The sequence below is a fragment of the Panthera uncia genome, chromosome B1 (genome assembly GCF_023721935.1).
Source record: "Panthera uncia isolate 11264 chromosome B1, Puncia_PCG_1.0, whole genome shotgun sequence".
NCBI classification, from domain to species: domain Eukaryota; kingdom Metazoa; phylum Chordata; class Mammalia; order Carnivora; family Felidae; genus Panthera; species Panthera uncia.
In genome coordinates this window covers 114,081,718-114,153,806 of record NC_064811.1, presented here as the reverse complement: position 1 = coordinate 114,153,806, position 72,089 = coordinate 114,081,718, and the positions used below count along the sequence as shown (strand labels likewise).

At 38.0% G+C, this 72,089-nt stretch overlaps 1 protein-coding gene across 1 annotated transcript; it reads left to right on the top strand.

Annotated features, from left to right (window-relative positions):
- The first annotated feature begins 15,201 nt into the window (after positions 1-15,201).
- PCDH18 (protocadherin 18) lies at positions 15,202-28,665 on the top strand. Its single transcript, XM_049631184.1, has 4 exons — positions 15,202-18,144; positions 19,001-19,086; positions 19,177-19,340; positions 26,533-28,665. The coding sequence occupies exons 1-4, from the start codon at positions 15,667-15,669 to the stop codon at positions 27,201-27,203; spliced, it is 3,399 nt and encodes a 1,132-aa protein (XP_049487141.1). The 5' UTR covers positions 15,202-15,666; the 3' UTR covers positions 27,204-28,665.
- The last annotated feature ends 43,424 nt before the right edge of the window (positions 28,666-72,089 follow it).

The window sequence follows — 72,089 nt, the reverse complement described above, 5'->3', positions numbered from 1 at the left end:
AGAGTTTGAAAATTTGGTTACTTCCAAATCTCATCATGAAAATATTAAAATTTGTATATTTTTAATTTCTGAGAGGTGATACCAGCTGCTTCTTTATGCATTGTATCTGCTCAGAGATTTAATTCATGCGCCCGGGAGCATATGCTTTTTAGAAAACACTTGAGTAAACATTTGGATGTTGTCAAACTTATAACTCTGGAGAGAAAGTGCACTCTATTATTTTAATTATATTTTAGTATGTGGCTGTATGTCATTAGATTTCCTTTAAGAGTTAAATTGATATATGACTATTACATAATTTATACAAATATGTATGTAAACACACATATCTATATGTGTATGTTTACACTCATATTAAAATCCTCAGAGAAAATATAGTATTTTTGCCATAACAATGACAACCAATTCTTATTTTTTTGGCATAATTATTTAACCAATTACTGAAATTGACTTGATATACTCTTGCTTGTTTTACTTTAGTTACAATAAAACATGACATCTGAAATTCAGGAACATGATTCACAAAGATAAGACATAATGTATTACTTTTGAAAATCTAAATATGAATTCATAACATAGGTGCCTATGTTCTATTATTTTTAACAATATTCCACACCAGAGACTTCTGCGATATCTAAACTAGAATATAAGTAGTTGGCGTGTGTCCAGTTTCTATAAAGTTCACCTTTTCTGAGGGGCGCCTGGGTGGCTCAGTCGGTTAGGCGGCCGACTTCAGCTCAGGTCATGATCTCGCGGTCCGTGAGTTCTAGCCCCGCGTCGGGCTCTGTGCTAACAGCTCAGAGCCTGGAACCTGCTTCATATTCTGTGTCTCCCTCTCTCTGACCCTCCCCCGTTCATGCTCTGTCTCTCCCTGTCTCAAAAATAAATAAACGTTAAAAAAATTAAAAAAAAAAGTTCACCTTTTCTGTAGTGCATTAGCAAACAGAAATATGACTACAATCTCATTTATGTTATGGACATAGGCAAGCATGATAAATAAGACTTGGTTAACCACACAGCGCAAGACCATGAGGGGAGAGAATCTATAAACAAAGCGTCTTACTGGAGCAGAGCAAATTCTAGAAGGCTCATCCAGAACACAGAAGGGAAGATCCAGTGCAGTGGACAGAACACCAGTGGGTCTGGCAGCAGACCATGATCCGCCATCGGATGAGTTCTTGGCAGCATAACATGAGATTGTTAGTACTTTCATGGGTAGGTGGTGCAGACAATGAGGATTCCAGGGAATATTCCCAAAGGAATGTCAGCCTCACAGAATTTCACCAGCTGATAAAAAGGCAAAAACCGAAAAAGTCTGGAGCAGGATTAAGTAATTTGGATTTGGAACGGCAGGAGAATAAAACTAGCAAAACGAAGGAGGCTCCGAAGGTCAACTTTAGAATTGGGACAGTAAGTGCAGAGGACACATCAGGTATAAGAAAGAAGTTCAGTTAGAACCAAGGACCATGCTTAGGGTCAGAGGCAAGAGAGTATCAGTTAGCGGTAGGCACCAATATTCATACATCCCTCCTGATGCAGGACAAGACTGGCTCCAGATACACTGGGGCAGAACTCTAGAGGGTGCAAGGGCAAGATTCTAAGGTCTGGGATGGGGAAGAAGAGGGATACAAAAGTTCCAAACCAAACAGCATTTCATATGGGCACCAGCATTCAAGAAGTAAATAACATCAATTTTATTCTCATAAATGCAAGTTTTAATAGAGTCTGCAACCATGAGTCTACAGAATAAAGAGTCAGGATTGGAGTCTACAGCTTACTGTGAGAGCCAATGTGGACTCTGTAAGCACCGGAGATTTATACTGGACTATAGTGTACAGAAGGAACTCCAAGCGTTTTGTTCTAAGCTGGGAAGAAATTCTAGGTGTGTAAGGTTTCTTAGTAGAGTGTTATCACTTCTATCAAGACAGGATATGAAGAATTCAGATACTCACTTTTATTTTGTCAAGACAGCCTGGAACAATGCTTTTTTCTGCAGATTCAACTACATATTACCTATCTTCCAAACATGAATTGAATTCTAACAAACCATAAGCGTTAGAGTACCTAATGTGAGGGTTTTGTTTTTCTCCATTCACGTGAGGGTGAGTTTGAATTATATCACATCCTAAACTTCTATTTTACTTTCTCTTGTGTTATACTTGAGAAAACGTGCATTTTGGAGGCAATATAAAATGGTATATAAAGTTAGGTAACTTAAATTTACAGTAATGAATTTACGATCTTAAAGAAAATATCTTTATTCCTAATGCCAAATTAAATATATAATATAAATATGTATTACATATATAATATAAATATGTATTAAATATGTAATATAAGTTTATATATATATGTATTTAAGGAGGGAGAGAGGGAGTGAGAGTGTGAGGGAGGGAGGGAGAGAGGGAGATGAAATTATACGTTTTGCCTTGTGGAACTCCAAGGAGAAGCAGTATAATTAAGATCAGTAAGGTGGTTTCCCCTTACTAAGACAATAAAAAGCTCAATAAATAAAAAAAAATGTTTGATAGTGATATCACGAATATTATAATCTTCCCAATTGTCATCATTAGAATAAAGTTTTACTTATTGCAGAGAGATAGCTTTGTAAACTTTCCCTTTGGCGAGCTGATTTTTCCATAAAAGTACAAATAGGCCTCCATGGCGTTCACCACACAACACAGCTTTCCTGGCTTTTAACAGCCTAATCATTCCTTTGTTGTTTCAAACAAAGCAGCCTTACTCCATTTGAGCCAGACTGGTTTAATGCTTCTTCTTCAAAATTAAGTTTTATCTTTAAGAGAAGGTGCGGTTTTTATATCGCTTAGTAACAAGGAAGGAGGTTTTCTTTTAACCTCTTTGTAGTCTACATGTCAATAGATGACAGATTTGTGCTATTTAAGCTAGAAAAAAGTCATACATTATCACCTCGATCTGGCCCAACATAAACTTGTTAATAACTGCAGTTTATGAATATTTATCATGAGACAAGTGGTTAAAGAGACAGTACATTTTTCATTTTCAGGTAGCATTCCTGATAATTATGCAATTTAACACTGATTAATCAGACCGAGTGAGGCTTTACAAATATGGGCATGCCTGATTTTGTCTTATCTTTTGTGAATCTTTCCTTCCTTGCATTTCAAAACACTCTGTATGATCTCTACTGGAAAATGCCTCAAGACCCTTTTGGAGACAGAGTTTTAGTCTTGACCAAAGCTTCTCCAGGATACAAAATTGGAGCTGGGATCAATGAGAATAGTTGAAACAACTGTTGTTAACTAATCATAGTTCCTTAACGGAAAATATTAGGAGATCAAACGTAGGCCTTTGAAATAGGATACAGTCTTGAAAGATGTGACACGCCATTATGAAGTGAACTAAAATTCCACATTCCAGAACCTCAGTTCCTCCCAGGTGTCAGTTTAGGTCCTCAGCCATTTTTCTGCTCCTTGCTCTCCATTCCTAAGGCTTTCCTGTGTGTGATCTATTTTCCTGAGAAAACTTTCCTGTGAGCTGAAAGCCTGAGAACTCAAGTTCAGATGAATGATAATGAGCATTGTCAAAGAGGCAGTAAAATTGAGTCCTTGGTTCTGGCTGCTGAGCCAAGAGCCACAGGAGTTAATTGTGTGAATGGTAATGAGACCAGGGAGGCAGCAGATGCTTGCGCGTGCCTTTACAATCCAAATCCCACCAACAAATTCCTCCCACAGAAACTTTGAGGGACATCTTGGCACCCTGGAGATGGAGAGAGACCCAGCCATCGCCACATGCCACCTGCTAGACCCATTGTTAAAAAAAAAAAAAAAGCCCATTACAATAACAAAGTTGTTTGCTGTCTTTTGCAATGACTTTATGGCACTGGTTTTACCATGTTTGAGGAATGGAAGGAGAAAGAACATCTGATACTTTATAGAGAAACATTTGCACCCAAACAGTTAACGACTTATGTAGAAAGACTGATGCTCAATATATGATGCATATTCTTCTGATACGCCATGCCCTACCTTCTCCTCTTGTAACTCCCCACCTAGGCTGTTTATTCTAGGGCAGATTTACAAGGCCACATACTTTTGGATGACATTAAGGAAAGGAGACATTTTTGTCCCTACAGAAAAACCAAAAGAAAAAAAAAAAGTTAGGATGTAGAATTGTTATAAATATTCATTTCTTAATAAAAACAAAAACTCTTGATCTTTTTGAATAGCCTTAGCCAAAATGTTCTGTTTTTGTTGATTGAGTGAGAGTTGTCGCTCATCAATCATTTAGTAATTTTAATTTGTTAGATATCTAGGAATAGGGAGGCCAGCGTGCCCTGGCTTAGGGAAATAAATGACCAGAATGGAGGCAAGCAAAATTGGAAGTGATTCTCACATCCTGGGCATTTTAGGGTTGTTTGGCAGTATTTTACACGTGGCAGTTTAGAATTTTCCATGAGAACAGCAGAACAGCATGAACCATTCAGAAACTCTATTATATATTAGTTACTTTCACTGTTGAGGATGTATATACCTGCTTTGAGAAAACACTGGTCTGCTATTCCTTGTAGGAAAAGCCCATTACAATAACAAAGTTGTTGGCTGTCTTTTGCAATGACTTTATGGCACTGGTTTTACCATGATAGAGGAATGGAAGGTGATTTTCAGTCGTGGGATATAGAACTTCCTTCAATGGTGGCTGCAGATGGGGTAAGATTTGTCACGTTTACACTACCGGAAGAGAGAGGCTCAATGTCTCCGTGGAGATTTAACAAAAGCTGCTTAGGTTCTCACTCTCTGCTCACTGGTTGACCCTCACTATTATAAGAGTAGTTAGTTAGGCTGGAATTTCTGAATTCACTGTGGACAACATTTGATGATCTTGCATTAACAATACAGATTTTTAGGTTGAAATATTTACATGCTCTGTGCGTTCACATCATTATTATCGGTTCCAGTTTTGGCTGTATAAACTCTATGGTGCTGGATTGTTCTGTTTGTCAAAACCCAAGATTCTATAGTAAATAAAAAAAAAACAACTGTGTTCTTTTCATAATAATAAAATATGTGCTTCTGACTTACCGAGAAGTCAGATATGGAAGCATGTGGGAGCAATATGTAAATGCCAAGCAAGCTGTTTATACTGGGATATGCTCCTGCATAATAATCATAATCCAATTCTAGCAGAAACCTTTTGAATTTAAAACATTGTAGAGTTACAGCAAAACAGAAAGAACCGCAGCAAATGTTGTAGTTGCTGATCATTTGTGAAAAAGCTCAAATATGTTTACTTTTTTTTTGCACATCAGGGGTTTCTAGAAGTTTAACACTGTCCAGAAAAATCACTTTCAAACAATTTCATTGTGCTTTGGTAAACTACACTGAATAAATATGGGAAGAGGTGAGATTTGCTTTTCCATATTCCTATTACTAGAAGAATCCATTAAAACAGAAATGCACAGCCATTTTGTCTATGAAAGTTTGTATGAAGAAAGTGCATATTATTTTATTATTTCCTTAAGTTAATGTTGGGAATTCAGACATTTGATGTGCAGACTTGATTTGCAGACTGTATTTGCCTCTTAAAATGTAAAGACAGATTTTTTTTATTGTTATTTATTTGGATGGTTAAATTCAGTACTTTTGGCAAAGCAACATACAGCACATTTGCTTGCCTTAAATTATGTTATTTGCTTTGCCAGGAATGTTAGTGTCTTTCATTTACCCTCACAACAGAAAGCAGAGTTTCTAGAAAAGTTTGTCAAAATAAATAATATACTCTTGAGTACTTGAGGTAAGCAGGATATCCAGGTGCACTTTTTATGCCTTCCTCCCAAATTTAGGATTCATTACTTTATACAAAAAAAAAATATATTTGTGGAGAGTGACTTAACACTGGGAAGGCTGAGATGTTATGAACAATGATGAAACATCAAAGAGCTGATGAGTGGGAAGTGGGTTTCTTTGATCTCAGGTCAGTATCTCTTGTACAGCATTGTGTCTGTCCCCCATTAGCTTTTGCTCAAATACTGGAATGTTCCTGATTATAACATACGTAGGAATCTGAATGTCCACTCTCCTTTTCTCAGTGTCCCAGACTTTTTATTTGCACCTTTAAATGTACAGATAATTCACTTATGTTTCCTTCTAGATGAGCCTGATCTTAGAGAAATACCACATGGTGGATGAAGATGTCCTAAGGGATCTGAGATTTTTAGAATCGGGAAAATATCACCTCCACCTTTGCCTCCTCTGTTTTCTCCAGTCCTGCCTAAGAATCACTTCAACGAATCTTGTAGTATTGATCATTGTCAAGGATACTATCCAAAGGACAAAGCAGTGATAATATATTTTCATTGCAAGGGTTGCAATACTTTTCCATTCACAATTTCCCTTGATGTGTACTGATATCTTTTCCCATAGCTTCATAGTTTTGAAAACATTAAGACATTTAAAATGGGACAGGCTTTTTTCAATTAATACTTAAAACCAATAAAAAATTATGACTATATGGGAAGATTTTGGAGGCAGTTACAGATATCAACAATTCAATATCAATTAGATATTAGCTGTGCGAAAGTTTACTTAAACCTGTGAGTCTTAGTTTCTATACCATAAAATTGTTGTAGGATTAATGTGGCAGAAAATACGTGCTTTGCTCTCCACTCAATATCCACTGTCCACTGTACTTTGTTAACCAAATCTCGATATTTTAGCACTTTGTATGACGTGAAGGAGTTACTCCTCTAACCCAGACCTAAAACCTTATTAATCTAGACCAATCACAGCAATTCCACTCTCCTTGCTAGAGACTAAAGAAGGCTCATGTGACACAAATCTGACCAATGAGCTTTAAGTGGAAGGCTCCTAGAATATATTCGTTTTCTTATTTTTTTTTTTAATTTGAGTATCGTTGACACATAATGTTACAGTAGTTTCAAGTGTATAGTTTAATGATTTGACAAATTGATATGTTATGCCATGTTTGCCACAAGTGTAGCTATCATGGCTATTACAACATCATTGACTGTATTCCTTACACTGTGCCTTTATAATAAGTATTCCCATGACTTATTCATTCCATAACTGGAAGCTTGTATCTCCCTCTCCCTGTCACTCATCCCCCCCCCCCCCCATCTCCCTCCCCTCTGGCAGCCATCAGTTTATTTTCTGTATTTATGGGTCTGATTCTGCTTTTTGTTTGTTTATTCTTTTTTTTTTTTTTAATTCCACTTATGAGTGGAATCCTATGGTATTTGCTTCTCAGTCTCACATCTCATTTAACATAATACCTTCTAGATCTATACTCTCCTCTGGGTGAAAGAAGATCCATAAAAGAAATACTGCCTTTTTGTGATTCAGTTCAGTGGAGAGATATTTCCTGGAAATATAATGACCATCTTGGGAAGGTAAAGGAACCCACACAGGAAGGCTAAGAAGGAGAAGGCAGCATACTGAAGATGAGAGAGCAGAAGTTAGGGAGAAACCTATTTTCATGATGGCATCACTGGGCTGCTTAAATATTCCACATCAGAAATGCCCCATCTCTGTGTATTTTGTGTTTTGAGATAATAAACTCCTTATTGACACTTTGGGTTCTGTTACTGTATTGCATACATTTCTAGCAATTATAAACATTTCATTATTCAGGTTATAGTAAAAATTAAATAAGGAAATACAAACAAAGCACGTGGCACATAATGGTGTTCAGTAACTATTGCCTTACTGTTACTGTGTTCCAAGATGCTAACGCTTAATTGCTATGTGAAATGCAACTTTTTTCAATGGCATATTTTATGAGTAACTCAATCTAAATGTAAACTCTTAAATTTGCCCTCTTAATTACATTTTTGAGTAGATATTTTCTAAAATGTTTTGCTGCTTTGGGGACAGTGTTTTCTAAAATGCTTTCTTGTTTAAGTGAGAATCTTCTTAGGAAATTAAATTCCTGTAAATAGAGAATATCGATTAGTTTATTATAAATAAACTCTTCTGGATTCAAAATAGATATTAGATGATAATAAAGAGGCACCATATTGTCACAAATGGATAGTCCACTATATGCCTTATAGGAAATTGGTATTCTTTTTTTTTTTTAATTTTTTTAACGTTTATTTATTTTTGAGACAGAGAGAGACAGAGCATCAATGGGGGAGGGTCAGAGAGAGGGAGACACAGAATCTGAAACAGGCTCCAGGCTCTGAGCTGTCAGCACAGAGCCCGACGTGGGGCTCGAACTCACGGACCTGAGCCGTCATGACCTGAGCTGTCATGACCTAAGCCGAAGTCGGCCGCTTAACCGACTGAGCCACCCAGGCACCCCGGAAATTGGTATTATTTTCAAAGAAGCCTTCACAACTCTCCCCAGTTTTATTCCAATTGAAACATTTTCTGTAGTATAATTAATACACATTCAGACATTTATCATGGAAAAACTGTGTGCAAACTGTTCATTTTCTTCCTAGGTTGGTAAAGGGTAGGAAGTATAGACATTTCAGAGGCCAGCCAGATAGCTAGATATGTGTCCCAAATCTATAAATCATGTGTTTCCTTGATCTTGTAAAATCTGAATTATTCTTGATAAAAGTTGCTATTTGAGAGAGTACCTTGAACCTTTTCTTTTCCTTGTAAAGCGAAGCAGCCCACAATGGGATAACATTGCTCTCTCTTACTGCATCACAAATCCTTCTCACTGAAAGTGTCTCACCTGGTGGATAGTAACCGTGGACTAAATAATTTCCCACAACTTCTAAGTAAATAAGTAATTGGATGATGAAGTCACAATTAACCTAGCTGAATTTACTAGTAGTACATTTTTGTGCATAACTGATGCTAATAATTCAACAGACATTTATTTAAGCTTATTATGCTATATTAAAGCCTCCTTTCAAAGGGTTGTAATCGAATCTATATGTCCAAAATAGCCTTCATTAGACTTACAGCACTTAAGTGGATGCTCATCGGTCTAAGTCATATTAGTTACCCTTTATACTTCCAGAAGTGATATCTTAAGAGTAGACATCAGTCTGTATATAGTGGGATGCTCCTAGTTTGAAAAAAAGAAGTTGGATATAGTAGATATTTATTGGAGACATCCAGAAGTATTGTACATGAAATGGAAGCATCGAAAAGAAACTTTTTGCCACGCTTCAATTTCTTTTCTTAATCCTTAGCTAGAAATACTTAAGGATAAATAAGCAGTATACCAAGATTTACTTTCCCACACCACTGAATGTTGAAGAAATACTGGCATGGAGAACATAAGGTAAACTTATAATTTATATATACTTGGTAGATGCAAAAACACACAACCAGGGATTCCTATGTACATACGTGTATACAAATGCACATGTATGTGATGACATTGGAAATATTTTCGCCTTCAGGAATAACTCTTGACAAAGAATTGCATCTTTTTTTCCAAGTATTTCTCTCTCTAATGCCTCAATGGTGGAGGACAGGATGATAAGTGGTATAAAACGTGGGATCCAGAAGAAACTTTTATTTCCTTCTCTATGAATTTAGCCAAATCAACAAGTTTTCTTCCTTGACCTCTGTGTATATTCTTGAATAAATGGTATCCAACCTCTGGCCCTTTCTGTGGTAATCTTTACCATATGCCACCTGTTTAAATTCCCCGGAGCAGCCAAATCTCACAGCACATAGGATGTGAGTGCCATCTTGTACTTCAGGATTCCTACCACTTCAGACAATGGAGTACTCTCTGGAACAATGTGTCTCGAACTTTAATGTGCATAGGGATCGGCGGAGAATCTTATTAAGATGCAGAATCTGTGTGAGTAGGTCTGGGGTGCTGTCTGAGATTCTGCATCTCTAACAAATGTCCAGATAATGCCCATGCTGCTGCTCTCTGGACCCTATACTTGTGTGGCAATGCTTTAAACTAAGAAGTGAGACCCAGCTCAGTTAAGGGCTTACCCCACTTCCCTGCAAAGTCCCTCACATCCCCCAAGCAGCAGATTTTGGGGAAAAAAAATTAAATACAGGCTTAGTATTCTGCCTCAGTTTTCTGCCCTGAAGAGAAGGCATTTAAGGGACTATCGGTCACACGATTAATTCTAAAATCAACGTTGCTGCCTTCTGGTTTAACTTTGTGAGCTGGTCTAGAATTTTGACTTGGCTCCCAGTATGTGGCCATCCTCAGAATACTGGCTCTTAGGTGGCTGTCTTATTCTTTCATTTTAATCTCTAATCATAACCTGTCTGGCTGGGGAGGCATGAAGTCCTAAAATAAGCAGGAGCTCACCTACATGGGTCACATCCAGGCTCAGTTGATTACCTGGTGCCAGACCCTAAGTCACTTGGTAGAACTTGGCATGCTACCTTTGGCAGGACCTCCCAAGTACTGATTGCCCACTCAGACAAAACTGACCCAGCATCTGTCACTGCATTTCATGGGCTCCAACTCTTCCCGATCCTCTGTCGATGGCTCGCTCTTGGCACTTGCATAGGTCTGCCTCCAGGTGTGTGGCCCTCCTGTGGGCATTTAATCTATTCAGTTTTGGTCGGAATCTACGAAGTCCATTTCTATTCTACAAGTCTAATCTGAGTTTAGGGCCCATTTTTATTTACCAACCTTGGATCTTATGGTGATAACTTTGTTCCAATAAAGAGTTTATATTGTTCAGTGATTTTTATTATTATATTATTGAATAGATTAGTAAATGGAATACAGGGAATGACATAAAGAGATGTAATATGATTGATAGAAAGTCTAATAGTGCTTTCTAAATGAAAATCTTATTTGACAAGTTTTATCTTTCCTTGTCATTGCCAAGATATCATATCAAATTATATCCTTTTGCTTTCCCCTTATAGTGTGACATGATTCTTTTTTAAACTGTTCATTTCAAACTGTTTGAGAACAGGCAAATACTAGATGTGTGTCTTACCAAATAAAAGAGACAATTAGGCACCTGATAGACCTCTTTTAACTGTTTTATTAGATATATTTCTATAGTCAGGGTCTGAAGGCATACTTAGATATATGTGATAGACCTTTTGGAATTTTCATCAGTGAGCCAGCAAGTTTTCAAAAACATCATAGATCAGTACTATTAGTTTTGTCGATTATGTTTCAAAGGTGACAGTCATAAATCAAAAATGGAGAGCTTCCTCTTTCCAGCATAAAATTATATAAACATCTAAACCAAAAGTTTGAAAAGCAACAAGGATGGCAAATATAATCAACTTTTTTTTTTTTTTCCTCCAATACATGTTAGGAAGAAAACAGACCCAGAATCTAAGAAAAAGAAACTAATCTTGCTTGTGTATTTACTCTTGGCCAACCTCTGTGGGAAGCTCTGATTGTTTAATTCTTCCAAGAACTCTTGATGGTGTATTATTATTACTACCAGAGGATTAGACAGACTCAGGGAAGTTAAATAATTTGTTCAGGGTCACACGGCTAACAACTGGTCTTAAACAGTTCCAAGGTATTAGAATACTTTAACTCTACCAACTTTTTTTCTGGTAAAACTTTAGCTCTTATCTAATTTCCCAAGGTACACAGTAGAGTAATTAGGCTTGTTATGGACATGTGGTGTCAAGCAGGACCAGGAACTCCTCCTACAAAACATCTCACGACAAATGCTAGGAGGAATGAGAGTAATGTTATCTTAATCTACAAAAAGATTGTGAGATTTGTATTATTCTTTTGACGATGGGGAAGATATGACATGCTCAGATGGAAGTGAATATTTATTTCTCTACCTATTCTTTTGCATTTTACATGCTCTAATAAAATGCAAATAACCAAGAATTTAAAAAACAAAAACAAAAACAACTCCACATCTGCAGGGCACCTGGGTGGCTCAGTCTGTTAAGCATCCGACTCTTGATTTCAGCTCACGATCTCAGTTTGTGAGCCTGAGCCCCGCGGCTATGCTGACAGCGCAGAGCTTGCTTGAGATTCTCTCTCTCTCTCTCTCTCTCTCTCTCTCTGTCTGCCACTGCCCCCTCTCAAAATAAATAAATAAAACATTTAAAAAACCCCTCCACATCGGATTATAAGAAATTTTAGGACTTTAATTTTGTGTTTCAGTACCAAAAAAGACACTATTCATGCAATGGAGAGACGTTTGAGCTTTGTAGTTGAGTCTTACATTCCCCTGCCTCTTAGTAACAAGGGAAACATTACATATTTGGAATTGTAAAGCTTCATTTTCTTTAAAACAAAAGTAATCAAAATAAATGGCATAATAAAACTCCTATTAGAAATGACAGGATGTATTGCAAATGTCAGCTGGTATCTTTTCTCTAGTTTAGCAATTTTCAGCCAACTTGGGCTGAAGTGGTGAAAGGAACATTGGGGGCAGAACATATACAACAGGATGGAAATAACCAAGATTCTCCTCCGGGAGTTAGGAGCCCTTTGCCCTCATGCCTAACATCACTCAGAATTCCTCCAGAAGCAGAGCCATCTCTTCCCTTTGTCAACAAAGTCTACCATTTAGAAGGTGGATGGACTTCAAGGAACATTCAATGCTTCTTCTCTGGGTATCTGAGATGTCATTTTAGAGGCTCTAAACTTCTTCATGACTACTTATTCATGACCTTGTAAAATTCTAGAAGACAGAGAAAGTTCAATCAAATCATCATTAGATGACAACTAACAGACGTTTATCATTTTTCTCCCCTAATACAAACTGTTTGACAAATAGCAAATGACAGGAGAGCAGTGTCTTTTTTTTTTTGTTTTGTTTTGTTTTGTTTTGTTTGTACATTCTTTTCAGGGCTACCAAATAAGGACATTTTGAACTGCTGAAGCTAATCAAAAGTGCAAGATTTCTTTCCTATTTTGTACTTTTTGCAAATGAGTTTGGAAACACAGGAGTATATCCTAAGGAGAAATCAAAAGCCCAGGGCTATCAAGTAGGTATATACAACTTCTCAGGAATGGATTGGTAAGCTGAAAATGAAATGGTGCTTGATGAGAGTGATATCACAAGTGAAAAAAAGCCATCCTCCATGAAAGAATTCCAAGACCTGATCATAGAAACACACTCTTTATGAGTACAATATATATTAATTTACAACCTATTCTAAATACTTCAGTGCGGTAATCTGAAGCTGGTTTGACAAGGATTAACTCGGTTCAAACTCATTGTCAGAAAGAAAAGATAGATTTTTAAATTTATTTTTCCTTGTTAAGTGTTGGGGACAAGTATCCTCTACGTTAAGGTAATCAAGTCCATGGCCCTTAGAGATTTTGGGGATAGACTTATCAAATCCACAAAGAAAACTCTCCTAGAACTAATGGAATGAGATTACCTTTGAATTCTCACCCCAACTTTGAATAGTCACTAATTCCTTTCTTTGCTCTTTTGGTGTTTGCAAAGGGGTTCGCTAAAGCCTGCATTGATATAATTATTGGCTCAGCTTGTTAGAGATCCAGGCCAGATGGCTATGGGTTTCTAAAGTCCTAGTAGCTTGTGGTAGTCTTCCCAGTTTGCTTATAGGGTTTGGGGATCAGCAATTTGAAAGGGCTACAACCTTGTAAAACAGTATTATTCATGGGGGCAGAATGTTCATCAGCGTGACCCAGTGCTAAATACATTCATTATAGGCATTCCTATTCTGCACAATTTGCCACACAGCGCTGGTTTCTGGAGGGGGAAAAAAGACAATGGCTTATAAAATGCTTTTGAATGCCTAAAAAGAAGGAGAGTTCACGCTGGGAGTCCTCTGCTTTCTTTCTTGGAAGGAACCTTCTTAGTGACTTTAGCTGAGCTCTGCTGAGAGTAAGCAAAGTGGAAAAATCAGAAAATTACCTTTTTTATATGTTTCTGGGGGGCAAAATAGAGAGTGGGAGAAAATAAATGGAAAAAAGTGACAGTGAGATTATGCGAAACAGCAAATATGCAAGTGGATGAAGACAGCTGAGGAATAATGCAAGAGGCACACACACACACACACACACACACACACACACACAGAAGAAGAAGAAGAAAGAAAGAAAAAAGCAGCAATAGAGCCGTGATGATAAACTTAAAAGAAATTGTGGAGCAGAAAGAATATCATAAATAATCATATTTTCAAATAAGAATACCCTATCAGTTTCTGTGACCCGGATAAAGCACAAGCCTCCCATGACATTTCCCAGCATTCTGATGCACACACAATGCAATTTTCAGCTCAGGCATTTTATTCTTCAATGTAAACAAGCTTTGGGTTCTTAAAATACATATCTGAAAAGTGCTTTCATAAATAATGCATATATTATAAAAATTTGACTTGTAAACTACAGGGTCCAGGTCCCTCCCAGTCTACATTGTGAAGGCTCACCATGTATAGAGAAAATCTTTTGGTAGAAACTGGCATGCTAAAGCATGAAATGTCTTTTACTGAAGGCAAATAGGATTTTTTGAAGTACAAGACAAAGAAATATCATAGCCAATTTTGCCCCAACTCAAAGAAAAAAGTGATAGATGGTAGAACTATATCGGTAATTAGTTTCAAATCCTAAGGTGTTCCTTTAAATCTTGCTAATTAAGAGAATTCAAGAGTGGAAAATAGCCCTTTTCTTATCTTCAAAGAATAAAGATGAAAGAAAACCAGAAAATGAAACCTCCTTACTTGTTCTGTTCTTTAAAACAGAGCCCCAAGAAAATCTGCCTGTGCTCACAGGAGAAAGACCCAAGCATTTACAGAGGGGGAGGGGAAGGGGGCGGGCTGAGAAGCATAATTAGAAGCAAGTTTTCAAATTTTATTAAATTCCTTCACCAACAAAATGCACTTAGAGGTATTTCAAGTTAAACCAGTACTTAAAGACTATGAAAAGCAAGATGATTACATGTTTGCGGAAGAAGAAAGGGCAATTAAGAAAACCAGAACAATTTAAGATGCCAACTAAATAAAGGCGACCAGAAGTTGATTTAAAGTTTTTCTTCTGTAATTTGCTCCCCTTTGTCGTGGCACGCTCAGAGAAAGTGAATGCAGTAGACTGGGAGGAGGAGGGGGGCGTGGGGAGGAGGAAGGGAGGAGCGGAGCGAAGGAGCGGCTCCCATCCTCCTCCCCCAGCCCCCAACCGGCCCTCCTCCCGGCTCTCCCAGCCGCGCCCCCCCCCCACCCCCCGCCCGCCCCAAGCCCCCGCCTTCCTCCTCGCCGCTCGCTCTCCCTCTCCACCCTCCACTCTCGGCGACCGCCCTCGCTTTGGGGACACCATCAGCTTTTGATTTGGAAGCACGCTGATTGGCTGGAAGCGATTCAACACACGCCGGGCAAGAGAGCTTTGTCTGAGTTGGAGTGAAGTTGTACAGATTTTAGACTGGAGTCAGCAATCACGGGTGTTTAGTCTGCAGCCGCGCGGAGAAAGGGAGAGAGCATCGCTGGAGAAAGATTCACTGCAGCCTCTGCCGGCACCCTGCAATCGATGGATTCCGACAACACAAGGAGGGAAGCGCGGAGGTGACCCTCTTCTGCCTGCGGAGAGGACAAATGCAAGGCTCGGACTCCGCGCCGACAAGAGCTGCGAGTCGTGACACGGTGTGTATAAACCAAAAGTTTGCGAGCTGTTAATTGCTGTGCTGTGTTATTAAGAGACGCTTTCAAGTGGCAAGTACCAAACGTAGCTTAGCTTTAAGTTGCCAAAGGAAGTTGAGGGGAATTGCTTTGCTGTTTTAACTTGGTCTGTGTGAGGAGTCTCCCAAACTGACCGAGGTGCCAAATGAATGCTAAAATGCACTTTAGATTTGTTTTTGCACTCCTGACGGTGTCTTTCAACTGCGATGTGCTGGGCAAGAATTTGAAATACAGGATTTATGAGGAGCAGAGGGTTGGATCAGTGATTGCAAGACTATCAGAGGATGTGGCTGATGTTTTAGTTAAGCTACCTAATCCTTCCACCGTTCGTTTCCGAGCCATGCAAAGGGGGAATTCTCCTCTCCTTGTAGTAAATGAGGATAACGGAGAAATCAGCATAGGGGCTAAAATCGACCGCGAACAACTGTGCCAGAAAAACTTGAACTGCTCCATAGAGTTTGATGTGATCACTCTACCCACCGAGCATCTGCAGCTTTTCCATATTGAAGTCGAAGTGCTGGATATCAATGACAATGCTCCCCAGTTCTCAAGATCTGTCATACCTATTGAGATATCCGAGAGCGCGGCCGTGGGGACGCGCATCCCCCTGGACAGTGCATTTGATCCAGATGTTGGGGAAAATTCCCTCCACACCTACTCTCTCTCTGCCAATGATTTTTTTAGTATTGAGGTTCGCACCAGGACCGATGGAGCCAAGTATGCAGAACTCATAGTGGTCAGAGAGCTGGATCGCGAGCTGAAGTCAAGCTATGAGCTTCAGCTCACTGCCTCAGACATGGGGGTGCCTCAGAGGTCTGGCTCATCCATACTAAAAATAAGCATTTCCGACTCCAACGACAACAGCCCTGCTTTTGAGCAGCAGTCTTATGTAATACAACTCTTAGAAAACTCCCCCGTTGGCACTTTGCTCCTTGACCTGAACGCCACAGATCCAGATGAGGGCGCTAATGGGAAAATTGTATATTCCTTCAGCAGTCATGTGTCTCCCAAAATTATAGAGACTTTTAAAATTGACTCAGAAAAAGGACATTTGACTCTTTTCAAGCAAGTGGATTATGAAATCACCAAATCCTATGAGATTGATGTTCAGGCTCAAGATTTGGGCCCAAATTCAATCCCAGCTCACTGCAAAATTATAATCAAGGTTGTGGATGTTAATGACAATAAACCTGAAATCAACATAAACCTCATGTCCCCTGGAAAAGAAGAAATATCTTATATTTTTGAGGGGGATCCCATTGACACATTTGTTGCTTTGGTCAGGGTTCAGGACAAGGATTCTGGGCTGAATGGAGAAATAGTTTGTAAGCTTCACGGACATGGTCACTTTAAACTTCAGAAGACTTATGAAAACAATTATTTAATCTTGACAAATGCCACACTGGATAGAGAAAAGAGATCTGAATACAGTTTGACTGTAATCGCTGAGGACAAGGGGACACCCAGTCTTTCTTCAGTAAAACATTTTACTGTTCAGATCAATGATATAAATGACAATCCACCCCACTTCCAGAGAAGTCGATATGAATTTGCAATCTCAGAGAATAACTCGCCAGGGGCATATATCACCACCGTTACGGCCACAGATCCTGATCTTGGAGAAAATGGGCAAGTTACATATACCATTTTGGAGAGTTTTATCCTGGGCAGTTCCATAACTACCTATGTCACCATTGACCCATCTAATGGAGCCATCTATGCCCTCAGAATCTTTGATCATGAGGAAGTGAGTCAGATCACTTTCGTGGTTGAAGCAAGAGACGGAGGAAGTCCAAAGCAACTAGTAAGCAATACCACAGTTGTGCTCACCATCATTGATGAAAATGACAACGTCCCTGTGGTTATTGGGCCTGCTCTGCGCAATAATACTGCAGAAATCTCCATACCCAAAGGGGCTGAAAGTGGCTTTCATGTCACAAGAATAAGGGCAATTGACAGAGACTCTGGTGTGAATGCTGAACTCAGCTGCTCCATAATAGCAGGCAATGAGGAGAATATCTTTTTAATCGATCCACGATCATGTGACATCCATACCAACGTAAGCATGGAATCTGTTTCCTACACCGAGTGGGAGCTCTCAGTCATCATCCAGGACAAAGGCAATCCCCAGCTGCATACCAAAGTCCTTCTGAAGTGTACGATCTTTGAATATGCAGAGTCAGTGACAAGTACAGCAATGACCTCAGTCAGCCAGGCATCTTTGGATGTCTCCATGGTTATAATTATTTCCTTAGGAGCAATTTGTGCAGTGTTGTTGGTTATCATGGTGCTGTTTGCAACGAGGTGTAACCGAGAAAAGAAAGACACTAGATCCTACAACTGCAGGGTAGCAGAATCCACTTACCAGCACCACCCAAAAAGGCCATCCAGGCAGATTCACAAAGGGGACATCACATTGGTGCCTACGATGAATGGCACTCTGCCCATCAGATCTCATCACAGATCGTCTCCATCCTCATCCCCCACCTTGGAAAGAGGGCAGATGGGCAGCCGGCAGAGTCACCACAGTCACCAGTCCCTCAACAGTTTGGTGACAATCTCATCCAACCACGTGCCAGAGAATTTCTCACTAGAACTCACCCATGCCACTCCTGCCGTTGAGGTAAGATCGCACTCTGTACCAACTCACTGACACGGTCAGCTGCTAGTGTGCAGAGATTGTGTATGTGCTAGTTCTTAAGTGTCTCCTTTAAGCAGTAAACAATACTAACAATATCCGAATTAAATGGGATACAAGGTACATCACCTGTATGTAGCAAGTATGCATAGTTTAGCATGCTGTTCTGTTTTTCTTAAAGAATGGGCTTGCATGTATGATGCATAGTATTGAAAAATAAATGTGAATCTCCCAAATGACTATCTAATTAGAATATCCTTCCTTCCCAGATTAAGATACTGGAAGCCACAAATAAAGGGACTTGTTTCATTCTCACAGTTGTGGCTTCTACTCAGAAAAAAAAAAAAAAAAAAAAAAAAAAAAGCCAAAAGATAACAACAACAGCACCAGCAAAAACCCGAGGCCTCCAGAATCCCATCTGAATGCATGTTGTATTTGTTCAACTTTTGAATTTTTTCTGACCTTATTTTAACTGCATGTGCTAGATTGTTGCATCTTACAATATTTTCCATGTATTTTTATAATGGATCTCTTTAACCTGAACTAAAACATAAAGGAACTCAGTCTATTATTTATAAAGGAGTTCTCTTTCAAAAAAAAAAAAAAAAAAAAAAAAGCAGTGTATGAGATCATTCAAGCCTCTCCGGGATGTATTCAGTTGTGTGTGGTGCCTGGCTGCATCGTCTGCCACATTCCAGCATGTGTAAATCTTTAAAACAGAGATAACATGTTCAATTCATCAGGATGAAAAGCAGTGAGCAACTGTTTTTCCTTGCTTAAGCTCGTGAGTATTAGGGGGTTTGTTTCCAGAAATCAGTTCTGTGTGTTTGGTTTCCAGCAGGTCTCCCAGCTTCTTTCAATGCTTCACCAGGGGCAATATCAACCAAGGCCAAGTTTTCGAGGAAACAAATATTCCAGGAGTTATAGGTATGAATTATCCCCCTGTTACCTATTGAGTCTCTAATGGCGTGAATGCTAAAGAGTAAAAACCATACTTTCCCTGATTTATCTTTCTAGATATGCCCTCCAAGACATGGACAAATTTAGCTTGAAAGACAGTGGCCGTGGTGACAGTGAAGCAGGAGACAGTGATTATGATTTGGGGCGAGATTCACCAATAGACAGGCTGCTGGGTGAAGGATTCAGTGACCTGTTCCTTACAGATGGAAGAATTCCAGCAGGTAAGAGGGTGGTGATAGACGGTAAATTCTTACTTTCAGATCTGTTACACCCATGGACTGCACAGTTTCTCCCATGCTTACATTTTTCTTTGTCCTTTGCACTGAAGTATCTGTCATCTGTACACTATTAGCATTGAACATGACCTGGAGCCCCTCAGAATTATTTTCTTAAACTTCAGACACTGCAGTTGGTGGAGGAGGGGTAAGCATGAGAGCGGAGCAGGACAAGAAGGAAGGAGTGGGGAGAGGGGGATAGAGAGCCACACTATTTCTTTCCTCTCCCTGCCCCCATCCAGTGCTGCCACAGGATACTCTTGAGCAACTCTATGAAATTACTGGGTGGTTGTTGTTATTCAAACGGCCTGTTTTGGTGCATGGTGGTGAACTGGGCTATAATTTGGAAGACACAAATTTCCTGTGATGGGAACCCACTCACAGAATCAGAGATTAAAATACACTAGGGAATGGTACATTTCAATCACCAAAAATAGGACAAAGAATGCAGCTTTGTAGGTGGGAAGCACAGAATATTTTTGCCACCGTTCATTTCCTATCCGCACGGTAGTTGAAGAGGCACACGCGTTTACAAGGGAAATGTTAAGTCTGTAGCCAGATGGAGGAGACCCTGGGAAGTTAAAAGCCACGTTTTCCGTAGAGTCCCCCCTCTCTGACTGTGCAGTAGAACCTGTCTGAACCAACTGGGTAAACACTGACTACATCACTGCAGCAACCCCGTTACCAGAGACAGTAATATTCAATCGACTCTTAGGAACACATAAAAACGTCGCCCTGGCTACTTACATTCCTAAACTCCACTGAATTTGATCAGCTGAGTGTTAATCAAGTGCCTGCCATTTGATAAATTAAAGAAAGGCAGAGCAAAACTAATTGCCATCTGAGTTCCATCCAAAAATGTATCCCAAATCAGGCAGTTTGTACATGGTAGAGGTGAGATTTGAACCAATCCCATACTCTTAAATACCAACCTATTAAGAGTAATGAAGCAACAGGTTTTTAAAAAATAAGTTTAGTAATGGATTTATTCCTATATTCTGAAGTCTAACGATCCTCTACGAAGTGATTAAATGCTGCCTATTTCATTATGTTATTACAGTCATAGATATCGTATCTGTGGCAGGATGAGTGTGTGGAAAGGACTTCTGCTGGCATTAGGGCTACAATGTACATAAGAACCAATATTTGCACAGTGGTGTCTTTGTTTCTTTGTTTCATTCAGAGACTCCCTATTTCAAGGAAGAAAATGAATCTCTGAAAATCCAGTGGGATACATACAGCCTCAGAAAACTTGCTCAAAGAGAATCAGTTTTATTATTTTTACCAATGAAAGGAAAGGGCTGGCTGGCTAAATTTCTATGGTTCCATGATGTTGATGGAACCCTAATTTTGAATATTGGTCCTCAATGTTGAATAATGTGATTTCTCAAATGAAAAGTGGTACAGTGGGCATAACATCAGTATTTCATTATGTAAGTTCTTTTTAAATTGTGTGAAACCTATTCATTTAAATTAAAAAAAATTAACTATTTATTAGAGAGAGAGAGAGACAGAGAGACAGAGAGACGAGTGTGAGTGGGGGAGGGGCAGAGAGAGAGGGAGACACAGAATCTGAAGCAGTCTCTAGGCCCAATATGGGGCTCGAACCCACAAACTGTGGGATAATGACCTGAGCCGAAGTCAGAAACTTACCCAACGGACCTCCCCCCCACCAGGCGCCCCTGAAATTATAATTTATTGATATAGCTAAGAGGAAAATAACTTTCCCTATTGAGATAACTTTTCTATTTGTGGGCCTAAATGATATCTAAAGTCCTTTTGAATTCTGAAATTGTATAATTATATTAGCTGACCTGTTTTAGAAAAAGGCAGGACTTCTCTTTCATTCTTTCAAAGTTACCAACACCAGACATGTTCATGGCAGGAGAATTATCTAATGCTTGCATTAAAAAATAAAATAAAAATGCATGTTAATAAAGACATTGAGGAAACAATGGGTAGATATACAGTCTAGGTAATAGTGAGTCTTATTTAGTGAGTGGCTTTAGGCTCCTTCTAAGTTAACATTTCGTTCAAAGTTAGGAGTTTGGCTTTTATATTATCAACAATGATACCGCTCAGTATACAGACAACCCTTTCAAAACATTCCATATTTGCACAGTCATACTTACTCTGGGCGTGTGGTGGGAGAGTTATATTGCTGGTGTATGATGTTGTTTCACTGTAGATACATTTCTTTCTTACTATCTACCTGCCTCCATGTGGGGAAAGCATTCAGGTGGCATAGAGCACCAGGATATTCCCAGCGACTTATAAAATATTTTAAGCTTTCTTCATGTCTGGCTGGTGTAGAAAGTTACATGTATACTGAGTATCTGTGCAGAGCTACTTTAATTATGACCATCCTTCTGATGATACTTCACCCATTTTCTGGTTTATTATTCTTTCTGGCAGCTCATGCTTTGTAAACTTATATTCCCAGGAAACAGGCCAAGTAGGAAAAAAAAAAAAAATGTAAGTCCACATCTGAATGCCATTAACAGAAATCAGTGCAGTTTTTGAAAGCATGTGTATTTTTAGGACTTAAGTGTCTTATTCCAACTGGTTTTCTGCATTAAACTGTGATCAAATATAGATTATGTTATGTTGCATTGCCTGCCAACAAGGTCATTTCTGGTCATTCATTCTATTAATTCCCACAGAAATATCCTGCATTCTGAGCAGTAAAATCAGCAAGCATTCTTGTCCGTTAGCTCATGTTTGTCAACATGCTTTCTTCCTTACTCATTCAACTTTGCGCTACAGTGCAAAATCTTGAACTACTTGCAGAATCTCCATTTTTCCAATGTCTTAGCGGCACCAGTGTGATTTATAAAGGCCTTTTGATTTTGTTTCTTGTGAAACTCCTTTGCCGAGCTCATTCCACTTTTCGTTAATCTGCCATTGGTGATTACTTTACTCCGACATTTTTCTCTAATTCCAAGTTCTGTCCATCGTCATGGCTGGTATCCGGGTCCTGGCTATTCTTCCAGGGCCCGTTTACTGGCCCAGCATACAAGCTGAGGTTCACTCTCTAGCACCTCCTCCCTTTGTCAAATATTTCTCTTATGCAGCTTGAACAACTTTTTCAGAACATTTTAATTTAAAGTCTTTTTGGTTTAAAATCAGTTATTGACTTTTGTTGCCCAGCAACACCTAATAAAACTACTTCCCTTGGCATTCCAAGGCCAATAAAATCCACTCCTGACTGTTTCGTATCTTTTGCAATAGTCAGAACCATCTTTCCACGTCCATCCTTTGTTCATGTTGCCTTTCTATCTGAAAAAAAAAAAAAAAAAAAAAAAAAAAAAACCAACTGGCTTCTCTTCACTGTGTCTATCCGAATCCTGTTCATCTCTCACAGTTTGTGTCTTTAACTACTTTAGTCTCCGCTTTGCCTCTTTTTTTTTCCTTTTCTTGACATGCCTTTAGCATCATATAGGCTGGCACTTAAACTGGGCATCTGGAGCCTCATTTCTTACACTAGACTCAGAACTAGATCTGAAACCATTTGAGGACAAGGATCTATCATGGCACTCCACATATGGCAGGCTCTGACTAGATAACTGATTGGTTATTCAGTAACTCATGACTTGATGGAAGTTCGGCACCTACTTTTCGTTTCTTCTTCTTACGTCGAGTCCTACCTAAAAAGTATAGGTAAGTCACAAAATTGGAAGACATATAGTGGGAAAGAAGAGTTGTCTGCTCCCTCAAGCCTTCCCCTTCCCAGGGGAAATGTAACCACCTGGCAGGTTTCAAGGAGAGACAGAAAGATTATCCATATGTACCACTTGCCAGTAAGTTCTGACTTACTGGGTGTGGTATGAGACCTCTGTGGCTCTGAATTATATGTACACTGAGAATGTTTTTAAATAGCTGGGTCTCCAGGGAAAAGGTTGAACATATCACTGAAACAGAAATGATCTATTCTGTGCCACTACCTTCTTATCTCTATTTTTGCCAATATTCTCTCTATTAGCCTGTCTTCTTCAATTTTTCCTATTTTCGGAATTTAAAAAAAATTATGTTAATGTATTATTTAATACTCAGGGTTCCATTTATTTATTGTTTCATTAAAATGGCATTCCCTGTTTTAAAAAATTCCTGTAAACAAAATTACCTGTGGACATATACCATCATTTGAATCATCCAGATTGTATTTTTGGTTGCATGTTCATTATATTCGGGTCTCTAGAAAGTTGATCATACTCGGGATTCTTAGAAGCCTATGTAATTTTTCCGTTTTCCCCCACTGTCATTAAATATTAAAAGAAAACAAAGACAATCAAATAATCAAAAAATTAAGTCCTTCCCACAGGGTCAAAGGCCAGAAAACAAATGAAAGGTATCATCAGACCTGTTTCCGGTCCTTCCAACAGGATGCGTGTAAGACAAGAGAGACGGGTCTCCTTTCCATTTTCAGAGACCCAGGGAATTAGGGAAAAAACTTCATTACCACTTTGATAGCTATTTCACTGCTGAGAAAACCTCAGTGCTATTAAGGCATTCCAGTTACTTTCAACTCCTTTTGGTTTTGTCCACATAAATGATGAACAATAGTAATTATTTCTCAGCAGTAAAAATGCATGCCATGCCGTCAGTAAATCTAAACATGCTTTTCTTCTTAAATCATCCATCTTTATTTAAATTTAAATAGGAAATGATATGCTGAAAGAGTATGCTTTCTTCATGGCAAAATCACACAAGGATTCTGGGTGTTTGCCCTTCCTTTTACCCATAGTTAGTTCTGCTGTTTCTGCATTTTTTCTACTTTCTATGTATTTCTAGTTTTCCTACCAATCAGACCTTTTTCTCCTTCAGAACACTTGTTCTCGATTTTGTTCCACAGATTATCCCTTCTCTGTTAAGGAATGAGGTCCAGAATTGATGAGGTATAAAACCAAATTATCTCGAAGGTTTAGTGGTGAAGGGGAGGGACTTCCACCCCTTTTAACAAAGTCCTTTATTTCTCTTTTTTTCTGAGAGGAAACATTTACTCTTCGCCTTTCTTTTTCTGCATATCAATCTTTTTTAAAATTTTATTTTACTGCATAAGAACACTTAACATGAGACGTACCCTCTTAAAAATATTTAATTGTAGAATACAGCATTCTTAACTATAGGTACAATGTTGTATAGCAGATCTCTAGAACTTTTTCATTATGGTCAACCAAAACTTTATGCCCATTGTTTGGCAGTTCCCCATTTTCTCACCCCCCTGCACATGCACCTTTTAGCAAACACCATTTCACTCTTGGATTCTATATATTTGTTCATTTTAGACACCTTATATACATGGAATCATGCCATATTTGTCCTATGGCTGGTTTATTTCACTAAGTAGAATGTCCTCAAGGTTCATCCATGTTGTCACATATTGCAGAATTTCCTTCTTTTTTTAAGGCTCAATAATATTCCACTGTATGCAAATACTGTGTTTTCTTTATCCATTCATCTGCTGGTAGGCATTCGGGTTGTCTTCCCACGGTGGCTATTGTGAATAGTGCTGCGGTGAACAAGGGAGTGTTAATAGCTCTTTGAGATCCTGAATTCAATTCTTTTGGATAAGTATTCAGAAGTGGGTCTGCTGGATAATATGATAGTTATCCTTGTGATTTTTTTGAAGAACTTCCATATTGTTTTCCATAGTGACTGCACCATTTTGTGTTCTTGGCAATAGTGGACAAGTATTCGAATTTCTCCACATCCTTGCCGACACTTGTTATTATTTTTTTTGTAGTAGTTATCCTGACAGATTTGAAGTGATATCTCATTGTGGTTTGGATTTGCATTGCCCTGATGATTAGAAAATACATAGTGCATTCTTATTCCATGCAGACATTTTACCTGGTGCTAGGGATACAACAATAAACACAAGACACTACTTGCTTCTCCTGATAAGGGCTTTGACATCGTTCAAGTGTCATCCTTTTTAGCAATAATTTGGGAAGAAGAGAAACCTTGCTTAAATAGCCAGATCTAAAGAATAAGCTCTGGCTAGATAGCTAAGGTTGATTATCAATCCAGTTTCATTCAAATGTAAGATAATTACTTTGCATTTTCTGCATTGTCACTTGCTCTAAAGCAAAATCATGATGCCGAAGAGACATAATTGTCACTGAAAGAGATAAGTGATTTGTGAAGTATGTTTTACATTTCTGCATCCTTCATCGTTCCTTTTATTGTAGTTTAGTTATTGCACTTGTCAATTTAGAAATTTTTCTCCTCTTTATTTTCTGCTTTTCTAATAGCATTTATTATTTGCATTCCTTCATTATTATTATTGTAGTTTAGTTATTGCCTTTGTCAAATTTAGAAATTTTTCTCCTCTTTATTTTCTGCTTTTCTAATATCATCTATTATTTTCTATGAGCATGGCCACTCAAATTCCAATCAGACATTAAAACAACTGGAAGAACTAACCAATGGATTTTTTATATTCTTTTTTACATTTTGATGACTTTTCCATCTATTTGAATTCCAAACCTTTAAAAGAAGACTTCTGAATAGAGTAACTATAGGTGTCCAGTAGTTGAGGACAGTTTGCACTGCTATTTTAAGTAACAAATCAATAAATAATCCAAAATACCTTTGAGAGAATTTACTAAGTATAATGACCTGATAGCTTGTTATATTCCCAATGCCTCCATTAAAAGTAAAGTTGGTCAGATAGACCCCAATATCCAGAAGGCTACTCATAGGTGTTGCTCAAAAATTAATCTGGTGGCATTCCAAAATCACAGATTTCACCGTACAGCTCTGAGGATTTTAGAATTTATATCCAGCAAATATCCCACCACCCATACCTTCGCTCCTTTTCAGTCATCCTCATGTGTAAGTTATAAATCCATTTTCTCATTACTTGAGTAGCAGAAATAATAATCCTGAGAAGTATGTGAGTCATAATCTTCCTTTTGTTCTTTGATAAACAGGGGGGGGGAAAGAGGTCCATTTAACTGATACTCAGATTAAAGCCGTAACTGTAGTCCATTTAATGTGTAAAATAACGGGTATCATCACGGTAGTAGTTTAAAACGGTGTCCTGTTTTTTTTAAGACTAAACTTGCATTCTTTTCTACCATTTTGAGATAAGCTAAGCATGACGATGAATCCCTGTTGTCTTCCTTGGGTGTAGCTATGAGGCTTTGCACGGAGGAGTGCAGGGTCCTGGGACACTCTGACCAGTGCTGGATGCCTCCTCTGCCCTCGCCGTCCTCTGACTACAGGAGTAACATGTTCATCCCGGGGGAAGAATTCCCAGCACAACCCCAGCAGCAGCAGCACCCCCATCAGAGTCTTGAGGACGACGCCCAGCCTGCAGATTCTGGTGAGAAGAAGAAGAGTTTCTCCACCTTTGGGAAGGACTCCCCAAACGAGGAGGACTCCGGGGACACCAGCACGTCCTCTCTGCTCTCGGAAATGAGCAGCGTGTTCCAGCGCCTCCTACCCCCTTCCCTGGACACCTGCTCCGAGTGTCCCGAGGTGGATCGCTCCAACTCTCTGGAACGGCGGAAGGCGCCTTTGCCAGCCAAGACTTCGGGTTACCCGCAAGGCGTGGCAGCCTGGGCAGCTAGTACACATTTTCAGAATCCCGCCAACAACTCGGGGCCCCCACTTGGAACTCACTCCAGTGTGCAGCCTTCTTCCAAGTGGCTGCCGGCCATGGAGGAGATCCCCGAAAACTATGAAGAAGATGATTTTGATAATGTGCTCAACCATCTCAACGACGGGAAACACGAACTCATGGATGCCAGCGAGCTGGTGGCGGAGATTAACAAACTGCTTCAAGACGTTCGCCAGAGCTAGGAGATGCTAGCGAAGCATTCTTGTTTCCGTGTGTATGGAAATCGGGGACAGAGAAAACCCTGAGAGAACTGGCATTGCCAAATAGTTGCATTTATCATAAATGTGTCTGTGTATATTGAATATTGAATACTGTATTTTCGTATGTACACGATGCAAGTGTGATTATTTTAATCTGTATTTTAAAAATACATTTGTACCTTATATTTATGTGTAATTTAACAGACAAATTTTATTTTTTTACTCCCATGACAAACATGTCTTTCCTAATCATGTAGAAAGTAGCCACTGTTCAAATATGATATAGTCTTCGACCACAAAGTGTAAAGGCACTGTGTAGATGAGTTCTGTTGGGGGAAGAATTTGCTGTTGCTGTATGAACAACCCCACTGAAGCATTATGCAATTCTTAGTTTCGTTAAGTGATCCAGTTTCTTTTTTCGATACTTTTTTAAAAAAGAAGCATCAATGACAACGTCAGCCACTTAATTATTATTTTTACTGCTCTCTGCTAGTTCTGATGGTTCAATTTCAGCAAAATTGAGACATGGGGTGAAATTTCATTTCAGGACTATGAAGTATCTTTCACAGACCATGATGAAAAAAATAGGGCTAGAGTCAATGCTTCCCAACCCTCCCCCACGCCCCAGGCCCCTACTGTTCCAAGGCATCACACTGGCCTATACTCGAGAATATTTCTCCTGAAGTATTAGTGTCTATTTGTAACCAAGGGAAACAATGAATTTCATTCCATCCTTGTAACAGTAGACACGCTCCAAGAAAATGGAATCTGTCCTTTAAATGGGTAACGGTATGTATTCTAACAGCCTAAAGTATTTGTGGACAAAGACCATGGTGTCAGTGTCCCTCCTAGGGTAGTAAATGGAATTGATTTATTCTGAAACTGTTTTGTTTGAATCTTCCCCTGTCCTCTCACGATACTTGAACATTTTTATGTTTTGCAATGTTTTTGCTATAACTATTCACTTTTAGCTTTTGTCTCCAGTGCATGATCTCATATTTTTGCTTTTATTTTTAGTATAAGAACGTTTTTTAAAATTATGATTTTGTTATTGCGATTCTTTTGTATCTGTTGTGTGATGAACGACAAATTCTTTAATTATTGTGCTGTTATCTCTCTGTGTGGAATGCCTTGGTGAAGGAGACCGTTATTATGACTGTTCTCATTTATGACCAAGCTTCTGTTAATGTTATTTCTATGAATACACTATCTTGATTGTACTCTCCAGAAAATTTTGCTGTCAATGAAAATAAAAGGAAAATTAAAGTAAAGCTTAAGAACTGTCCATAAATCAGAACCCTGTTCCTACATATACATTCAAAAGTTTTGCATGAGGCGTGTCCTTCATGAGAAGGTAATTCAGTGTTGAGTTTTGAATGATAAAGAGGGAACATTCAGCTTGGTGAACAAGGGAAATGCAATGGAAAAGGAATAATTTGAGACCTGTGATTTTCCCAGTAGATTAAAATATTTAAATGCATTTGAAGCATAAAGAAAAAAGAATAATCAAATAGTAACTACATGAACATTTTTCAAATGAAAAAAAAAATTTCTCAGAACATTTTGTATTAAGTTGAATCCAAAAAAAAAAAAAAAAAATGTACCTTACAATGTTTCCAAGAGGTGAAAATATTATCCTCCTTGGTTTACTAGCAGGGAATTGAAATACGAAGAAAGTTAAATAGCCTAAAAGAGGCTACACTCAGATATTTTAAATCTCAAATGGGTACCACATCAAATACATGTATTATGTCTTTGAAAGGCACATTTTCCTTTATAGGAGGGAATGCAATTACAAGGGAAATTTCAGTTTATTTTTCAGTAGATTACATACACAAATGCTAACCACATTTAAAAACATTTTTTTTTCAAATTCACTTCCTTTCAGTATGTATTATCCTTAAGATTTCCATAACTTCAGTGTTCTTAATTTAAAGCAGCAATAGTCATTTAGGAAGCAGAGGTGGAAATCAATGTTTAAATAATGTGAAGTAAATAAAATGCAATATTATATTAAGCACAAAACCTTTGTATATTGTCTGTATAGTAAGCATTCCGTGTTTCAGACTCCTTGTTTCTCCAGTCTTCTCCACTTACTATGGCTTTCCAGATCCACAGGCTATTAGTGCAAGATTGTCGCTTTTCACTCCTGTTCCTGTTACAGGTAATGTAATCTCAGCGAAAGCACGATTGTCTGGTGCTATCATAACAATTTAACCTCTCAAGTTTGTATTTCCTCCTCTTTGGTACCATGCCTCTCTTCAGACTGAAGCAACCAAAAACACTTAAACCAAGGAGGTTCTTTTATCCAATCATGAGTGTTTAATCCCTTTGGCCCCATTTGATTCCTTTAAATGTTCTTCAGTGATAAACTTCTATTAGTGGAATCATCTTCCAAAATTCTCTTTCAACACTAAATCTGTTGCTTAATAAATCTTCCTTTTAAACACTTGTTTATAGGATGATTAGAACTGGCTCTCTCCAAATTCTTACAGGTTATTCACGTTGTTACTCATTTATCATTTACTTCTTTCTTGGTATGTAGCAGAGGAGATTTATAACTGTATTGGTCATTCAAATTATTTCTCTTCCTGTCATACATGTATCAAATTTGCCACTTACCAGTAGATAAATATTCAGGCAAAAGAGATGGTTAAGTTATTCTTATTGGAGTGACTGAAGAAGTCTCATTTGTGAAAGTCAGCTTAGCATCCTTGTTTCTTTCTTTTGGTACCTACTAAAACATCAGAACATACTCAAAGCTGAGTTTGGGTATTGACACATTAAAATTCAAACTGTTGGGAGTCTATTTAAAAATTAGTTGTGTGTGTACGTTCCAATCGTACGTGAACTCATAGAACTGGTCCACCACATTTCAGGCAATTTGCCAAACCATCAGAAAGGTTTTGATGTTCCCGTTGGAATTTAATATGTCTTGAATGTATCATCACAGTATCAAAGATTGGGGATGTGCTCAACTCTGAGAGGCAATAGATATTGCTGTGTAAAATTAAATTCCAACCATATGAAAGTCTTAAAGATTTATGTTGAGTTTTAAAAAGCATAAAGACAGTATAGGCATTTTTAAAGACCCAGAGTATTAACTTCCTTAATTGCAGTTTAGATTCCTAGAACAAAGCTATCTTATATTTAAGAAGCTGTCTTATATATTGTGAAAATATTAGCTGCCTTACTGATTGTAATCATTTTTAATGTATTAGGATGTCTCTGTGAATGATGGAAACAACTGAATGTGGTTATATAAAGTTTTAATTTGAGAAATTAAGCTATATGAGCCATTCATCTCATTCAGTTTTGTTCCCAGTACAAATAATAAGTCACTTTTTAAAAATAAGTACATGATATCTAAAGTTCTACATTGCAACTGAAACTGCCCAAGTTGAGGTTCAGTGCTCACCTGTGTAAGTGGAGTGACAGTCAAGTATGAACATCCTGTATACACAATCTGTACACGACATGAAGTATATACAATCTGTATACCAGAAATAATAGGGCCTTTAATACAGTCCAAACCAAAACAAAAATACTGACTAGGAAGATACTGTATAACAGATCTGAAAGTGATTGTATATGCTTCTCATTAATTTATATTTTTGTTCTATGCTAACCTATAGAACTTGTGGAACTGTTAAAAGAATTTTATGAGGAGCTGGCATTGCAAACTTGCTGCCAAAATTTACATACTTCTTGACTTTTAAAATTGCAATAACATCTGACTCTGGCACTTTAAAATAATAGTTTTCTATTTCCTTTTATGACTTCTGCAAGTTGCTCCTAATTCTTGTTTGCTTTTTCAGATTTTATCTTTTCAATTTATTTATTTTATGGTACTCTTCCTTGATAATTCATCCTACTGTCCACATTTTATAGCAACCCTCTCCAAATTTTTGCATGTATATAGTTCTTTATATAATCACTTAGATTTTATCCTTTTTCCACATATTTTCTTTGTTGTTAATACAATCGGGATCATATTTTTGAGATATGAAACTAATACCTTTTCATTCTCAATAAACCTTGCTCCTTTGATTCACTGGTTTAATGGAAGGGTAAATGTATACAATTAAGAACAAAGGGTCATTTCTGTTGTTCTTTTTTAAATTAATGTTTTTGAGTGTCTAGGGAGACATAGTGTAGAAAACAATTTATTGAGGGAGGAACTTTTTTTTTCCTAAAAATAAAACACTTCTCTCTGTATTAAGGATTGGGCTAGGAAAGATAAGCTTGGAATTTTTAGTATAAGTCAAAGTTAAGTGCAAGGAAATACATGTTAAAGTAAAAAAGGTCGATTACCACAGAAGAGAAAGATAACTTAGGCAATTGTTGACAGCATAGACTCTAAAGGTGAATAAATTCAGAAGGGTAAAATCTCAAATGTTAGTATCTTCTTTATTCTCACCTCCCATGATCTTTAGAAGAAACTGTAGTACAAAAACACTACTTTTGGAGAAGATGTTTCTCCTTTCCCCGACTTTCCCTGCATAGGCGTACAGACATGGAAAATCTAGTGCCAAGGTGTGTGTGCCTCTGGCATAGCATCTCTCCTCCTCACTGCCTGTGGATGGCCTGTAGAAGATCCAAATTTTCTTTCTTGTCCAAATGGGGGAGGGGCTGATAGTATAAACTACTATGTTACAAAGTGCTTTTATCTAAATGATGGAAAGCTTTCTAAAAAGCCCAGGTACATTCTTGTTTTATTAACAGGTACAATCTGTAGCTTAAAATAACTAACCACAAAATATTCTAGACAGAAGAAGCATAGACTTCTTTGGACGTACATCTTTGGGTTAGCCAGTTTTAGGTTCCAAATAATCTACACAACTTCCAGTAAATCTTGTTACATGAGATACAGCATCCAAAAAAATGCAATGAAGAATATTTTGTGAATTCTAACCAGAAAAATATTTTGCCATTCCCTGACTTGTGATTTGGATCTCTTCTGCAAACTCATGCCTGGAGGCTGTCTGTGTGGATTGCATGAACTCCCTCTATAGAATTTTGTTAATTGCTGAGTGTAGGGTGGCAAATATGCAAGACCACCTGACAACAAGGGTCATTGTAGGAAAAGTCTACAAAGGATCAACCACGACAACTGACTTCGATCTTCACTGCATTTTCTTTCTCTTTTTCCTCCTCACTTTTTCCTTGGATGGCAACTGAGTAGAGGGTCAGCATACAAATCATTCCTTTAATCAGCAAGTATTCATTGTGTACTTATGATGGATCAGACACCGTTTTAGGTGTTTGAAATATGATCATGAATAAAACAGAGAAAGAGAGAGAGAGAGATGGAAACTGCTGTACATCTATTGGGGTGGCCAAAATCCAGAATATTGACAATACAAACTGCTGGCAAGGATGTGGAGCTACAGGAGCTCTTTATACACCACTGAGGAGAATGCAAAATGGTGCAGCCACTTTGGAAGAGAGTTTGGAGATTTGAAAAGAAACAAAACAAAACAAAACAAACAAAAAAACATATTTGTACCTTATGATCCAGCAATCACGCTTCTTGGTTTTTACCCAAGGGATTTAAAAAACAGGTCCACACAAAAACCTGCACAAAGATGTTTATAATAGCTTTAGGGGCACCTGGCTGGCTCGGTCAGTTAAACCTCTGACTTCAGAGTCATGAAGATCATGTCATGATCTCGCAGTCCATGAGTTTGCGCCCCTCATCAGGCTCTGTGCTGACAGCTCAGAGCCTGGAGCCTGCTTCAGATCCTGTGTCTCCTTCTCTCTCTCCCCCTCCCCTGCTCATGCTCTCCCTCTCTCTTTCTCAAAAATAAACATTAATTTTTTTTAATGTTCAATGGCTACAGCCATTTATTTTAAAAAATGGCTTTATTCATAGTGGACAATAGTTAAAAACAACTAAAGTGTCTTTCAGTCAGTGAATGAATAAACATATACCGTGCACCATCTAGACAGTGGGATATTATTTAGCACTAAAAGAAAGGTGCTATCAAGCCCCAGAAGGACATGGAGGAATCTTAAATGCATATAATTAAGTGAAAGAAGCCAGTCTGGAAAGGCTACAGACTGTATGATTCCAGCTGTAGGACATTCTGGAAATGGCAAAATAATGACGAAAATAAAAAGATCAGTAGTTGTCAGAGATCGGGCGGGGTGGAGAGAGGGATGAACAGGCAGAGCACAGAGAATTTTTAGGGCAGTGAAAATCCTACTCTGCGTGATACCTAATGATGCACATAGGTCATTACACATTTGTCCAGATCCTTAGAATGTAAACCACAGAGAGCGAGCAATAATGTAAACAATAGGCTGTGGGTAATTATGATGTGTCAGTCTGGGTTCATCAACTGCAACAAATGTACCACTCTGGTGAAGGATATTGCTAATGGGGGAGGTTTTGCATGTATGAGTTCAGGGTGTATATGGGAAATCTCTGTTCTTTCCTCTCATTGTTGCTGTCAATCTAAAATTGCTCTAAAATAATCAAGTCTTGAAGAGAGGGAGGGAGAGAGAGGGGGAGATATATGAGGAGCAGAGCTGATACTTCACATCCAGCCAATAAGCAAGAGGACAGGAAATGACCAGAGGGTCAGCTTTGTTTACCTGTATATCTCTAGTGCCTAAAACAGGGCCTGGCCCATTACAGATGCTCCATAAATATGCTCTGAACGCATGGTTGATTGTATGTTTCTTCTGAACCCAAATGCTGCCCAGAGAGAAGGACTGAAAAAATATTGCATTAGATTACCCCCAAATACTTAAGCATTAAGCCTCAAAGAACTTAGCATCAAATAAAATAAAATCTGGTGTTTCCTGCCAGCAGCAGAAACTGGAAATCAAGAAAAATTGACACCACATATGACTGTCTATGCTCAGTTTGCACTTTTCTTAAGCACCACTTAGACACTTTGGAATATTTTGCCCTTTTCCTTGGGCATTTTTTTCTAGATCAGGCGGTACAGTCAAAAGCCCAAAGCTGATGTTCCAGAACTACATCTTTCTGGCAGAATGACTTAGAGTAAGTAACATAACAAGTGAACAATTGTTTCTTCATCCTCGTACTACAATGTTAATAATAATAACAACATTATTCACCTCAACTGAAATGAATAATGAACTTTAGCTGAGAAAAACACACAAGAATTTAAAACAGGAACAGCTGGTCAGCTCAGGGGCAGATATGGAGAATTAAATAAGTTTCTTCCCTATTGATAATTTTACTGGATGGATTGAAAGGAAAAATAATTTCATGTAAGAAAGAGAAACTATAGTTTACATTGTAACTTTCTGTTGGGGAAGGCTAACAGTTACAAAAGTAAACTCAAAATGAATAACTTCTCAAGAATAATAGAAGTTTCTTTCTTATAAAACAGTCTAAAGTGAAGTTCATTTGAGGACCGGTCTCATGGAGACTCTACTATCATTAACCCATTATTTCCAGGGTTACTTTGGGAAGGATCTCCTTTCCAGCCAGAAACAAAGGAAATAGCCATGGAATAGTACAATAAGGAGGTCATTAGGGACCAACCCTGAAAGCGTCACATGTCACTTCCACTGATAGACCCTTGGCTAGAAACAGTCAGATGGCCACAGAGTAAGGCTACTAAATGATGCCTGCTATATTTGCTGAGCAGCGAAGTCCCTACCACACAATCTTTAGGAATCCCTGCACTCTCAAAATGTCACTGCTAGTCTTCATATAATTTTTACTGTAATTTTCAGTTTATTTCTCTAATTCCTGCACTAGAATATTGACACCTTGAGAGAGGGAGTGTAGATGTTTGTTTTTTAAATGATTTTGTGTTTCCAGAGACTAGTATAATTATCACCTATCAAAGGTCTAAGAATCAGTCTAAGAATCAGTAATATAAAATAATAAAATAAAATAAAATAGCATTTAAATATGGGGTAGGGTTAGTGGATATAGTTATTATCAGAATCAGCCTCCAAAATGATTTATTCAGAATAAGTAGAAACTATTTCTCAAGTTTTGATAGATATCAAAAAACGACTTCCCAGGTTGTGGGGGTAGGGAGCAGAGTGGGTGGAGATTGCCTACAAAGCAAAGTGAGGGAAATCTTTATAGTAATGAAAATATTCTCTATCTTGAATGGGGGTGGTGGATTACATTTGTCAAAACTCATCTAAATGTATATTTAACATCTGTGCATTTTATTGTTTTCAAATTATGCCTCCATAAAACTGAAAAAAATTACAATTAAAAATATGGCTAAGAAGCAAAAATTAAGAAGAATGAATCCAATCCAATCTTCTCTAATTCATTAAGTCAGTTTGGAGAAAGTCTGCAGCTGGAAACTCTATATGGTATTGCATTGGCAGTGACTCAGTTCCGTGACCTAGCTGCTTGTGTTTTGTTATAACCTAAGGCTTCTTAGGGTAGAGAGGATCTACTTAGAGCTAATCACCTTAATCTCTATCCTATCAGCCATGACAAGAGAGCAGTGCTGAAGAAACAATCTTTTATTTCCAATATATGAAATTTATTGTCAAATTGGTTTCCATACAACACCCAGTGCTCATCCCAAAAGGTGCCCTCCTCAATACCCATCACCCACCCTCCCCTCCCTCCCACCCCCGATCTACCCTCAGTTTGTTCTCAGTTTTTAAGAGTCTCTTATGCTTTGGCTCTCTCCCACGCTAACCTCTTTTTTTTATTTTTTTCCTTCCCCTCCCCCATGGGTTTCTGTTAAGTTTCTCAGGATCCACATGAGAGTGAAACCCTATGGTATCTGTCTTTCTCTGTATGGCTTATTTCACTTAGCATCACACTCTCCAGTTCCATCCACGTTGCTACAAAGGGCCATATTTCATTCTTTTTCATTGCCACGTAGTACTCCATTGTGTATATAAACCACAATTTCTTTATCCATTCATCAGTTGATAGACATTTAGGCTCCTTCCAAAATTTGGCTATTGTTGAGAGTGCTGCTATAAACATTGGGGTACAAGTGCCCCTATGCACCAGTACTCTTGTATCCTTTGGGTAAATTCCTAGTAGTGCTACTGCTGGGTCATAGGGTAGGTCTATTTTTAATTTTTTTTGAGGAACCTCCACACTGTTTTCCAGAGCTGCTGCACCAGTTTGCATTCCCACCAACAGTGCAAGAGGGTTCCCATTTCTCCACATCCTCTCCAGCATCTATAGTCTCCTGATTTGTTCATTTTGGCCACTCTGACTGGCGTGAGGTGATATCTGAGTGTGGTTTTGGTTTGTATTTCCCTGATGAGGAGCGACGTTGAGCATCTTTTCATGTGCCTGTTGGCCATCCAGATGTCTTCTTTAGAGAAGTGTCTATTCATGTTTTCTGCCCATTTCTTCACTGGATTATTTGTTTTTTGGGTGTGGAGTTTGGTGAGCTCTTTATAGATTTTGGATACTAGCCCTTTGTCTGATATGTCATTTGCAAATATCTTTTCCCATTCCGTTGGTTGCCTTTTAGTTTTGTTGGTTGTTTCCTTTGCTGTGCAGAAGCTTTTTATCTTCATAAGGTCCCAGTAGTTCATTTTTGCTTTTAATTCCCTTGCCTTTGGAGATGTGTCAAGTAAGAAATTGCTACGACTGAGGTCAGAGAGGTCTTTTCCTGCTTTCTCCTCTAGGGTTTTGATGGTTTCCTGTCTCACATTCAGGTTCTTTATCCATTTTGAGTTTATTTTTGTAAATGGTGTGAGAAAGTGGTGTAGTTTCAATCTTCTGCATGTTGCTATCCATTTCTCCCAGCACCATTTGTTAAAGAGACTGTCTTTTTTCCATTCGATGTTCTTTCCTGCTTTGTAAAAGATTAGTTGGCCATACGTTTGTGGATCTAGTTCTGGGGCTTCTATTCTGTTCCATTGGTCTATGTGTCTGTTTTTGTGCCAATACCATGCTGTCTTGATGATGACAGCTTTGTAGTAGAGGCTAAAGTCTGGGATTGTGATGCCTCCTGCTTTGGTCTTCTTCTTCAAAAGTACTTTGGCTATTCGGGGCCTTTTGTGGTTCCATATGAATTTTAGGATTGTTTGTTCTAGCTTCAAGAAGAATGCTGGTGCAATTTTGATTGGGATTGCATTGAATGTGTAGATAGCTTTGGGTAGTATTGACATTTTGACATTATTTATTCTTCCAATCCATGAGCATGGAATGCTTTTGCATTTCTTTATATCTTCTTCAATTTCCTTCATAAGCTTTCTATATTTTTCAGCATACATATCTTGTACATCTTTGGTTAGATTTATTCCTAGGTATTTTATGCTTCTTGGTGCAATTGTGAATGGGATCAGTTTCTTGATTTGTCTTTCTGTTGCTTCGTTATTAGTGTATAAGAATGCAACTGATTTCTGTACATTGATTTTGTATCCTGCAACGTATAATATCATGTCATCTGTAAAAAGTGAAAGTTTAACTTCATCTTTGCCAATTTTGGTTTCCTTTTGTTGTCTGATTGCTGATGCTAGAACTTCCAACACTATGTTAAACAACAGTGGTGAGAGTGGACATCCCTGTCATGTTCCTGATCTCAGGGAAAAAGCTCTCAGTTTTTCCCCATTGAGGATGATGTTAGCTGTGGGCTTTTCATAAATGGCTTTTGTGATGTTTAAGTATGTTCCTTCTATCCCGACTTTCTCAAGGGTTTTTATTAAGAAAGGATGCTGAATTTTTTCAAATGCCTTTTCTGCACTGATTGACAGGATCCTATGGTTCTTTTCTTTTATTAATGTGATGTATCACGTTGATTGATTTGCGAATGTTGAACCAGCCCTGCATCCCAGGAATGAATCCCACTTGATCATGGTGAATAATTCTTTTTATATGCTGTTGAATTCGATTTGCTAGTAACTTATTGAGAATTTTTGCATCCATATTCATCAAGGATATTGGCCTGTAGTTCTCTTTTTTTACTGGGTCTCTGTCTGGTTTAGGAATCAAAGTAATACTGGCTTCATAGAATGAGTCTGGAAGTTTTCCTTCCCTTTTTATTTTTTGGAATAGCTTGAGAAGGATAGGTATTATCTCTGCTTTAAACGTCTGGTAGAACTCTCCTGGGAAGCCATCTGGTCCTAGGCTCTTTTTCATTGGGAGATTTTTGATAACTGATTCAATTTCTTCACTGGTTATGGGTCTGTTCAAACTTTCTATTTCCTCCTGATTGAGTTTTGGAAGTGTGTGGGTGTCTAGGAATTTGTCCATTTCTTGCAGGTTGTCCAGTTTGTTGGCATATAATTTTTCATAGTATTCCCTGATAATTGCTTGTATCTCTCAGGGATTGGTTGTAATCATTCCATTTTCATTCATGATTTTATCTATTTGGGTCATCTCCCTTTTCTTTTTGAGAAGCCTGGCTAGAGGTTTGTCAATTTTGTTTATTTTTTCAAAAAACCAACTCTTGGTTTCATTGATCTGCTCTACAGTTTTTTTAGATTCTATATTGTTTATTTCTGCTCTGATCTTTATTATTTCTCTTCTTCTGCTGGTTTTAGGCTGTGTTGCTGTTCTGCTTCTATTTCCTTTAGGTGTGCTGTTAGATTTTGTATTTGGGATTTTTCTTGTTTCTTGAGATAGGCCTGGATTGCAATGTATTTTCCTCTCAGGACTGCCTTCGATGCATCCCAAAGCGTTTGGATTGTTGTATTTTCATTTTCGTTTGTTTCCATATATTTTTAAATTTCTTCTCTAATTGCCTGGTTGACCCACTCATTCGTTAGTAGGGTGTTCTTTAACCTCCATGCTTTTGGAGGTTTTCCAGACTTTTTCCTGTGGTTGATTTCAAGCTACATAGCATTGTGGTCTGAAAGTATGCATGGTATGATCTCAATTCTTTTATACTTTATTAAGGGTTGTTTTGTGACCCATTATGTGATCTATCTTGGAGAGTGTTCCATGTGCACTCGAGAAGAAAGTGTATTCTGTTGCTTTGGGATGCAGAGTTCTAAATATATCTGTCAAGTCCATCTGATCCAATGTATCATTCAGGGCCCTTGTTTCTTTATTGACCGTGTGTCTAGATGATCTATCCATTTCTGTAAGTGGGGTGTTAAAGTCCCCTGCAATGACCACATTCTTATCAATAAGGTTGCTTATGTTTGTGAGTAGTTGTTTTATATATCTGGGGGCTCCCGTATTCGTCGCATAGACATTTATAATTGTTAGCTCTTCCTGATGGATAGACCCTGTGATTATTATATAATGCCCTTCTTCATCTCTTGTTACAGCCTTTAATTTAAAGTCTAGTTTGTCTGATATAGGTATGGCTACTCCAGCTTTCTTTGACTTCCAATGGCATGATAAACAGTTTTCCATCCCCTCACTCTCAATCTGAAGGTGTCCTCAGGTCTAAAATGAGTCTCTTGTAGACAGCAAATAGATGGGTCTTGTTTTTTTATCCATTCTGATACCCTATGTCTTTTGGTTGGTGCATTTAGTCCATTTACATTCAGTGTTATTATAGAAAGATATGGGTTTAGAGTCATTGTGATGTCCGTAGGTTTCATGCTTGTAGCGATGTCTCTGGTACTTTGTCTCAAAGGATCCCCCTTAGGATCTCTTGTAGGGCTGGTTTAGTAGTGACAAATTCAGTTTTTGTTTGTTTGGGAAGACCTTTATCTCTCCTTCTATTCTAAATGACAGACTTGCTGGATAAAGGATTCTCAGCTGCATATATTTTCTGTTCATCACATGGAAGATCTCCTGCCATTCCTTTCTTGCCTGCCAAGTTTCAGTAGAGAGATCTGTCACAAGTCTTATTGGTCTCCCTTTGTATGTTAGAGCACGTTTATCCCTAGCTGCTTTCAGAATTTTCTCTTTATCCTTGTATTTTGCCAGTTTCACTATGATATGTCGTGCAGAAGATCGATTCAAGTTACGTCTGAAGGGAGTTCTCTGTGCCTCTTGGATTTCAATGCCTTTTTCCTTCCCCAGATCAGGGAAGTTCTCAGCTATTATTTCTTCAAGTACCCCTTCAGCACCTTTCCCTCTCTCTTCCTCCTCTGGAAGAATTATGCGTAGATTATTTCTCTTTAGTGCATCACTTAGTTCTCTAATTTTCCCCTCATACTCCTGGATTTTTTTATCTCTCTTTTCCTTGGCTTCCTCTTTTTCCATAATTTTATCTTCTAGTTCACCTATTCTCTCCTCTGCCTCTTCAATCCAAGCCATGGTGGTCTCCATTTTATTTTGCAGTTCATTTATAGCATTTTTTAGCTCCTCCTGACTGTTCCTTAGTCCCTTCATCTCTGTAGCAAGAGATTCTCTGCTGTCCTCTATACTGTTTTCAAGCCCAGTGATTAATTTTATGATTATTATTCTAAATTCACTTTCTGTTATACTGTTTAAATCCTTTTTGATCAGTTCGTTAGCTGTTGTTATTTCCTGGATGTTTTTCTGAGGGGAATTCTTCCGTTTCATCATTTTGGATAGCCTCTGGAGTGGTGTGGGACTTCGGGGCACTTCCCCTGTGCTGTCTTGAATAACTTGCCTTGGTGGGCGGGGCCACAGTCAGACCTGATGTCTGCCTGCAGCCCACCGCTGGGGCCACAGTCTGACTGGTGTGTATTTTCTCTTCCCCTCTCCTAGGAGCAGGATTCACTGTGGGGTGGTGTGGCCCATCTGGGCTACTTGCACACTGCCAGGCTTGTGGTGCTGAGGATCTGGCATATTAGTTGGGGTGGATTGGCAAGGTGCACAGGAGCGGGGGTGGGGGGGGGTGCAGGCAGGGTTGGCTCGCTTATCCTTCAGTGATCCGCTTTGGGAGGGGTCCTGCAGCATCTGGAGGGAGTCAGACCGGCTGCCGGAGGGGTGGCTCCGCAGAAGCACAGTGTTGGGTGTTTGCTCAGAGCAAGCAAGTTCCCTGGCAGGGACTGGTTCCCTTTGGGATTTTGGCTGGGGGATGGGCGAGGGAGATGGTGCTGGCGAGCGCCTTTGTTCCCTGCCAAAATGAGCTCTGTCATCCCGGGGCTCAGCAACTCTCCCTCCCATTGTCCTCCAGCCTTCCCGCTCTCCGAGGAGAGCTGTTAACTTATGACCTCCCAGATGCTAAGTCCCGCTTGCTGTCAGAACACACTCCAACTGGCCCCTCTGCTTTTGCAAGCCTGACTCCGGGGCTCTGCTTGGCCGGGGTGCCGCCCCTCTGCCTGGGCTCCCTCCCGCCAGTCCGTGGAGCTCGCACCGCCTCTCCGCCCTTCCTACCCTCTTCCGTGGGCCTCTCGTCTGCGCTTGGCTCCGGAGACTCCGTTCTGCTAGTCTTCTGGCGGTTTTCTGGGTTATTTAGGCAGGTGTAGGTGGAATCTAAGTGATCAGCAGGAAGCGCGGTGAGCACAGTGTCCTCCTACGCCGCCGTCTTCCCAGGGTCGAGCCTGAAGATACAGTGATTAACACTGAACATCAAACTTCATCTCAGGGCCCCTCCCATATTTAGGAAAAAAACTTAATAATTCTGTTTTGTTTTGAGTGAAACCCAAATTGTCACACAAGGAGACATCTATGTGCATCACGAGGGTAGCATATTGAGGAAAAGGAGGTATATTCTCCCCAAAGTATATTGCGTGTATGTGTGTATAATACAATATGCCCAAGTTATTTAACAATAGAATTCTTACCAAGTTCTCTGAAAGTACATTTGGAACATTTCGTGTCAGCAATAATATAAGAGAAACCTGAGACTTACCCAGAACTATCACATGAAGATTGTGAGCAGCAAGAAACAAAATTGTTGCTCTGAAATTGTAACAATGAAACAGCCAGAAAAACTGTCAGAATGAGCAGTAGACCCAGCCTGTCAGTTGAGAGCTTACACCATGCATAAGGCATCCAACCAGCCCACATCATATTTAGGGATACACATGAAATTAATGATGATGCCACTCACCACAGAACAGTATTTGCAGAATCCTTCCTCTCCTATTGAGCAAGTCTCTGTTGAAGGGTTGTGATTCCCAGCATTAGCTCTTTTATGACAACAAACAAGCAAATAACAAATGGCAAAACAAAACGAAAGCACAATCTCTTCCATATTCCTCATTTTTATTATAATGCATGCATCCTGATAAAAAGCAAAGACATGCCATACATTAAACTAATGTCTGGGATGAAGGAATGTATACTGTGACAGATTTACAGAGCGTCTGGCCTTCCATAGAAAGAATCTCTCAACTACATAATTTCTTTTAATGTGGATGAATGCTTTCTACTCATTTAGCATAAAAAGTCTCCGCTGATATTTCATTCTCTGAATCTCAGTGAAAATATCCCAATTCACTAATTGCACATATTTCTGACGGATTTCTGCACATATTTTGAGGATAACTCAGAATAATCCAGTTTAGTCCATGATAGAACAACTTTTCTTAAATTAATTTTTATTCTGAGTGCTTTTCAATTTTCCTTTTCTGCTGACATGCCTTCAGAAAGTTAACCACTGTTCAGGATGTCATATCCTGAATATCAACCCCTTCTACAAAAAGAAAATTTGATTTAATCACATCTCTCCTTGACTCTTCACACTTTCCTCATTTTATTTGGTTCTAGTTCAGGCAAAAAGCTACTGCTGATAAATATTCTCCTTCAATTTGTATAATATATATTTTTTTCTCAAGCTCTCAACTATGGTTTTCATTTAAACAATCTTTTGACTAAAAACTCATAGAAAATGAATCATATGGTGAGCAATTGATTAGTTTCAGAATAAAAAATACAATAACATAAAAATATCAATGCTTGTAGTGGTTAACAATATAGAAATTGCCTTTCTATTCAGTATCATGCTGTTTTAATTATTGTGAATTTAAAGTGATACAGCTAGAGCAACATAATCTCTCTGTTTCTTTCTCTTTCTGTCTATTTTGAGGACATTTATTCCTATTTTAACTTTGGAATCAATTTGTCTCGTTTCTAAAAATATGCTGTTGGTATTCTTACTAGGAGAGCATTAAATTCATAGATTAATTTCAGGAGAACTGATGTTTTGGGGATGTCATATATTCTTTTCCGAGAATGTGTCTTTCCTTGTGCTAAAGCCTTCGTTTGTGTTTCTCGGTGGCATGGATGGTTTTCTTCAAACAAGATTTTTTAAAAATTTTTTAATGTTTCTTTATTTTTGAGAGAGAGAGAGAGAGAGAGAGCGCACACCAGTGGGGGAGGGGCAGAGAGAGAGAGAGAGAGGGAGACACAGAATCCAAAGCAGGCTCCAGGCTCTGAGCTGTCAGCACAGGGCCCGACACAGGGCTTGAACACACAAGCTGTGAGATCATGACCTGAGCCAAAGTCGGACACTCAACCGACTGAGCCACTCAGGCGCCCCATTCAAACAAGATTTTATATATTTCTTTTTATGTTTCATATTTTATCTTTTGGTGTTTTACTCTTATACCTAGTTATTGTCCATGAGAAACCCATTTATTCCTATGTATCAATTTTGTACTGAGCCCTGTAACTGCTTTGCCTTATTATTTGTAATAATATAAGACAATTATTAAATATATTAGTGTTCCAATTGATCCTTTTAGATTTTCCAAGGAAAAAATATATTATTCTCAAGTAATTATCATTTGAAACTCTCCTTCCAATTTTGTTTCTAAATTCATCCCCCCAATGCATTCTTCAATATCATTGGCTAATACCTCCAGAAAATATTATAATCAAAATATTGATTACAAATTTTGTTGCTTTATTATTGATTTTAAAGAGAATGTTTCTAACGTTTCCTCAATTAGCATGTATATTGCTATTTTTGTACATACATAGAACAGCATCATAAAGAAATTACCCTATATTATTGTGATTTTTAAAATCAATAATAAATGTTGGATTTTACTAAAAAATTTTTACATCTATGAGATTCATATGACTCTTTTGACTTAATAAATATGTTGATTTATATTTATAGCTCTCCTAATATTTAATCACAAGAACATTCCAGGAATAAACTGAATTTGCTTTACTATTTAAGAAACAAACAGCTGAATTTTGCTCCTTATTTTTAAAATGTTTTTATTGTAATATGTTTGAATGTACTGTGGTTTTCTTTTGTGTATCTTTAATGAGATTTTGGTATCAATGTGATGCACACATTCTAAAAGAAATTTTCTTTTTTTTCCCTATGTTCAGAACAATTGAAGTTTACCTGCAATTATTTATTACTTGAGGTTTCAAAGAATTGCCTTGTGAAACCATCTGGGTAATGGCGATTAGGCAACTGCATTTCTTGAATGGTAAATCATGTAAGTTTTTGTCCAGAGCCGCTTTCTCTGGTCAGTTTTGCTAGGTTATATTTTCCAAGAAAAGCATTCATTTCATTCATGTTGTTGAACAAATGTGAAGAGATTTGAGTATATTAGTTGTTTAGAATTCTACTAATTTCTACAATGTCTGTTGTTATCTCTTTATTGTCATTGATAAGTAAGGTTAGAAAACTGCCCTTTTTATTCATGTTACCAATTTTATTCACGAGAAAGAGCAATAAGCTATATGTACTGGTTCTAACATTTAACTGCTTAAAATTAATTAATTGTTGCTTTTATTTTTATTATTCACTTCTTTAAAAAAAATTTTTTTTTTTGATGTTTATTTTTGACCGAGAGACAGAACACGAGCGGGGGAGGGGCAGAGAGAGAGGGAGACACAGAACCAGAAGCAGACTCCAGGCTTGGAGCTGTCAGCACAGAGCCTGAGGCAGGGCTCGAACCCACCAGCAGTGAGATCATGACCTGAGGGGAAGTGGGACACTCAACAGACTATGCCACCCAGGTGCCACTTTATTATTCACTTCTTTCCTTACCAATGTTATTCAAACATTCCAAATTGATTGTATGCTACTTTTGATATTATATGTTTCCTCTGTGCACTATTTTACCTATGTCTTTCATAGGTTTATAAATATTTATTTTAGAGGCACTTGAGTGGTTCTGTCAGTTAAACATCCAACTTCAGCTCAGGTCATGATCTCACAGTTCCTGAGTTTGAGCCCCGCCAGGAGCTCTGTGCTGACAGCTGGGAGCCTGGAGTCAGCTTCAGATTCTGTGTCTCCCTCTCTCTCCGCCCCTCCCCCACTCACCCTCTGTCTCTTGCTCTGTCTCTCTCTCTCTAAAATAAATAAACATTAAAAAAAATTAGAAATAGCGGATTTTAATTGAACTAATTTTCTAAATCATTTCCTTTTTTAAAAAAAATTTAATGTTTATTGATTTTTGAAAGAGAGAGACAGAGCACCAGTGGGAGAGGAGCAGACAGGAAGACACAGAACTGGAAGCAGGCTCCGGGCTCTGAGCGGTCAGCACAGAGCCTGATGCGGGGCTCAAATTCACAAACTGTGAGATCATGACCAGAGCTGAAGTCAGGTGCTTAACCGAGTGAGCCACCCAGGTGCCCCTACATCATTTCCAATTTTAGTTTGATTCCCCATTTTATATTAGAAATGTGTAAGAAAAATTTTCTGGTAGAAAGATCATTCCTCCATTCTTGCTGTTATTTCCTATTTTATAGCATTGTGGTTATGTTATTCTTACTCTTTGGAATTTATTAAGGGGGCCAATAAATGATAAACTTGTGAACATTATTTAAGAATTTGGAAAGAATATGTATTCTCATCTTTTGGAAATATGCACACATGCACAGACATATTTACACATAATTTAGTAAAGATATAATAACGTTTCTAATACGGAGATATGACTTTTTTAAAAATTTTTTTTAACATTTATTTATTTTTGAGACAGAGAGAGACACAGCATGAAGGGGGGAAGAGCAGAGAGAGAGGGAGACACAGAATCAGAAGCAGGCTCCAGGCTCTGAGCCATCAGCCCAGAGCCCGACGCGGGGCTCAAACTCGTGGACCGCGAGATCGTGACCTGAGCTGAACTCGGACGCTTAACTGACTGAGCCACCCAGGCGCCCCGAGATATGACTCTTAAGGTTTACTACTACTGGGGCACCTGGGCGGCTCAGTAGGTTAAACATCCTACTTCAGCCCGTGATCTCAGGGTTCATGGGCTTCAGCTCTGTATTAAGCTTGTGTTGACAGCATGGAGCCTGTTTGGGATTCTCTCTCTTCCCCTCTCCTACTCTCTCTCTCTCTCTCAAAAAAAAAAAAAAAAAAAAAGGTTTACAACTACTATGTGTTTCTATCTCTTTCTTATTGTTTTTCTCTGTAAAGTTGGTTCCATTAGTGTTGAATCTATTTTTTTTGTTGTTGGTTGTGGTTTTTGTTTGGTTTTGGTTTTGGTTTTGGTGCATAGGTAATTGGCTAGTATGCCTTTACCTATTCATTAATTTTTAGTCAATATAAATGTTGTTGTGTGAAGAATGTTTATTACAGCATATTGTTCTTTATAGGCCAACACAAAAATGTTATTCTTTTTTTAAGCTTATTTATTTATTTTGAGAGAGGGAGAGAGAGAGCAAGCATGGAGGGGCAAAGAGAGAGAGAGAGAGAGAGAGAGAATCCCAAACAGCCTCCACACTGTCAGCAGAAAGCCTGATATGGGGCTCGAACTCACGAACTGTGAGATCATGACCAGAGCCAAAACCCAGAGTCTGATACTCAACTGATTGAGCCATCCAGGAGCCCCTAAAAATATTACTCTTTTAATAAGTGTAGCCTTCCTTTTGTGATTTTGATATTAATGAATTCCACTTTTTTTTTCTTATTGCTTTGTGTTTTTTTTTTTTTTTTTTTTTAATTAATCTCCTTTTTAGAAAATGTCTATTAACTTCCTACTATGGGCAATGACATTCAATATTTCTATTGCATTTACTCTTTTTATTCCATGTCTTTTCCTATTGTGTTATTGATCTTTATACCTTAAAATACACACACAACTTTATTTATACCATTAAATTGTTTCATTTAACTTGCATTTATGAAAGATGAAACATTCATGCTATTCACCATAGTTCTCCTTGTTTTCCTTCTACTATAATTTTAGCCATCCCATTCCTACATTTTCAGGGCATGTAATGTTTTCATTTTATGTATAATCATATTCTCTGCAATTGTTTTTATTCTACTTGTTCAGGTAAATTAATTTATTGCCCATCATTAGTTCTTTTGCCATAGTGCACTTGATGCTTAAATAAATTGACATAGAATATTTACATTATCCATTCCTACTCTGAAAGCTGTGTCCACACTGCTCTGATTCCAGTGTTAGATGATACAGCAAGGAATCAGAGCCCAGAATAACTCTGTTTCCCTTCTAGCTGACTTGATCCTTTTTGCTTGGATCCCTAGAAGGTTTGTTTTTTCTGTTTATTCAACGTTCAGTAAAATTTTTAGGATTTATATCATGATTGTTCTGTGCCAGTTTTTCTTGTGATAAGTGTGTTTTCTTAGTCTATTTATTCACATCTTTGATTTTTGGAAAGTTTATATTATTTTTATTTTATTTTGGAAGGTTTTGCTTTATTTTATCTTAGAATAGTTTTACTGCTTCCTTGTCGAATAATTATTTCATATTCTTTTTGGACACCAATTTTGAAAATGAAATACCATTTGCCTTTCTTTCTTATCATTCATTGTTGTCTATTTTTTTAAAACTTTTGTCTTAATTGTATCATTCATCTACATTTTTTTTTGTTCCAGTCCTGTCCTCCATGTCAGTTATTGTGTTTTCAGCAGTGTCTGATTCATTAGTTGCTACATCCAATGAGGATTCGTTTCCTTGATGGTTTTGTATGCTTGTGGATCTATGTTCCTAGGTTTCCTTACTGTACTTTCCCTGTTCACATTTTATTTCCTTCTGAATTCTCACCATATGTCCTTGAACTTTCTGGACTATACTTTCTGGTTTTCTTTTTTATGAGTTTATTTAAGTTTGAGATTGCTTCTTTGCAAATATGGCTTGTCTGTGGCTCTTTTTTTCAGGCCTGTCTTGCTTGAATCCCAAGGTCTTATGCCTAGAGCAGTTCCTCTAAAGTTTAGCTGTTGAACGAAGTTTCTAAACTATTGTTTGATTGGTAAGTTGTTTACAGAGCAGGCCACTCTTTGGAGAACATGCTTTGGTTCTTTTCCTGAATTCTAAAATTGAGATAATCTGTATTGGTTTCTTGAGGCTGCCATGACAAATTTCCACAAACTGGTTGACTTAAAGCAACCAAAATGTATTATCTCAACAGCACTGTGGGTGGGAAGTGTGCAATCAAGGCATCAGCAGGGCCGTTCTTCCTCTTATAGCCTTTGAGGAGAAACTTTTTTGCCTCTTCCAGCTCCGGTGGGTCCTAAGAAGCGAGGGAACTTCTCCTTCTTGTCTTTTCCCCTTCATTGGGTTTAGATCTCATCTTGAGATCCTTAATGTAATTACATCTTCAAAGATTTTTCCAAATAAGGTCAAATTCACGGGTTCTGAGTGAACATATTGTTTTGAGGCCCACTATTCAATCAACCATAGAATCTTAGTGTATTTCTACCTACCTTTCTGACTTTGGCAAAAGTGGTCATTCTCTCTTCATAATTTATGGTTTGAGGTTATAAATATCCCTATGTTTTATCAGAACATGAGTTTTATTTTTATTACTTTTTTCAAGTTTTACTGAGATACAATTGACATGTAACAATATATAAGTTTAAGGTATATGAGGTGTTGATTTGCTTGAAGTATATATTGCAAAATGATTACCACCATAACAAAAACTAACACCTCCATTCCATTATATAATTACCATTTTTTTTTTGAGGTGTGAACACTTAAGATTTATTCTCAGCAACATTCAGGTATACATTATAGTATGGTTATCTATCATCACTATTCCGTACATTAGACCACCAATTAAAATAATTATTGATAGGTAGGGGTTTATTAATATCATATTTTTATTGTTTTCCAGCTGTTCTATAGTTCCTTTGTTCTTTTTTTTCTCGCTATCTTTCTTTGTGATTTGATGATTTTCCGTAATGAAATGCTTAGATTTTTTTTTATCATTTGTGTATCTACTGTAGATTTTGTGTGTGTGCAAGTATGTGGTTACCATGAAGCTTACATAAAACATCTTATAGAAATACAGTTTACTTGAAGCTGATAGCAACCTAAATTTATTGCATATAAAAGCTGTACCCTTTTATTCCCTCCCCTCCACATTTTATGCTTTTGGTATCACAATTTGCCTCCTTTTATATTGTATATCCATTAACATTACTGTATCTATAGCTATATCTAATACCTTTGTCCTTTAACCTTTATATTAGAGTTAGCTGATCAACACACAGTATTGGGATAGTCTGATTTTGATACATACTTATCTCTACCATATATTTTCATGTTACTAATTAGCCTCCTTTCATGTCACCTTGAAGAACTCCTTTCAGCATTTCTTGTAAGGCCTGTGCAGTGGTGATGAACACCCTCAGTTTTTGTTTCTCTGGGAAAGTCTTTATCTCTTCATTTCTGAAGGACAAATCCGTCAGGGGAAGTATTCACGGCTGGCAGTTATTTTCTTTCAGCACTTTGAATACATCAACCTAGGCTTTCCTGATCAGCAAGATTTTTGCTGAAAAAAACTAATGACAGCCTTATAGGGGTTCCCTTATAAATGACCAACTTCTTTTATCTTTCTGCTCTCAAGATTTTCATTTTATCTTTGATATTTTACAGTTTTAGTATTATATGTCTTGAGGGAAATCTCTTTGCACTGAATCTGTTTGGGGGACACAGGACCTTCATGAACTTGGCTGCGAGTGCCATGGATGTACTCAGGGCTGCCTCAGGTTCAAGGTTAGGAGCCAGAGCTGACAGCGGTGGTGGCTGGGGCTGATGGAATTACACCCTCTGTTGTGCGGACTGGCTGCAGATGCCAGTGTGGTGGTGGCCAGGCCGCTGCAGGCACAACAGCAGCGGTAAGGGCTGGGGGCCCGCAGCAGGGACAGGGACCAGCTGGGGTATGAGAGCAACTGTGGGAGCCCTAGAGGTCAGCGTGAATCTGCATGACTACAGGAGCTGACTACAGGTGCAGATATGGTAGTGGGGGCCAGGGATAGGAGTCAGGCAAGCAGCGTGCACGTTGTGTGTAGCCGCAGGGGCTAGCTGCGGGTGCATGTGCTGGTGCAGGCTAGTGACAGGAATTGGGAACAATCTCCAAGTGCCAGGCAACCGTGTGGGCTTAGGTTGTTGACACGTGCTTCTACAGCAGCGGGTATTAGCCATGGGTGTGCACATGGCCGTGGGGGCCAGTGACAGGAGGCAGGGCCAGATCCACGCCCACAGCAGCCACGGGGGCCTTGGCCATAGAGATACAATCACGCAAGTGTAAGTGCTAGCCATGGGCACACGCGGGGCAAAGGGGGTCAGTTGTTAGGGGCTCGGGCTGGCGTCTTACATGCCCAGTCACAGAGGCTGGGGCTGGCTGCTGGTGCTTCCAGACTCCGTTGTGAGGGCGGCAGAGGGAACGGGAAGGGACAAAGGCGGGGGGGGGGGGGGTGTTTGCAAACAAAAGAAAACTTCTGGGGCAAAAATCTCAGTGGTGAAATCTGCAGGGGTTTGGGGTGGCCTCGGTAACCACCGTTTCCTCAGTGGCAAAAGCTGCTGGGGTCCTCTATGGACCAGTCTGCTATGGTCCACAGCAAGATCCTCAGTGATGAAAGGGGAGGAGGGGTGTGCAGCATTGGCAAAGGGGGTTGACGTCCTCCGCAGGGTAGGCTGTCGGGGTCTCCTGCTGAGCAGGCCAGTGGGAACCACTGTGGCTCCTGCTCTTGGACTGATACGGGTAGTCCCTGCCCTTCTTCCTTGTTCCTAGCTGTGAGGGCTCAGCTTTGCCCTCTTCTGGGTGGGGTGAAAATGAACCGGGATTGAGTGCAGTGCCCTGAAAGTCTGGAAGGGCTGATTGCTCACCAGATTCTCCTACTCCCAGCCAGGGCAAGTCTCTGGTGCCAGAACTCTTTCCATCTTGCTTCTTAGCAGTGCCGGCTTAGGGGATGGGATAATGCAGGCACCTTGAAACTGTTTTTCTGGACTTTTTGCCCCAGCTCTTCTTGGGTTTTTTTGCTCTGCTGTGTTGCTGAAGCTTCTGAAATGGACTCCTGAGCTCTCTCATAGCTGTTTTCATTTGTGGATCGTTGTCTAATTGTTCTCTGTGGGACAGTGGAGGCTAGGGTCTCCTACCCCACCATCTTGGTGACACTACTATTTTGCCCATTGCTTTTTGTTGCTTTTGAAGTGATAGAAAAGGGAGAGACTTCTGTCGCTTAGCCACTGTTTTAAGAATCCTAGTCTCTTTTTTTAAAACATGTAGCTCAACTTTACAGAGGTAATATCAATCAGATAGACATACTTGAACTTTTTGCATGCAAATCTATCTCTAGCTGCAACCATCATCTATATTCCCTTTATATTACGAATGAGTAAATGTAAATAGATGGGTCACCACCATGTTTCTACATTCCCTTCCCAGGTATATTGCCAAATTTTTCCCCTGGTATTTTCAGACCCTTAATTTTCGTCTCCACATGTCAAACCCTACCTTAATAGTATATTCTTTTGTGTGTTTTATCTTATTTTTTTCGATGTTTATTTATTTTTGACAGAGAGAAAAAGAGAGAGAGACAGAGTGTGAGTTGGGGAGGAGCAGAAAGAGAAGGAGACACAGAATCTGAAATAGGCTCCAGGCTCTGAGCTGTCAGCACAGAGCCTGACTCAGGGATCAAACCCACGAACCACTTGATCATGACCTGAGCTGTCGTTGGATGCTTAACCAACTGAGCCACCAGTTACCGCTGTGTATTTTATCTTAACCTCCTCTGGAACACAGGAACTACTCCAGTTACCACACTTTCTCCCCCCTATATTCTGTAACGAAATTTCTTAAATACACTTTTCCAACTCACTAATCACAGTTTCTAACTCATAGTTCTAGATAGACTTCTGCCTTCCATTCCCAGTTTTTCATCAAACAGCCCCTACCTAAGCTATGAATAGCCTCCAACCTCATAAAGCCAGGGGATGCTTTTTGATCCTCCTTTTATATGACCTTATACTGCATTTGGCATTGTCTGCATACCATCTCTCTTTAAATCTTATTATTCCCTCGGTTTTTATGTTAATTATATATTATATGTAACAACTTACATCAAAACTTAGTGACTTAGAGCTACAAACATTTATCACCTCACAGTTTCTGTGGGTTAGGAATTTGGGAGGGGCACAGGTGGTCATTCTGGCTCAGCATCATTCATAAAGTTGCAGTTAGGATGTTAGCAAGGGTTACAGTCATCTGAAAGCCTAATTAGGGCTAGATGATTTGCTTCCAAGATGGCTTACTTGCATGGTTATTGGATGGAGGCCACAATTCCTTACTCTGTGAACATCTTCTTATAATATGGCAGCGGGCTGCCTTCAGAGTGAGTGGCCCAGGAAAGTGCCTTTTATGATCTAGTTTTTCAAATCACACCGTGTAACTTCAGCTTTATTCTCGTCTTTAGAAGTAAACTATTAATTCCAGCCACACTGAAAGAGGAGGGGAATTAGGTTCTACCTCTTGAATCAAAGAATTTTTGGAATTATTTTAAGATCACTGCAGTCATCTCATCATAAGGTTCTAAGAACTCTTAACGGATTCTCTGGGTGCTCCTTTTCCGCATGTACATTTTTCTCACTTCTTTTCTACACACTAGTGGATAGGTTGATGTACCTCAGAGCTTTGCTCCAGGTTTTCTTTGACTGTCCATTCCACAGAATCCATCCAGGTATCACGATATATAGATATCTAAATGGAAGAAAATGCAAATTATCACTGTGGTTTAGATGTGTCTACCTAAAATGAGAAATCTAGCCAAATAGTATTGTCATAGTAACACCCATCCTGGGCATCAGATTGGAATGGACAGGGAGACTTGGAGGAATACAATCTGTCTTTGATTTAACAAAAAGACACATATAGGTATAAGCTTCCTCTCACCATTCATTTCCTTTGTTTGTTTGTTTGTTGTCACAGTATTTATTCTAATTAGAAATCTCAAAGCATTATAAGAGATGACTAGGTTTTCTTTCTAATTTCTTTTGTCTGTTTTTCAAAATGAGACATGGACTAGAACAGTTTGAAAAGCACACACTTAAAGAATGTTGCTTGCTAAGGCTAATTGCTTTTTGAAAATACTACACATTATGTAAGCAGCAATATTTGGAAGGAAATAATAACAAAATATTATGCATATCCCTATTTTTTGCCTGAAGAAAATGGATAGACCTTAATGAATTTACCCTTTAGAATGGGCCAGGAAATGTCTGAAGAATACAAATTGTCTAACAGTAGAGGAAAGGGTAGTTAGCAATTATTGTTAAAACCTTTGCCTCCCTGCTCTCATACTTTAATGCTAAGGCATCTGGGAAATTTAACCTTTTCCCCTCAGGCAATATTTTGTCTTGATATTCTAGATCCCTGAAACTTTGTGAAAAGATCACTATCCATTTATCTCTTTTTGATGCATTTTCAAAGGACACAAGCCTCAAATATATACTCCAAACCAGCCCTGGGTCATCGATTCTCTGGGTTTTGCACTTCTAAGCTGCTACACTTCATCACTCAAACCAAAGCTTCTGCATCACCTACCCGAATATTTCTTTGTTTTCTAAGTGGGTTTATTTATTTATTTTTTTTTTCCTGGCACATACCAAGGCAAACATGTTGACTTTGTGCACTGATGGTTATTTTTAACTTTCTCCAGTTGAAAGAAATAGTCTAGATATATGCCAAAGTAACTCTAGCAAAAAAAAAAAAAAAACAAAAACAAAAAACTCACAAACTTTCCTTTAGTCGGCTTAGTAATATATGTTTAATGCATTTTCTTTCCATTTGCAAGATCCACCATGGGAATTATTTTATTTTCTTCCAGGTACAGAGTAAAAATGGCAAGAGGTTATTTCAGGGCAAATTTTTGGAGAATAATTTGAATTAACATGAAGTTAACATTTCCTAAATGGTTATTTCAGAAACTAGACCATTAACCTTTAGAAAAGACAAAAAAGAAATATATTGTAACTTTGTTCTAGTATTATTGGCTTCAGACAGAACTTGGAACAAGAAGCATATCTCTTGGACCAACTAAAAACAGTGTTATTCATCAGAAATTAATACAACTTCATAATAAAACACTCCTACTTATAAGGTAACCCCATTCAATAGAATCCCTTAAAAAGTGTTTTCTAAAGTTATGAAATAAAATGGCATGAAAGAGTAAAGATACGTATCTTTCAAGTCAAATTAGAACATTTCTTTTAGAAGAAATTGAGAAGTCTGATAGAAGGGATAGAATGTAAAGGAAAAATATGATATTGGGGTGATTAACAATTTTATAGAAAGATGATAAAAACTTCTAAAATTAAAATATTCTTCGGTAAAAATAGAAGAATATAGATCACATGGAACCTTCCACACATGAACCAAATAACCTGTGTTTTTTTTTTTTTTTTTTTAATTGAACTCAGACTCCAGTGTATCAGTGAGAATACCACAACACTTGAGTGTTAACTAATATGGGTTGAAGTGGTCAGGGTTGCAGATAAGGTAGGAAACACAGAGGCCATCCTTTGGAAGCTGGAGTGTTGACTAAATGTTAAGAATTAACTTGTCCAAGGGGGAATTTGCTTCCTGCAGAATATCTGGGCACTGAAATCTATTCCAATAGGTAGCTGGAGCCAGCTGTAGATTTAAGTGCTAAAACAATACATTCTAACAAAGTGCTGAGGTGATCGATTAGGGCTGGAAACCACTGGTACAGCCATTCACACAGCTGCAAGTTCGAGGCTTGGATACGTTCCTGAGCAAGCTGGTAGAAGTGTTTGTGCTTCCTCAATCTGCAGCCACAGAAGGCCTCAGTCCAGAGGACTGGGTCTGCCCTCCAGAGTCTGAATTCTTGTCCTACTGTTTCACCAAGTGCAGACTTGGAGTGTGATCATCGACAGGGTACAATATGCTTGCTGTTTCTGTCCCTTTTTCCCCCCAGTAATATTGTTTCAGGTCTCATGTGTTTATTTGCTAGCCAATCAGCCTTCTTTGCTTAATAGTCCTTTTGAATAAGTAAGGTGATATGCTTGTACTGTTCACTTCTTCAAAAAATTATACCTATTAGGCATACCCCAAGAATGAAATGAGGCTATGCCAATATGAGATACAATTACTAAGAAGTTGCAATACTTACTACTGATTGTCATATTTTCTTTTTTTTCAATTTTTTTTAACGTTTATTTTTGAGACAGAGAGAGACAGAGCATGAATGGGGGAGGGTCAGAGAGAGAGGGAGACACAGAATCCGAAACAGTCTCCAGGCTCTGAGCTGTCAGCCCAGAGCTAGACGCGGGGCTCGAACTCACAAACCGTGAGATCATGACCTGAGCCGAAGTGGGACGCTTAACCGACTGAGCCACCCAGGCGCCCCTGATTGTCATATTTTCATTACTAGATTTTGAACTCTTAGCACAATGAAATCATTCATTTTTACATTGTGTCTTCACATACACTATTAGAGTGGACAGATTCTAAAGTGGTCCCCAGTGATTCCTGCTTTATGTTGTTCTTGCTTTTGTATACTCCCCTCTCCTTGAACATGGGTAAGATCTGTGATCTGTCACTAAGCAATAGAATATGATAAAGATCTGGGGAGCCTGGGTGGCTCAGTTGGTTAAACGTCCGACTTCGGCTCGGGTCATGATCTCATGATCATGGGTTCAAGCGCTGTGTCAGGTTCTGTGCTGACAGCTCAGAGCCTGGAGCCTGCTTTGGGTTCTGTGTCTATCTCTCACTTTCTCTGCCCCTCCCCTGCTTGCGCTCTGTCTCTCTCTAAAAAATAAATAAACATTTTTAAAAATTTTAAAAAAGAAAAAGTTCATGATGACGTATTCTTCTAATGCTATGTAAAAAATTACTCCAAAACCTAGTAGTATAAATAATTATTTTTATTACCTCTCATGATTCCGTGGCTCAGCAGCTTAGAACACAGTACGAATTGCTCGTCTGTCTGGGGCTTCAGTGAGAAAATGCAAAGACTTGGGGCTGGTATTATCTAAAATTCACACACTAACATGTCTGACAGTTGATGGAGGCTGTTAGCTAGGGACTTGGCAGGGGCCGTCAACCTGAACGACCACACATAGTCCCTACGTGTGGTTGGGTCTTGCTCAAATATAGTGTGTGTATCCCAAGGGAAAATATCTCAAGAGAGGTAACAGAAAGAGAGAGTGAGAGACTGCCAGTGGAAGCTATATTGGCTTTTAGGACTTAGCCTCGAAAACCAGACAGCATCACTTCAGCCACATTGGTTGAGACAGGTGCAAGTTCCACTTAGGTTCAGGGAACGTAACATAGACATCACCCTTGATGGGAAATATTAATGTCACATTGTACATTTAAAAGTATGGAATGAGATACATATTGGTGCACCAATCTCTGGGGCAAAAATGACCTGCCACATTCCCTCTAACAATAAAAAGTAATTTTACGTATTTTTTTTCTTTAGCAAATACAGGGAGAAAGAATACTGGCTTGTAGGTCAGGCAAGAGATTGACTCCCTTTTCTCATATTCCTAATTTACTCTGTAAAGTTAATTAACTTAGGGTGCTCCTTTTGTAAAATTTTCTTTCTCTACCTGTGATAAAATGACCCCTGGAGTTCTGAATTCTAATATTTTTCATATCAGTGGTTGAAATATACTAGTTAATTCTCAAGGTAGTTAAATAAAGGTATTGTAGTCTCAAACATTTTATAGCTTTTGGAAATATGAGTATAGAAAGTTTCTTAAAGAGGGATAGATTTTTCTTCTGGATAATCCTCAAATTATATTACATGAAGGGCTACAAAATATAGATGTTAACTTATAAGTAAGGCTTCTGAAGTCAACTTGCTTGGATTCAAACCCCAGTTTCTTCACTTCTGGAAATTGGAGAAATCACTTTGCATTCTTTTTTTTTTTTTAATGTTTATTTATTTAGTTTTAGAGAGAGATAGAGCATGAATAGGGGGAACAGCAGAGGGAGAGAAAGATATATATATATATATATATATAGAGAGAGAGAGAGAGAGAGAGAGAGAAAGAAAGAAAGAAAGAAAGAATCTCAAGGAGGCTCCATGCTCAGCATGGAGTCCGTTGCAGACTTGATCTCATGACCATGATATCATGACCTGAGCTGATATCAAGAGTCAGACGTTTAAATGACTGAGCCACCCAGGTGCCCCTCTCTTTGCATTTCTATATTTTTGTTTCCTGTTCTGTAAAATTGTCATAATGATACTTTATGAAGCTGATGTGAGGAGTAAATAGGTTAAAAAGCAATGTCTTGCACATAATGAAATTCAATATGTGTTAACTATCATAGTTACTATTGGTATCATTAAATAGTTTAGTTTGTTGCCTACCACTGTATTGGAGAAGACAGGTAGGTAGCCATTACAAAGGAAAATATAACATGACCATTAAATTAATAAATAGCATAATATAGCAGCATAACAGGTGATAGATGCATTGGGTTGAATTTTGTCTCCCCAAAAATTATGGCCATGTGAATGTTACCTTATTAAATTGTCTTTGCCAGTGTAATTAAGGATTTTGTTATGAGATCATCTTGGATTGTTTAGGTGGGCCCTAAATCCAATGACAAGTGTCCTTATAAGACAGAAGAAAAGAAGATGCATAGAAGAGCAGAAAGCCATGTGAAGACAGAGCCAGAGACTGGATCTCTGCATCTAAAAGCTAGTGAATATCTGGAGTCCCCAGAACCTGGAAGATGCAGGAAGAATTTTCCCCTGAAGCTTTTGGAGGGAGGACAGTCTTTTGGACACCTTGATTCTGGACTTCTTGTCTCCAAAACTATAAGAGAATACATTTGTGTGGATTTAAGCCATTAAGTTTGTCACCGTTGCCCTAAGAAACTAATATACTTGCAGATCTGACAGTTCCTCCTTTTAGTACACAGGTATGTTCCTTTTTGTTCTCTGTTTTCTTGGTGGCAGGCTACAGCTAACATTCAATTTCACAGACTAGTAGATGTATCTGCTAAATGTTTTTGATTAAACTGTCATATATGGCTATCATTGGCCCCAATTTAAAAACCAGAACTTGGGATGTCTGTTCAGCCCACAAGACAACCTCTAAGTTGTTCTTGGTTTAGTAAGTCAACCAGAACTGGCAATGAGGTGGCCATATGTTAGTGAGGGATGCAGGTCGCTATGAATGTGATCTATTTAAGACATTTTAATACCTCTGAGAGAAATTCAGCTTTTGTAAAAAGATTTTTATTTTCCCATAAGAAAGCCAAACATTTGTAAATATATGTCTAAACTGTCTTTGTTCGTGCTTTCCTTCCCAAAATAAATTCTTCTGCTAAGAATATATGACATCTTTGGTTTGAAATTGGCTATTAATGTTGCTAGAAAATGTGTTTCAGGAGTCCAACTGAATGGATGTTATGGATTAGATTTTTTTAACTCATCATCATTCATACTAATGCCTTAATTCATATATATGTGTATATATATATATATATACATATATATATATATATCTGAATGTTCAAATCAGAAGAAAAATTGATATATATCTCTTCTCTTCTACACTCATACAAGTTGTAGTTGAATTTACATAGATGCATTATTTATGGAGGTTTTTGTAGAGTTAGGAACTTTGTTTCCTACAGACCTGATCAATTTGCCTTTACATAAAAATAAAGGTATAAAGTCAACATGACTGCAGAAAGACTATCTGTAAAAATGGATGCTAAGGCATTATGGTAGTTCCCTACACTACGTTATATCTTAAAAGCTGCTTTCTGGAACAGACTTCAGAAGAGAAATTTTCCAACTCTTGTCTCTGACTGACCAACTTTACTGGAGAAAGTGTCTACATGTAATCCTGTGAAAGCATTCTAAATCATATTTAAAAATATATATGCTGCCATAAAGTCCTTAGGGTTGCTTTCAATTCATTACCATAAATTGTAAGCTACTGCTTGATCCATTCTCTTTTATTGATATTTTGTGTGCTATATAAACAAAAAAGAGAGTGGAAATGTTTTGGTTTTTTTTGCAATAATTACAGTACAAGGACACATCATGTGTTTCAGTAAATGTTTCTTAAATAAATGTTAAAAAAAACCCAATCCATGTGTCCATAGAGTTTTAAATAATTCAGCATAAGTATATAAATATTAATTGTAATCTTTGGCTTAAACTATGAGGTTACCAGAAAATTGAGATACAATTTTTATACAGGTCATATTTTTTAATCATAACAACATCACCTGAAAGTAAGCACACTTTTAAATGTTATGGATAAGCTATATATTTTTTTCTTTTCTTTCAACTTTTCTTCATTTTGTATATTTTCTATAATTATTTTTATTAATGAAGATTGAGGTAAAGTTAAAAAATTTTTAAAAAGTGTTCATATAGAGCCATCTCATAACACAATATCAGATGTAATTCATACACAAGAATAAATTTTTATTTGGAGAGAGAATGTACACTAAAATCAGTTAGGAAGGCACAGCCTTAACTAAAACAATAAAGTCCACTTTTTTCCAGACATAAAATTGGGAATGCAATCAACATGTTTTGGAGAAAAAGTTTTGAAAATGGATGGTGGAACAGTGTGAATGTAGTTAATGTCACTGAACTGTACACATAAAAATGATTAAAATAGTAAAATATTATGATGTTACCGCATTAAAAAAAAGCATATCTCTCTCCTTTTATTCATAAATAAGAAGAAAAATCACTATTAACAGTAGCTGCAGTTTCTTCTTAATGGACCACCATTAGATTTCCCTCATGGGTGTTATAATGTATTAACAACACAAAATGAATAGATAAGAGCAGAGTTTTACAACATTACCACATTTAGGTTTTCTTGCTTTGTTGAAACATATGTACTCTGAAAATATGATGCAATTTATAATCATATTCTCAGAAAAATGCACAGGTTCATAAACTCTTAATATTCAAATTCAATTTTCAATTTTAATTAATATATGAACTAATATGTGACTAATATATGAACACAAGAGGGCCTTTAAGACCTAGCCATGAATGTTTGTGTTAAGAATTCCTTCCAAAGGAGACAAAATATATCCAGTCCAATAAAATGTGATTTCTATATGTTTGCGTATACTACTTACAACTCTAAAACAAGGGGTCTAATAAACCTGAGATTGTAATGAAAAGTGAATCACCTAGGAAATATTAACCAAAAAAAGAAAATCAGTCTAAAGAGCCAAAAGAAAGAAAATCACCGAAAGAAATCACTCTACCTAAAAAATTCCATCTCCCTTTCAATGGTGATGTAGGTATGAGGTATTCTTAAACTGATGTCACAAAACATTTTATTGTGTAAACAACTTTACTTTTGTTCTGGAGATCTATATTTGACAAGAAAATTCCTAACTTTGAGCAAGTTTCTCATGAAGACTGTCTGCCTGGCACTGCTAACGTACCTGCCAGATGATGTGATCAATTTCATTATCTTGGAAATTTATCGTTCTAGAAGTCTTACTGATAGCTCTTGCCAGCCTTGTAACACAGAGATTAAACAAGATTTATTTCAGATTACAGGTTAAAGTAATGTTTTCTCCAAAACCACCTTTAAGTTTCTTTGTCACCCAAGGCTACTATCTGTTCTTGAACCAGTGTTCCAGAATGTTCCAGCAAAGGAGAAAATTATTAAATTTTCTTTGAAATTGTTATTAGGAGGGTGCATGGGTCAGTCAATTAAGTGTCTGACTTTGGCTCAGGTCATGATCTCACAGTTTGTGAGTTCAAGCCCCTCATGGTGTTCTGCTGTCAGTGCAGAGCCTGCTTCAGATCCTCTGTCTCCCTCTCTCTCTGCCCCACCCCTGTGCTTTCTATCTCTCTCAAAAATAAGTAAACATTTAAAAATAAAATAAAATAAAATAAAATAAAATAAAATAAAATAATTAAATTAAATTAAATTAAATTAAATTAAATTAAATTGTTATTAGGAAATAGTATAGTATAGTATAGTATAGTATAGTGTGAACTCTCTAGCAAGATTTTATTACATATAATGAACCGTAGGATCTATGTAAAGTCATGTGGGAAACATAATTTGGCTCAAGAAATTCACTTCTTACTTATCTTGCTTTGTTATTATTTTTATTTAAAAATTTAATTAAATTTCTTTTAATGCTTATTTGTTTTTTGTGAGAGAGACAGAGTACAAGTGGGGGAGGGGCAGAGACAGAGAGACAGAATCAGAAGCACTCTTGGCCCTTTCAGTGTTAAGCTTGAAGTGGGGACTAGAATCCATGAACCGTGAGACCAGGACCTGAGCAGGTCAGATGCTCAAGTGACTGAGCCACCCAGGGGGCCCTTACCTTGCTTTTTTTTTTTTTTTTTTTTTTAAGAAATCTGGATTCCAAAAACCTATGTAATTAGTGAACAATTCAAAATATTCATATTAATAGTGAGAATTAGGAATCTAATAAGTTACTCTCTAGAAAAGTACTATGAATGGACACAAGGGCTCTGGAGTAGAGTTTGTGTTTAAATCCAGCCTAGTAGCTACATTACCTAGAAAAAATTACTTATCCTCTCTATGTTGTTTCCTTATGGGGATAATAATGTTATTTGTTACACACAGTATAAGTACTGGGTACATAAAGTGCTTAGAATAATTTCCAGAGCATAATAAGTATTCCATAATTGCTTATTAACTAGTTGGCATGTAATTATGGAATTTATCCCAAAGTATACTACTCTACAGAAAAAAAAAATCATGAAATCTACTAGAGAGTTTAAAACAGTAATTTCATTTATATTTTCAACTTATATTTTACCACTTTGGTGGCTGTTCACTTAATAAGCCTAAAAAAATTCTAAAATAAGAAATTAAGACTGCCTTTCTATAAGATGTCAGAGTGACCATACCTTTGATATTTTTCAAGTTTCAAATTATTTTTCTAAATTTAGTCACATTTACAAATAATAAAGTTTCTAATGAAACAATATCTTTAGAATTGTTTATGTCCCTGGACATATTTCACGATATTTCTGTTATTACTGAATTTTGAAATAGGAGTGTGATGAAGGATGTATTTCTCCTCTGCCTCCTTCCCTTTCCTATTGCAACATTACACAATTTGTTTATCCTGTTTTAAAATCTTTTGAAAACTAAAACCCTCTTGTCAAGTCATGTGTGCCAAAGTTCTTTAACATTCTAAACCTGCTATGCTTGCTGAAATAGCTTATCGCGAAAAGAAAAGAAATGCCTTTGGCACTATCGGGAAAATAAATAAATAAGTAAAAGAAGAAGAAGGAAGAAAGAAAAGACAAGAAAAAAAAAAGGGGGGGGGGTGGGGAGAAAAATCCTGAGCTCACAAATAGACTATTGAAGAGCAGGAGCGTAAGGAGGAACTACTATTAGGGATATTTCATAATATGAAAAGACAGGCCAATTGGGTCCCCTCGCCTGATGGGATCAGTCCTGTCAGTGCCATTTATTTGCAATCCCTTGTGATTTTGGTATCCCACAACCCTTTTGCATGAAAATGAACCATAAAGGCAGTCAAAACACCTGCTTTACTGACAAGACCGATTAATTCTTTCATTTATCCCTGTAAGTGTGAGCTAGTCTGCTGCTACAAGGGCCTTGGTTTGGCATATAATTCATCAGACTTTGAAGGTCTTCTTTTCTACATCCCAAAGTTTCAGCTGTGAATGTCTTTTGTATAGGCTAGAAAGTTATGTTAAGCTCCAGAACATTTAGCACAGCTGGAAGCCAAAGTTTTTAATCAATATTGGTTCAGTATCTTAAGTTATTAAGTGACTGTAAATTATCGGACTAATTTGAAAGGCCTCCGGTATACCTGGGTCTGCATTTCTCAGCACCACACTTAGCCCTAACAGCCCAGAAAAAGAAAATGGACAGACTTTACATAGTTTACTTCAAATTGTGGGTTTCCAAAGTTGATGTTTGTCATTTTTTAAATTTGTGTTATAAGCAGGCAGGTTTGGAATGGTGTTCGCATTGCTGAAGCAGGACATGTACTCTATTTTTGGACATAGGGTGATGACCATCCCTTTCAGCCTAGTCATGCTTCTCTGAGGAAAGAGAATACATCCCCGATGCTGTAAAACCTGGGCCACCTATTGATATCACAGGATACGGTTGCAGAATTCAGTAAGATAAGCTAATCTTGAAAAAAAAAATCAATAAATGTGCCTGAATTCAGAAGACGCTACTTGGCAAGATACCTGTTTCCCTTGTCACACTTAAAAGAGCAGATCTATTTTTATCTTAACTGAAGTGTTTAGATACATTTCTTCTGATCTTGGGAAACACTTTTTCACCCCACTTAACTCCAAAATGTTTCAAGCCTTTTTAGGATTTAGGTATTTGAGGCCATATCATTTCAGCTTAAGTAAATTTGAAAGATTATTTTATGAATGCTCAGTAAGCCTGAGCACCTTATTTGCTGTAGAAGAGGAATCTTTCATACCGTGATGGTATGATGGTGCCATGAGGATTCAGTCAGTAGCAAGGCAGCTAGGGTGGAAAGCTGTTTCTCAGAAAAAGGAAAGGAAGCTACAACAGGAGAAAGATGTTTTAAAACTTAGTAAAGAAATGAACATCCAGAGGGACACTTCTGAATACCAGTAATTCAAAGAGGTCAGTTTCAACATCACAATAATAAGGCGATTTGTTGGTATTCTGTTCTAGTCCAAGAACATGTGCCCCAAAATAGTAAGGTATGATAAAACTGAGAATAAAACTTCAACAATTTGCTGCAACTAAATAGCAGACCAGGACTGTAAAACCAGTCAAGCTCCAAACCTTTTTTTTTTTTTTTCCCCATCACACCCCAAGCAATGAATAGTTTACACATAGACAATAGGGGGTTTCTACATGTGCCTTCAGAGAAGTCAAGTAATTAAAGTTCAGAGATGGTCTGTATTTTTCAGCTTTTAGAAAGTGCTAGTGCTCATAGCTTCAAAACCTTCTGCAGCTGGTCCTATTCCCGCAAATGTATGTTTCTGCTGAGAGTTTGGCTCTAGTCCAAGCACATGCATAGAAACAACCGAAGGCCTGTATACAGTCTAAGTTTCAAGTCAGTTCAAAGGCCTGAGGGGACATCCAATTTGTGCTCTATTTATGTTTAGTTAAAATAACCTGGTTTAAAGTACCCTGTGGCTTCCTAGCAGGATGTACTTTTGGGGGATTAGTAAGTCAAAAAAATAAAAACAAAAAAAGCTTTCCTCCTATTTTGCTTTGTTTCAAATAAAATTATCAGCAGAGGTTTGGTACAAACTCATTTGTGGGATTTCTTTGTAATCAAGTCAAGGAGAAACACTTAATAACTAAAAGCAGAATATTCGCTGAATTTATTCATTTCTTTGCACCTGAAATCCTATAAACATTTGTTGACAGAAAAGAAACTGGAGTTAATCAAAGTCTGGTGACATCAGTGAAACCACTGTATTAGTATTAGCATATCAGTTTTCCAGTTTCTTTGAGAAGAAGAGGATGTGGGATGCCTGGGTGGGTCAGTTAAGCGACTGACTTCAGCTCAGGTCATGATCTCGCAGTTTGTGAGTTCGAGCCCTGTATTGGGCTCTGTGCTGACAGCTCAGAGCCTGGAGCCTGCTTCGGATTCTGTGTCTCCCTCTCTTTCTGCCCCTCCCCTGCTCGTGCTCTGTCTCTCTCTGTCTCTCAATAATAAATAAACGTTAAAAAAAATAAAGAAGAGGATGTATCCATAGTTGTTACAAGTTTGAACTCAAGTAGTAGATTGTCTAGTGTGATTCTTATTTATTCCCCTACTATTTGTAAGACCTTAACCTAGCTTTTGGGTCCTCAATGCTCTGGTCCCCCAAGTTCTCATCTGTAAATGAGAATTCTAATGAGACCTGCTTTAATTCGATAATTGTAAGAGATTCAAGGTACCTCTCTCCCAGGAAACACAACAAATGTTAGCTATTACTGTTACAAATACAAATTAGTATTTAGTGAGGTAACAGATTGTAACCCCATTTTAAAAGATGAAGACACTGAGGCGTCTGCCTGACTCAGTTAATAGACCATGTGACTCTTGATCTCAGGATCATGAGTTTGAGTCCCATCCATGTTGGGCATGCAGCCTACTTAAAAAATAAAATAAATAAATAAATAAATAAAGATGAGGACACTAAAATTTACCAATTTGGAGTAATATGACAAAAAATAAAGAGATCCAGTTTACTCTGAATCTCTTTGTGAGAGTATTCTTTCTAAGATAATTTAATACCCTACGTAAGAAACAGATAAGGAAAGACACTGCTTTTGCATGAACACATTTCGTGCTCATTAATATGCCTAACAATGCCATTTGTCACCAATCAGCTGAGTGTAATTTAAGTATTATTTGTTTAAAATTAAGTGAAGTATACACTATGCTCTGTTATTTTTTTTAATGTTTTATTTATTTATTTTGAGAGCAAGAGAAAGTGCGGGGAGGGACAGAGAGAGAGAGAGATGGTGAGAGAGAATCTCAAGCAGGCTCTGTGCTGTCAGTGCAGAGCCCAAAGTGGGGCTTGATCCCACGAACCCATGAGATCATCACCTGAGCCGAAATCAAGAGTCAGACGCTTAACCAACCGAGCCGCTTAGGCACCCCAACTATGCTCTATTATTAAAGGAGGTTAATATCGTTGGATCTATGGCTTGAAAAAGCAGAAGATCTGGGTTATGTTAGCATGTTTTGCCTCTAGTTACTAGCCTTGAAAGTGTATTTTCTTCATAATTTACAAATTGGCCATTTTATTTTCTAAGGCTATCGTAGGCATGTAATGGAGATTAAATTTAATGTGCACAAATCTTTGGGAAATCTAGTAATATTTTACCCAAAGTTAGAGACTAGCTTGATTTTTGCCTTTTTTTTTTTTTTTTTCTCTACTCCAGGCATAGTAGGATTACAGTGAAACTTTGGATTGCGAGTACCTTGTTCTATGAGTGTGCTGAAAGATAAACCAACATTTCTAATAAATTTTGGCTTGATAAACTAGCAATGTCTTGCAATACGAGTAGCATGTGACACCGAATGTCACATGGTCACAACTGAGCCGACAGTTCTTGAAATTTGCTTTGATATCCGAGGGCTTTGGATTACAAGCATGTTTTTGGAATGAATAATGTTCACAAACCATTGCTACTGTATTTAGATTTCACGTGTAGATTGAGATTACTACCTCTTTGTAGAATCTTTTCCATCTGCCAGCAATGCTTGTTACTGCCCTCTCATTAGAATACATTCCTCAATATAGTTGAGTCAGTGTTTGACTTCTTTGGTCACATTGAATTCCCATATGTACCTTTCTTTCCTCCGCAACAATTGTAAAAGGACAATTTGGCATTTATTTCAGAGGAGATTTAATTGGTTGTTTTTTTTTTTTTTTACTACTTGACTGTCAGTGCTATGATGGTATAGGCCATGTTGGGTTTTGTTCTCTGTTGTATCCCCAGAGCCCGGGAGAGCACCAGAAAAATAGTGCATGCTTAGTAAATATGTTTTGAAAAAACTTAGGAACTAAAAACATGGCCTCTACCTTCCCCAATTAAACTATAAATGAAGAAATTCAAAATGAGAGAGTATGGGAGAAGGAAAGATAAGAAAGAGAAAAGTGAAGAAAATGTATCTGAAATGTAATTGTTAACAACTGATACAGCAGGTGTTTCTCTCCTTTCATTCTCTTTGGTTTTTGGTTTTTTTTTTTTTTTTTTCCTACCACCAAGTGGAATACATTGTACTATGTTGCTATGCTCTGTACAAACATGAAAACAATTTAATATGGCCTCAACATTTTGCTATCTATTGATATTGAATAATGACATTGATATTATGTTGCTGTTCCATTTCTAATTATACAGGTTCTACACCTATGGGCGTAAATATTAGCATACTTTCACACAAGGACAGATTTAGTAATGCCCTGGCAATTCATTTTCAGTGCTTTATAAATTCAACTTCAAAAGAGCTCTGCTCAGGCATTTGCAAATATCCCTCACCTAGGAACTAAGTAAGAATGCGTTCGTTTGAGTTCATGTCTGCCACATAACATGTGGCAACTTCTTTGGAACAATAATAGGAACGACAACAAAAGCACAAGGTCTGCAAGGCTTGAAAAGCTGATGAGGAGAATAGCATAAGAGCAGAAGGAAAAGCAGGACTTTTATACATATCATTCAGTTCATGAAGAATGAGACAGCTGAGGTCCTCAAGGCACTAAAATGTCTGACAGATTAAGTTCATGTCCTCTCTTTTGGTTGTTTCCTTTCTACTTTAGCAGTTTATTCTCTCCTATGTGCCATTCTATAGAGTATACAAGGTCAAGCTAGTATGAAATTGGAAACCCATTACTACACAGTTCAGCATATCTTTATTTGCTCACAAATCCTAATAATTACCACTTGCCTGTGGAAAGATTACCAGCTATGAGAATATATTCAAAAGGTTAAAAGTACAATTCAGATAATAAGATGACTTTTTCCAAAGGAAATTTGAATTCATTACCGATTTTGGGGGTACTTTCTTTAGAGAATTGAAATGGGTGGGGGAGGGATGCCCTGGTTTTGTTAAGAAATTGTACAAACAAGAGAATAAGATGTAAAGATTCACAAAAAGCTATCAAGTTGATTAACTAGTAACTCCTAGAGTAAAGATAAAAGTGATATTCTCTATAGATAACAAGTATGGGATTTCTTTTCAGGGAATTTTTTTTTTTCCCCCTTGGGACCAAACAATAGAATCAAGGCAAAGTTATAAAACCTTTGAAGGATTAGAATTCCCAGAAAAGAAGATGTGGAAATCAGTTTGAATTCAACTTTATGCACTTGGTCATAGGACTACTGCATTTTATATCATGAGTTACAAAATAATCTTGAGAGCCAGTTTAGAAAAGTAAATGAGATAAAGCGAGCTAGGCTTTTCCAAACGATGCAGCCCCTCAAACTATAGATATTCAAATAATTTTCTTGCCTTGCTTCCATATCTTCTCTCTAAATAAGAGCCCCTAACTCCTGTCAGTGGCTTATTCCTAACCACTTCTGATGTGGTGCTGTCCATTAGGAATCAATGTTTGCTCAAATACACTCTTAAAATTTTTCATATGCTTTAAGTTTATCTTTTAACAGAACCAAAATTAATCCCTGGGAAAAATAAAAACAAAGAAGTCAGTTTCCATTATAATGAGTTCCTTGTCCCTAAATCCAACGGCACATCTTATTTCCAATTCTAGATGACATTTAAATTGCACTAGGTGGTATTTGTCTTAAAGTTTGTTCATTTATTTTGAGAGAGACAGAGTGCAAGTGGGGAGGGGCAGAGAGAGAGAAACCCAAGCAGGCTTTGCACTGTTATCAGGGAGGCCGACACTGGGCTCGAACCCATGAACTGTGAGATCATGACCTGAGCTGAAACCAAGAGTCCGAGGCTTAACCAACTGAGCCATATTAACCACTTCCTCCTTCAAACTCTGCCCTTAGCTTCATTCCACTGTCCAATGTTGATTTTACTTCACCTCTCTAGCTGCTCTTTGTCAAGATTTTTGGGCTCATCTTCCTCCATGCAACATTTAAATGCTGGAAACCCTCCGAGTTTAGCCTTAGTCCAAACTACCTGTATCTCTTTCTTCTCAGCCTGCATTTATTTGCTAATTTGTCTCCTTATATCCATCTATTACAAACCTCTCTCACAGTTCCTCAATTCTTTTTAAACCCAATCTGATTAGGTCCCTGATCTACTCAAAACCCTTGAATGACTTATCATTACTCTTTGTTGATGAAAAGATCAACATCTTTGAAAGGGTCTAAAGGATTCTTTATTATCTAGCTCTTGCTTCTCTCTCCACTAGCATTTTATGCAGCTTCTTAGCTTCAGGGGTAAAATGTCACTTATCTGCCTTACTTTTATTCCTCAAGCACTCTTCTTCACACACTGTTCTCTGTCAGAAAGTTTCCCCTCACACTTTCTGTGTATTAATTCTCTACTTATCATTCATATTCCAGATGATGAAGTACTTCCTCAGGGAGGATTTAGCCACCCCCTGAACCAGACTGTCGCCCCCCTCCCCCCAATCTTTATCTTTCTTTCATGGTACTTAACACATTCGCTCATCATCACTGATCCACATAAGTTTTTTAATTAATGTTTTTCTCTTTTTGAAATTTTAATGTTTATTTATTTTTAAGAGAGACAGAGACAGAGAAAGAGCATGAGCAGGGGAGGGGCAGAGAGAGAGGGAGACACAGAATCCAAAGTAGGTTCCAGGCTCTGAGCTGTCAGCACAGAGCCCCACGTGGGGCTCGAACCCACAAACCTTGTGATCATGACCTGAGCCTTAACTGAACCACATGTGCCTGTTTTTTTCTCTTCCTACACCGATTCTTCTTCATGTCTCTGGGCCCTCCCTGAAGGCTTGGAACAAAGTATCTGTTCCAGGGACTACTGGTAGTGTGAATGGAGGAAATGACAAGTTCTACATTTTTAAACCTCACAACAAACTTTTGGTGGGAAAAAAAGGTATTACTATTATTTTCATTTTACGCAGAGAACTCTGAAACTGGCAAAAATAAAATGTGTTGGCTGTGCTGGCAGAGCAACTTGGCCCTGACGACAGAACTTAACGCTGTAAACCGCTATGGTTCTCCATGTCCCAACAGATCCGGGTTTTCTGTGCGGATAGAAACCAGATCATTTCTCCACTGAGACACTTCAGTACAGGGATTAAAGTCAATGGCTCTTGGGCCAAACAGAACTGGCTTTAAAATCGATTAGGCCATTTGTTTGCTCTGCCATTTCTGACAAGTCATTTAATTTCTTTAAGAATTGTCTTCATCTGTAAAGTGCAATTAATAACAGTAGCCATTGGGGCGCCTGGGTGGCTCAGTCGGTTAAGCGTCCGACTTCAACTCAGGTCACGATCTCGGGGTCTGTGAGTTCGAGCCCCGCGTCAGGCTCCGGGCTGATGGCTCAGAGCTCAGAGCCCGGAGCCTGCTTCCGATTCTGTGTCTCCCTCTCTCTCTGCCCCTCCCCCGTTCATGCTCTGTCTCTCTCTGTCTCAAAAATAAATAAATGTTAAAAAAAATTAAAAAAAAATAATAATAGTAGCCATCACATAATTGTGGCAACTAAGTGACATGAAAATATAAGGCATAGCGGAGGGCACCTACCGGCTTAATAGTAGTACTTCTATTTTTTTTACCCCAGCTCTTCTGGCTCAGTTGTGAATAGAAGGTCATGGTTTATGTATGTCTAGACTCTTTCTTCTATATATAGCCATAGATCTTAGTTCATAGTCTATATTGTGCAATACTTACCTAGAAGAGAGTACAGACAAATCTATATGGCTATCATTTTGATTAGACATGCTAAGAATGTGGAAGTTTTCTGATAGAACTAGGACTCTGCCATTTCTTTTTTATGGTAAATCAGATGATTGGACTGACTTTATTTTATGCAATGTAAAATCATGCACATATATCTTATGCATTTGTAACAATAATATTAGTAGAGAGCATTTTTAAAGAAAAAAATCACCTATTTATAATTCCAAAAATCCTATCGACATGAAGTCCACTTGTCCTTCTACCGTTTTCACATTTCTTATGTCATTAAAATCATATTGTACTTTTACCAGTTCACATTATTTCATTAACATCTTCATAATTATCATCAGATTATCTTCATAACTATAACTTTATGACTAAAAATATTTATCTAAAACAATGTCCACAAATCTTTAGCTATTTCTCTGTTGCTGGACATTCAGGATATTTACAAAGGTTTGTAGTTATAAATAATGCTGTAATTAATATTTATAAGTTTAATTTCCCTCTGTTGATGTTGATTTTTTTTAAGATACATTACCTCTAGTGGCTAATTTGGGGTATTCTTTTTTTAAAATTTTTTTAACATTTATTTATTATTGAGAGAAAGAGCATGAAAGAGCAGGGTAGGGTCAGAGAGAGAGGGGGACACAGAATCTTAAGCAGGCTCCAGGCTCTGAGCTGTCAGCACAGAACCCGACACAAGGCTCGAACTCACAAACTGAGAGATCGTGACCTGAACCGAAGTCGGATGCCTAACCTACTGAGCCACCCAGGTGCCTCTAATTAGTGACATTGTTACCACTATGCATTTGTTAGGCTTTAGAAATCTCTATCACATGAAGTTAAATAAAAGCTACAAAATTCTAGTGCCCCAATGCATATGTAAATATAAAAATTGCAAAATACATGTTCACACAATGATCAGAGAGTATGGGTTCCTGGGACAGGTTTCTGGGCTTTATTTATGGACCATGAGGGCAACGTTGAATGATCTTGAAAGACAGTTCTTTGTTGAATAAGAACAGCAAAAGCTATATTGTACTCCTCCTCAAAGTACCAAATATAGTGTCATTACACTCAAGTCAGCTGGAGTGGCATACTAAATAGACATGACTAGTAAAGAATGCTCAGTTCAATATGTGAGAGTGTTACATTTAAAAAGATACATTTACTTGTTGAGTCAATTGTATCTTTCTAGAGTATGAATAAAATCTTTACACTCTAATTTCAAGATATGCAATTATATTATTTACCTTTTTCTAGGTGCCCAGACACAAGCTGAAATCAAAATCTCTCCCAGGACTCATGAAGATCCTAGACTAAATCAAGGGATTGTTTTCAAATTGCATGTGATAGTTGCCTTAAGTATAGTACTTGACCATCTTTGAGTTATTAACATCAGAGCTTGCCCATTTCACTTGGAAATTGATGTCCATTTGATGCAAATGATGTCACAGCCCTCATTAGAGCATGGGTTTTAACTAAAAATCTTTGTGAGCATTGCCTAAATTGTTGCAGAGCGTGTTAGATAAATGTGAGTAACACAGGATAAAGCTCAGGATTTCTGGCCAAATATTATATAAAAAGCCAACA

What these genes read in the sequence shown, in the direction of transcription:
- PCDH18 (XM_049631184.1), top strand. Translation starts at nt 15,667, where the DNA reads ATGAATGCTAAAATGCACTTTAGATTTGTTTTTGCACTCCTGACGGTG. An exon ending in AAATATTCCAGGAGTTATAG is followed by an intron (nt 19,087 to 19,176) that starts GTATGAATTATC and finishes TTATCTTTCTAG; the next exon opens with ATATGCCCTCCAAGACATGG. An exon ending in AGATGGAAGAATTCCAGCAG is followed by an intron (nt 19,341 to 26,532) that starts GTAAGAGGGTGG and finishes CCTTGGGTGTAG; the next exon opens with CTATGAGGCTTTGCACGGAG.